The sequence below is a fragment of the Chelonoidis abingdonii genome, chromosome 4, assembly GCF_003597395.2.
Source record: "Chelonoidis abingdonii isolate Lonesome George chromosome 4, CheloAbing_2.0, whole genome shotgun sequence".
Taxonomy (NCBI): domain Eukaryota; kingdom Metazoa; phylum Chordata; order Testudines; family Testudinidae; genus Chelonoidis; species Chelonoidis abingdonii.
In genome coordinates, this window is record NC_133772.1 from 35,533,129 (window position 1) to 35,604,797 (window position 71,669).

At 47.5% G+C, this 71,669-nt stretch overlaps 1 protein-coding gene across 1 annotated transcript; it reads left to right on the forward strand.

Moving 5' to 3' along the window:
* Positions 1-7,732: 7,732 nt before the first annotated feature.
* LOC116820552 (ras-related and estrogen-regulated growth inhibitor-like) lies at positions 7,733-29,706 on the forward strand. The gene is made up of 4 exons (XM_032773112.2): positions 7,733-7,885; positions 21,444-21,500; positions 24,832-24,905; positions 26,858-29,706. Exons 1-4 carry the CDS (start codon positions 7,789-7,791, stop codon positions 27,341-27,343), a joined length of 714 nt encoding a protein of 237 aa, XP_032629003.1. The 5' UTR covers positions 7,733-7,788; the 3' UTR covers positions 27,344-29,706.
* Positions 29,707-71,669: the final 41,963 nt, after the last annotated feature.

Below are 71,669 nucleotides of genomic sequence, written 5' to 3' on the forward strand. Positions count from 1 at the left end.
CACCCTTAGGTTCATAGCAGTCATTCTCCTGCATCCTTGACGTGTGTTTTAGTGAGAGGGGCAGGTTGACCAGGCGCTCTTGGTTGGCTACAGACTGTTTGTCCCATGAAATTCTGCCAATGTATAAATGCCAGAGGTGCAGAAAATTCCCCACATTACACCAACATTGTTTTTCTTTCCCTTCGGTTCTTCACACAAATACCTTGGGACTTCAAAAAGAAGCCAGGCCACCCTGTCCCCAGCCCCTTATGGCAAAGAGGACAATCTATGTGGATGAGCTATTGAGAAGGTGCTTAGCAGCTCTGGGGACATAATACATTTTCTGCTACAGCCTCTTGTACTGTCCCTCCGAGTTTCAGCCTAAGGTCAATGCACCATTTATGCCCTCAGCCTATGAGATTTAAAAGCGCCTTGGTCTTGTGCGGCAGCTACTTCGCCCACAGAACATGTGACATGAACTCTGTGGGAGAAAAGTTCCATTAAATCCCATCATCACGTAGAGGCCTCACTGGCAAATCTGCAGTCACCTCAGCAGGCTGCTCTGATGGCTGACAAGACCAACAGATGAGGACCTAGAATGGACCTCTCTTTATTTTCCTGATGTTTGCAAAACTCTTTCCCTAGCCTACTGTCATGTGCTCATGTTCTCCTTTCCCTAGCACATTGCCCAGCCAAAGCCAGACTCCCCATGGAGAAATGAGGAAGGAGCTGCTCTGTCCTCCCACACTGTGATTATGCACAGAAGGCCTGAAGCCAACATGCCCCTAGTCACTACAAGCAAAAGCTGGGGAAAGGTCATGCAGAAGCAAGGGGCACAGTAGAGTATGGACAGAGCCAGGTTATGTTGGTTCAAAACCCCTCCATCCCTCTCAAACCAAAGTAACATACTAAGTACTTTTAAATTAGTTCCTCTTTAGATAACAGTCATGTTATAAAGTGGCCTGCAGCCACGACTACTCAGGCTAGGATTTTATAATCTCCTAGGAAAAGAAGGGCTGGTCTGATTAGATTTTCCTCGGGGTGGGGGAGGGTCTCTGTGACAGACTGTACCATTAAATTCACCACTTTTACAAAACTAGGATAAATTTTGTACAAAGTATGCCTTGTGAGGTATCATATGAAAACTTATGATTCACTGGTCATTATTGTCCTGGTAAAATATGGGTGGCAACATTGCATGTAAAGTTATAAGATTCTACTGCATGATGTTACTAAGACACATTGCAAATCTGGGGAAGCAGCCCAAACAGGTTCCTCGGAGATAAAGGCAAACTGATGCCTCAGCCAGGTGTCAGCAAAATCAGATGGACTATGACCTTGTTAAGTGGTCATTCTTTGACAGGAAGAAGAGTGTGAGCGAGAAATTTACATTTTAGCTGGAGGTTCCCATGTAAACAGACTGGCTGTCCCAGCTGGAGATGATTCTCAAAGAGGAGGAAAAGATATAAAAATGAGCAGCAGAGGCCACGAATCACCTAATCAACTCTCTCCCCTCATCTCTGTTCATGGCATCAACGACATTTGAAAGACAAAAGAAGCATCACTGAGCTAGTTAAGGTAGGTGTTAGTTTGCATGTTACCTTTTATTTCTTTGTAACCAAGCCTGACTTTTATGCCTCATTACTGTAATCACTTAAAATCTATCTTTCTGTAGTTAATAAACTTGTTTTATTGTTTTATCTAAATCGGTGTGTGTTTGGATTGACTTGTTTGCAAACCTCCATTTGAGATACCAGGATTTGTGCATATCATTGTCTATTGTCTCTTCCAGCCCTAATATTCTGTGATTCTATGACAGACTTTCTGTGAGTTTGTTGTGCACAGAAAGGAAGAGGTGGGCTCTGCGCTGTCAAACAGCTGCTAAGACTTACCCCAGAGGTGGTTGTTTTTCAGCAGTGGGGAAAACTGATTTCAATATTTGTAAAGTATGTTTCACCACTTTTAGGATGCAAATTGCTACCTTTCAATGTAAGGCACAGTTGTTTATTAAGAACACGAATAATGATAGACTGTTAATCCACTGAAGAAATGCACACATCTGACATAATACAAGGGATTTCTTAGCATATATATAACACCTTCCACCCAAGGAACTTGGCAAAGAATGGAACTATTAATTAAGCCTTTTAACAGATGGGGAAGCTGGAGCACATAGTGTTTATGGGATTTGCCCAAAGTCATATTAATTCAGGACTCCTGACTTCGTCATCCACTTTAACCTCTAGGCCATACAGCCTCCCACAAATGATACAGACTTTTAATGTCGCAAATGAAAACATCTCTCCAAATGCTAATCCAGCGCTGAACATTGTTTTGTCAATGTATGTGCATACAGCACATTCCCTGATGTCGGGGTAGAAGATGTATTTCACTAAACAGTGGCTTTCTGTTCCTCACTCTGGTCTGCAGGGATAAGCAAAATGTGTACAGTTATTAAATACTTTCTGGCATATTTGCAAAGGAGGAAGAAAGGGCATAATTGAGAGAGAATTTACAGTCAATGTACCAGGTTTGATAAGGGAAAAATAAAGCAGCCTGTCCTCTGTGAACATAATCCATGAAGCTGTGCTTCATAACCTTACATGGCAAAACAAAGATCATATTAAAAAAAGATCATGGTGTAGAATTATGAAATCTTGTTAGCTTCATTTGTAAACACCATGCTGTCATGCTCTCTGCCTAGTATGCTCATTCTCTCCCTGTTCCTCCATCTACATAATTATTTGCACCTAGATGTCCCAACTGAGATCAGAGTTGTATTGTGCTAGGCACGGTACACACATGAAGTGAGAGACAGGCCCTGCCTTGAAGATTTTACAGTCTAAATAGATGAGACAAAGGAAGCAGAATTATCTCAGTTTCACAGATGGAAAACTGAAGCAGAGAGAGATTAAGTGACTTGCCCAAAGTCACAAAAGAATTCTGTGCCACAGCCAGGAACAGAATACAGATTGTCTCTCTCTCAACCCAGTGCCTTAACCATAACGCCATTGCAGCAAAGAGTCCTGTGGCACCTTATAGACTAACAGACGTTTTGGCATAATGCCATTCTTCACAGATCAGTCTTCCCGTATACAGAGATATGGCCATCCACTTACTTCTGAAGAGTCAGTGTGAATTTACAGATATTGGGGGATAGAAGGGATTTTTGGATTGGCTGGCCCAACTTCCAGCATCAAACAAATGGGTTCTAGGCTAACCTCTCCATAAACCTCCATCTAGTGCATCATATTACAGGACCACAGGAGGCACACACTGCCTCACAAGTCAGAACAAAGGAAGAACACGCTACCTCACCCCAATCCATTTCCCTCTTGGGCTGCACACTCCTTTGAGTACTCTCACTGTGAAAAATTCATCTTGTGAAGAGCTGTGATCGTGGTGCCTATAGAAGACAAGCTGGAAATGGAAGATCTGCATTTGTAACTAGGGTAGGCAAGAGGAGAGTTGGTTTTGTCTAGTAAGTAAGGAACTAGACTATGGTTCAGAAGACCTCGCTTCTAGTCCCAGCTTTGCCACTGAGCTGCTGCGTGTCCTTGGGCAAGTCACTTTACCTCCCACCTGCTGTCTTGACTATTTAGAGTATAAGCTCTTGCGAGCAGGGACTGTCTGTGTGTGTGTGTGTGTGTTTGTACCCTTGTGACCCTTGATCTTGGCTGGAGCATCTAGGCACTACTGTGATACAACTGATTGAGACAGTTGAATAAACAAACGTTCTGTATGGTGTCACTTTAATAAGCTCAGTCATATACTGGATGGTGTTACCTGGTGTAGGGGACACAAATGACATCTCCATGTTCATGCTTCTTAAATTGGGCTCAAATCCTTTGAGCAGTGATGGGCATTTACAACAAATAGTGCCTCATATGGGGGGAGGGATAGCTCAGTGATTTGAGCATTGGCCTGCTAAACTCAGGGTTGTGAGCTCAATCCTTGAGGGGCCCCCTTAGGGATCTGGGGCAAAATCAGTACTTTGGTCCTGCTAGTGAAGGCAGGGGGCTGGACTTGATGACCCTTCAGGGTCCCTTCTAGTAAGGGGATAGGTGTATATCTCTGTTATGTGAAGCAGAGTATTGCCTAACAGAAACAGCTGAGGTTAGTAACTCAGAACATCAAGCTGGATTCAGACCAAGGTTCCAACAGTACAAGTCAGAATACACGTGCTCACCCACCTGACTGAGGTCATGTAAGCTAACAGGCTTCCTGGTGCAAACCTGAATGCAGGCTTTTTGCTAGTTCCAACATCCATGTTCTGTTGATCTTGGGAATGTGGAAATTACTGCTACAGGTCTCATTAGCCCAGTATCCTTTCTGATAACACCAAACGCTATATGCTGCAGAGCAGGAATTCAAAATATAAAAAGATGATGTACTTCATTGTGCAGTGGAGACTTCTTTTTTTTCCTGACCCCATTTGGTAACCAACTTTGTCCTGATGCATGAGGCTTGAGTGTGCCCTAGGCTAGGAGGGGTGTCTCATCAGCCCCTGTGTCCTTTGTGGGAATGGGGGAGGTAGACAACCAACTACCTCAGAGACAAGGAAAAGGCGGCGAGCCTGCAATGAGGAAAGGGGAGATCCCCCCCCTGGGGATTAGGGAGCGCCTGGGGAGCTAGAGAGATCTCGGCCCCTTGGGAATTGGGGAGTGGCTGGGGAGAGGGGAGATCCTGGGGACTGGGAAGAGGCAAGATTCTGGCAACTGGGGATTGGGGAGCAACTGGGGAGAGGGGAGATCCTGGTGATGGGGGATTGGGGAACAGCTTGGGATAGCGGAGATCCCAGCTCCCTGGGGATTGGGGAGCAGCTGGGGGGGAGATCCTGGTCCCATGGAGATTGGGGAGCAGCTGAAGAGAGGGGTGTGACATTGCACTCCATATGATGTTATGAGTGTGACTAATGTTACTGGAATATGCTTCATGCAAAAGGTCTCTTGTAAGGTATCATTACAAAGCTTATAATCTACTGAGTGTGGTCATCCTATTTGTATGAATGTATCATTCTTGTATCTGAAACTAGGAATATAACTCTGAGATCCTATTGTAGTTATGCAAATTGTGGGCCATTAATGGTGGTTTAGAACAGGGATCTCAAACTCAAATGATGACATGGGCCACATGAGAACTAGTACACTGGCCCGAGGGCAGCATTACTGACACCTCCCCCTGACCCCACTCCACCCCTTCCATGAGGCCCTGCCCTGCCTCGCCCCGCCTCTTCCCACCTCTTCCCTGCCCCCATTCCAACCCCTTCCCCAAAATCCCCACCCCAACTCTGCCCCCTCCCTGCCCCCAGGAGGTGCAGGAGGGGTGTGGCAGGGGCTCAGGGCAGGGAGTTGGGGTGTGGGGTGCTGGATGGGTGAGGGGTGTGGCAGGGGGTCATGGCAGGGGATTGGAGTGCAGGAGGGGTGAAGCAGGGGGCTCAGAGCAGTGGGTTGGGGTGCAGGAGGGGTGTGGCAGGGGGTTCAGGGCAGGGGATCGGGTGCAGGGTGCAGCAGGCAGCTCAGGGAAGGGGGTTGGGGTGCAGGGTGTAGCAGAGGACTCAGGGCAGGGGGTCAGGGTGCAGGGTATGGCAGGGGGTCAGGGTGCAGCAGTGGGATCAGGGCAGTGGGTTGGGTGCAGGAGGGGGTGTGGTGGGGGTCTGGGTGCAGGGTGTGGCAAGGGGCTCAGGGCAGGAGGTGCGACTGCAGGAGGGGTTTGTGGAGAGGACTCTGGCCTGGCCTGCACCGGGAGCAGGACAGGCTCCCTACCTGTCTGCCCAGCCCCTGCGCCACTCTGGGAAGCAGCTGGAACATGGGATAGCAGGGGCACAGGGGTGTGTGTTGCTGTTGCTTCAGGCACTGCCCCCAGCATCTCCCATTGGCTGGGAACAGGGAACCGCGGCCAAACGGAGCTGCTGGGGGCGGTGCCTGAAGCAACTTCAACACAGACCCTTGCACCTTGCCTCTCTTTCCCCATGTTCTTTCCAGCTTCCTGGAGTGACCCGGGGGCAGGACGGGCAGGGAGGCAGGGAGCCTGCTTGTCCCGGTGCGCCCTGGGCCAGAGCCACTCGAGGTAAACACTGGGGGAGGGAGAGGAAGGGCTGCATGGAGCTCGCGGGCCACAGAAAATAACCTCATGGGCCACGTGTTTGAGACCCCTGGTTTAGAATCTTGATGGCTTCCATCAACTAGGACAATTGACTGTAGATGGTTCTGTTTACTTGCAAGCCTTCCTGTGAGTCAAGCCAGGAAGAATGAAAGCTTAGGGTCTCACAGGACATGTGAACATGTCACCTGGTACTGGAAACCATCTTTAACCTAGTGCTTTTCCATTTAGAAGGAGGGGTGAGGACTCTGAGAGACAAAAGCTTCCTGCCTTGTGCCAAAGTCATATAGGGGGGTGAAACAGAACAAAGGAGGCTGCAGTCATGAGAAATCCCCTAGCTACCACATGAGCTGGGACCAGGGGCGGCTCTAGACATTTTGCCACCCCAAGCACGGAGGGTCTGCTGGTCCCGCAGGACCAGCAGACCCTCTGCAGGCACACCGCGGAAGGTCCACCAAAGCCACGGGACTAGCAGACCCTCCGCAGGCACGCCTGCTGGAGGTCCACTAAAGTCGCGGGACCAGTGGACCCTCCGCAGGCAAGCCGCTGAAGGCACCCTGCCTGCCGGCCTAGCGGCGACCGGCAGAGCACCCCCCACAGTTTGCCGCCCCAGGCACGTGCTTGGAGCGCTGGTGCCTGGAGCCGCCCCTGGCTGGGACTAACAAGGACTGTACTGGGGAAAGGATTGGGCCCAGACTAGAAAGGAGTCTGGTCTGTGAAAGAAGCTTATTGGACCATCTCTGAGTGCAAGGTTTCATCTGTAATCAGTTTCTTACTGTATTAGGCTTAGACTTGTGTGTTTTTGTTTTATTGTGCTTGGTGTTCTGTCTGTTATTACTTGGAACCACTTAAGTCTTACTTTTTATACTTAATAAAATCACTTTTTGCTTATTAATTAACCCAGAGCAAATGATTGATACCTGGGGGAGCAAGCAGCTATGCATATCTCTCTAAGTGTTACAGAGGGTGAACAATTTATGAGTTTACCCTGTATAAGCTTTATACAGAGTAAAATGGAGTTATTTGGGGTTTGGATCCATTGGGAACTGGGTGTCTGGGTGCTAGAGACAGGAAGACTTCTTAAACTGTTTCAGTTAATTCTGCAGCTTTAGGGTATGTGGGTCAGACCCTGAGTCTGTGTTGCAGCCGACTGGTGTGTCTGGCTCAACAGGGCAGAGTTCCGAAGTCCCAAGCTGCCAGGGAAAACAGGCTCAGAGGTAGTCTCAGCACCTCAGGCAGCAGTCCGGGGCGGGGGGAGGGGTGTCTCTGTGACCCAAACCAGTCACAAAGGGACATCCTGGCCCCCTGGGGCGTGGCTTGGGAGAGGGGAGATCCTGGCCCCTGGGGATTGGAGAGTGGCGGGGGAGATCCCGGCCCCCTGGGGCTTGGGAGAGGGGAGATCCTGGCCCTCTGGGGCTTGGGGAGTGGCTTGGGAGAGGGGAGATCCCGGCCCCCTGGGGCTTGGGTTGCGGCAGGGGAAAGCGGAGATCCCGGGCCCCTGGGGCTTGGGGAGCAGCACTAGCGCTGCTCCGGCACTGACGGGCTGGGATCCCGGGAGGAGTCGAGGGCGCTGGCGGCCAGCCCGTCCCTCCTGGGCGGAGCTGTTCTCCCCCGCTGCAGACTGTGGGCGCCCGGGAGCCAGCTTGGAGCGAGCCGGCCGCGGAGCATGGAGCGGGCAGCGCCCTGAGCCCCTTCCCCGGCGGCAGCATGAGCTTTTCGCGGCCCCTGCGGCGCTCCGTGAGCCTGAGCCAAGGCCGGACCCTGCGGCTGGTGGTGCTGGGACAGGGCGCCGTGGGCAAAACAGGTAGGGACCCTGCCCGCCGTGCGCCCGGGGGCCTCTGACCCCCCGCCAGGAAACTGCCCCGCTTCCTCCCGAGAAGCAGGCGGGGGAGGCTGCCGGTGTCCAGCCGCGAGCGCCCCGCTTGCGAGGCTGCATGGACCGAGATGCTGGACGCGGGCTTTAGATCAGCGCCCCCGGGGGCCCTGAGGAGTCAGGCTCCCCCTGGCGCCCCAGCAGGGAGTCCCCCAGCCCTGGTGCTGTCAGGTTTGCCAAGTGGGGTGCACTTTGTAACCCCACCCTTCCCGCTAAAGCCCCAGCCCAGCAGGTGTGTTATGGGCTTCTCCTGCAGACACGTGCGCTGGGGGCGTGAATAGATCACTTCCCCCACGCCTGAAATGTTGCTTCCCATTGCCGTTCCGAAACAGGAAAAGAAACGGGCTCGGTAAGGGGCCAGGCAGGCAGTCCCGGCTTCTAAAATCCGCCTTTACAAAGGACAGTGGACTGGAGATTGCGGGACTGGAGGCAATAAACACAAGAGTTCTCATAGGTGGAGGTACTGAGCTTCCACTGACTCCAGATGGAGTTGCGGGGGGCTCAGTGCTTCTGGGAATCGCATCTAAAGGATTTTTGGCTCATGTCACCACCCGCTTGCAGAAATGATCCTTGTAGATCAACTGGGCTTAGACTTTTCAGTCAGAGTCCTCTCTCTTCTAACCATATGAAAGATAATATTTTGGGGAAAACAATGTAAATGCCAGGTTTAAACTCCATCAGTTACTGTGAATTTCCTGTCTGTATTTAGTAAATTGAAGCAAGCAAGCCATTAACATCCTTTAGTTATAAGTTTGGAGGGGGTGGAGGTTAAAAGTTGAATGACTTTCACTGCACTTTTAAGTGCCTTTTTTAAAGCTGAAGTTTGGGTAGGTTTGTGAACTGAAAGGCTGTGTGGTCTAGTAGATAGAGCACTGGTCTGGGAGTCAGGGAGCTGGGTTCTTCTAGTCCTTGTTCTATCACTGAAAGGTTATGACTTTAAACAAGTCACTTGCTTTCCCCCACCCCCATCTGTCTGTCTTGTCTGTTTAGATTGTAAACTATTTTTTGGAGGGGGGGCATTTTCTACTATGTGTTTGTACAGCACCTAGCACAATGGGCTGAGAACCTGTAGAGCAAGGGTGGGCAAACTTTTTGGCCCAAGGGCCACAATGGGGAGTAGAAATTGTATGGCGGGCCTTGAATGCTCACAAAATTGGGGTTGGGGTACGGGAGGAGATGCGAGCTCTGGGGTGGGCCTGAGGATGAGAGGTTTGGGGTGCAGGAAGGTGCTCTGTGCTGCAATCAAGGGGTCTGGAGAGAAGAAGGGGGATCGGGGCAGGGGGTTGGGGCATGGAAGGGGCTCAGGGGTACAGCCTCCGGGTGGCACTTACCTCAAGCAGCTCCCAGAAGCAGCAGCATGTTGCCCCTCTGACTCCTATGCTGAGGGGCAGACAGGCGACTCTGCATGCTGCCTCATCTGCAGGGACTGCCCCTGCATCTCCCATTGGCGCTCCGGAGGAGGCCATTGAAGCGCTTGGGAGCTGGAATGGGGTAATGCCGTGGCTTGCAGGAGCCATGTGGTGCAGCCCTTGACCCTGCGCCCTGGCCGGAGCACTGGAGTGGGGCCAACCTGCTGGTGCAGCCCCTGACCCAGCACCCAGGCCAGAGCAGGGCTACCTGCATCATCTGGCCCCCGACCCAGTGCCCCAGCCAGAGCAGGGCTGAGCTGCATGGTGTGGGTGGTGGGCCAGCTTAAAACAGCTCGTGGGTCGGATCTGGCCCATGGGCTGTAGTTTGCCCACCCCTGCTGTAGGAGCTTCTGTAATACGACTAATAATGGGAGATATAAGTTTACTCTGTTACAGTCATACTTTATCTCTGTTACTAGGGGTCAGTGGTGTTGGCAGTTGAAATGCAAATTTCCACAGTAAACTCCGAAAAAGTATTGTGGTAATTTTGGAGTGGGGGAGAGAGATGGTAAGTTATAAAGACCACTTCCCCCCATTTATTTGCCTATTCCAGAAATACTCTACAGATATGGTATCCCTGTCTGGTTCACAACACAGACTTTGCTTTGGCTGCAGATGTTCTGTTAGTTGTACATTTCCACTGAATGTATTTCTTTGTAAACTGGTGAATTCCTTTCATGTCAATGAAAAATCACACTTTTTGGTTGTTTAAAAGGAAATGAAATAAACTTAGGTTTATGATTTTTTTTTAATTCAAGCCCAGGCTCTAGGGGCTATGGAAAGAGAATTAAAAATGCAATCCAACTAAGGCAAGAAACAAAAACCCAATAGGTTTCAGAGTAGCAGCTGTGTTAGTCTGTATCCGCAAAAAGAACAGGAGTATTTGTGGCACCTTAGAGAGTAACAAACTTATTTGAGCATAAGCTGTCGTGGGCTACAGCCCACTTCATCGGATGCATGCAGTGGAAAATACAGTAGGAAGATATATATATATAATGTCTTCCTGCTGTATATATATATATATATATCTTCCTTCTGTATATACATATACATACACACAGAGAACATGAAACAATGGGAGTTACCATATACTCTTGTTAGAGCGTGTATGGTAACACTTGTTTCATGTTGTGTGTGTGTGTGTGTACATATATATCTTCCTACTGTATTTTCCACTGCATGCATCCGATGCAGTGGGCTGTAGCCCACAAAAGCTTATGCTCAAATAAATTTGTTAGTCTCTAAAAAACCCAACAGTGGTTGCAAAACAACAGCCTTTCTCCACAGAAAAGGCAAATCACACCACCTCCATTTCAGCTCCTGTAAAATCCTAACCTCTCCCACCACATAAATACTCACACCCATACACCTTCCTAGATAGACTGATTTTGCAGCAGGTTTCAAAAGTCAACACCATAGGCTATTTTAGACCAGGGGAAGGAATGAATACCAAAGTGGAGGGACCCTCTCATAGGAAAACATCATTGAATATCAGGGTTGGAAGGGACCTCAGGAGGTCATCTAGTCCAACCCCCACTCAAAGGGGGACTAATCCCCAGACAAATTTTTGCCCCAGATCCCTATAATGGCCCCCTCAAAGACTGAGCTCTCAGCTCTGGGTTTAGCAAGCCAATGCTCAACCCACTGAGCTATCCCTCCCCCCTGCAGCAGCAGCAGCAGCAGCAGCAGCATCCTAGTATGGGGTACAGTTGCAACAAAGACAGCACCCTGAATATGTCTCTGATATGGGTGTGTTAAGTGTCAAAATCCCTGAACTCCCAAGTTTCATGTGGGCAGAGCCTGCTGGGACTCCACATAGGTGCAGGGATCCTCCCACGCCCAGCTGCTTGTAGAATCAGGACCTACATGTGGTATCCTGGCCAGGCTTGAGTAATTGGAAGTGGGAAGAACAGATGGAACAGTAAATGATACAGTCACAAGAACTGTGTTTCATGCAGAAGAATGCTGGTATGAAAACCCTGCAGACCAACAGCTAGTCAATATCATAACCTCAAAGCTGAACGTATATGGTTCTCACATGCATTTTAATAGCTCATCAACCATAACATATGAGAAAAGCATTGCAGAGAGAACACGTTTTGATTAACCAGATGCCGGGGAATTTCAGGCCACCCCTTATTAGAATTAAGGTGGTGGTTCCCATTTTCCATTTTCATTGATCCTAGAAAGAATTATTTTCATCTATAAAATGACTGTGGAGTTTTATTTTTTGTTTGTTTATTTTAAAAGATCAAAGTGGACTAATGCACTTGAAAGGTTAATGGCTTTTGGGCTTGTCTGGAATGAGGATTTGCCCTGATTGCAGCCATCACTGGTCAGCCACCTGTCTAGCAGCGGCGGTGCAAACCAAGATTTTGTCTACACTGCAGCTGAGAGTGAGCCTCTCAGCCTGAGTATACAGGCTTGAGGCTTGCGCAAACATGGTAAAATAGCTGTGTGGAGGTTGTGGCATTGGCAGAGGCTTAGGCTAACTATCCGAGCTTGGACCCACACTGCCTCTGGGGCCAAGGCCTGGTGACTAGTGCAGGCATCTGCTGGTGCTGCAGTGTCCACATTGCTTTTTCTAGCATGCTTGTGCGAGGCTCACTAACACAAGCCTGTCTGCCCAGGTGAGGAGACTTGCTCACAGCTGCAGTGTAGACGTACCTTTCCATTGCAGACAGCCAGTGCTGTGCCTATAAACCACGATTTGCAGTGATGCCGCTTAGCTCAGTTTCAAGTAGGGCGTGAACTGCATTGGTGCAAACTATTGCTTCTAGTGGCTTTGCATGTTTACATTATGGCTCTGCGTCAGTTCAGCTGCACCAGTGGTTGAAATTGCCTATGAAGTCTAGACTTCACTCCCGGTGCTTTTGTCTGTACACTGTGCTATTGCCATGGCATGTTAAAATAAGTCAGTCTCCACAATGACACTAACATCTGGATTACTTTTTGGCTTTAAAATACAGATCATGAGAGTGAGTAATTAGCTGGGTAGCATCCCTAGAGACTGTAGGCATGGGGGTGAGGGGAGAAGTGTCTCCCATTGCTTGCCTTTTGAAACATTGCTTGGACAAAGCCAAATCTTAGAAGTCTGATGGAATTTCACACTTATTGGAAGGTGAATTCTGGTGCTTGATTCATACTTGGGACCATGCCGTTGTTCAACTCTCAGCTTTCACAGTTCCAGTATATTAGCAGAACTCCACAGTTATATTTATGTCCCAGTGGTCACCAACAAGTAAGATGACCTACTGCCCTGTGTTTGGGGCTTAAGACATGGAAATGTTTGACAGCTCAGGTAGACTATTTATTATTTATTTGCTTTTGTATTACAGAGGCATTTTGAGGGCCCAGCTGAGATCTAGGCCTCATTTTGCTAGGCTCTGTACTGACAGACTGTCCATGCCCTGAATATTTTATAATCTAAAAATGGGCAAGACAGACAAAAGAAATATTGTCCTCATTTTGCAGTTAAGGAACTGAGGCACAGACTCAGTGACTTGCCCTAGGTCCCAGAGGAAGTATATAGCCACGCTTGGATTTGAACCCAGGGCTCTGAGTCCCATGCTTTCCGCTCTTGTTTTGATTTAAACGTTCCCCTGGATTGTTTTTAACCTGCACATTGGCGCACTGTGTTAGTGCATGAAAACCAGAGTGAGTAGTTTTCGTTATCCAAACTGAAAAAGATGTAAAAGCTAAACAGGCACCACAAATGAGGAAAAATGAATTCCAGAGACAAGGTGGGTGAAGCAATATCTTTTATTGCACCAGCTTCTGTTAGTGAACAAGATGACTTTTCAAGCTGCACAGAGCTCTTCATCGCCCCTATATAGCTCAAAAGCTTGTCTCGTTCGCCAGCAGAAACTGGTCCAATAAAAGATATGACCTCACCCACCACATCTCTCATGTCCTGGGATCAACATGGCTACAACGCTGCAAATGAAAAATGAATTCGTTTTTTTCCTTAAATCCCCTTGGTTTCAATCATCTGAAGTGCTGCTAGGATCAGCTCTGCTCCAGGTCTCCCCTCTTGCAGTCTGATTTGTAACCTGACAGCATTGTCCTGTTAATGATTCTTTTGGAATCACACAGTTAAAGTAGAGGTCAGGTTTAGAGAGGTATCAGGGACACTCTCTGTGAATCCCTTCCACATGCAGTAGCAATTAAAATCTTGAGAGATGGCGAAAGGTACATTTGCAGAAGGAAAGTGACTCACTCCTTGAAAATAATTTAACTCCCAATCCTTTGATGTGGTTGACTGGAAATCCTCAACAGGTGTCAGTGCTAGCAGCAAAACACTGTGACCTGGACAAAATCATGGTCAAAGCCATTGCAGGAAGGGTGGCAGGGACCAGCTGCATCTGGATCTGACTAGCATCAACGTTGAGCAGCTTTGGTTCAGGCTTATCTGTAGTTTAGAGGTTTGGATATTGAACGACATAAGTCACCTGTAAAAACTTATAAATCCAGAATATCTAAATCCTTTAATGTGTGTTTGCTTCCTCCTCTCCCCCCGTTGCGTATCTTCTGCTGTCTAATTTTGACACTAGCCAGTGTAATCACAGTCATATTTCACATGAAGGTTCTGTTTGTAAAGGATTCATAAGTGATTAAGAGATGTCAGGAGTATGTTGCAGCAGACTTGAGTAATGTGATATAAAGAGCGATATGCACATTGGTAGGTGGCATTATAGATGGTTGTAAAGTGTCATTACAAGCAACCTATTGGTCTCTATAGCAATCAGTTAACGATTTATTAAAACATCTGTGAATAATTTATTAACCATTTATAAATGGAACTTTAATATAAAGTGTGACCATGCCCACTTATTAAATCCCCCTCTCTGAAAGGTCACTTATGTACAAGATGAACAAAAAAGGTCTTAACGTTGTCACGCCTCTCTGCCCTCATCCACTTCTGTTGTGCTCTTGTGCTCAAGCCAATTTTTAATCAATTTAATTGGTTCTCCGTCTTAATAAAGTACTGTGTGTTGCAGCTTTGGGAGACTGCCGAGAGCGTGCTACAGTATCAGGTGCTTCCTAGGAATCAGGTTTGATTTGTTCCGCTGTCTCACCCTTTCTCTGACAAATCAATAATGTCCTTAACAATGAAGATAAATACCCGCTGCAGGATCCAGCTCTGAGTGAGCCCTGTTGGGCAGTTTTATTAAGCTACAGTGTATTTCTGCGTATTGTGTCTCTCGTCAATAATTACAACACAGGGAAAATGATACTAGAGACGTGTAAGACACCTTGGATTTTTCCTCATAATATTTAATAAATAATAGAGAGTCATCGTGGCAGATAACTTTTCTGGGGACTCCATAAACTTGTGTTGTTAAAATGATTAAAAATCTGTATCAGAACACTTACTGCAAAGTAAAGATATACCAGGGACTAACAGGCTGGTTTACAGTTCCCGCTGGTGTAAGGCGACATTGCATCTTATCTACCATTTGGTCGGTGGTCACTATTGATTTTGTGATGTGATAGACTCTCAGTATGGAAGCAGGCATTGCACAGATAGGTGGTGAGATTTGAGTTGTAGACTTGGCAGATTGTATCTGTCTTATAAATAAAATAATTGAAGATATGCAGCAAATAGGATTGCCACCTGTCCAGGCTTTCCCAGAATCGTCCCTCTTTTGAGGTTGTTTTCCCAGGAAATCTATAAGTTGTGTTGTCACTTCTCCCAGTTTTTCCAGGATTGTCCCAAATTATTTCATCCAGGACGGTTACCTCAAATTAGGATGTCCCGCTTTTTTGTGGAAGGTGGAAACCCTAATAACAAAATAGAAATGATCTTGCAAATTCTGCCAAGAAAATGCATCTTATCAAGAAATGAAAGACAGATATTATGAAAATTAATTTACCTATTTTATCTGCTTGGAAAACTGTTAAGAAATGTCCTTATCTGGGTAGCCTGATACACAATACTGGTGATTGTGTTTGATGTAAAGTCCAGAACAGGTAAAGCAAGTACTATATTTCAAAAATTCCCTATAGTATGGAAGTCCAGTGTGATTTGCAAAAATAATTAACTAAGATCTTTAGAAGCAACTTCCTAAGTGTCCTGATATATGGACTAGGGTCCTGGAAAAATAATAGGTCCATCCAATGAAAATGAACAACTTTTAATGCAGGTGTCAGCATAGAATATTCAAAATAAAATGGACTGATAGAACACCAGGGTTGGAAGGGACCTCAGGAGATCATCTAGTCCAACCCCCTGCTCAAAGCAGGACCAATCCTTACCTAAGTCTCCCCCTTAAGGGCTGAACTCACAACCCTGAGTTTAGGCCAATGCTCAAACCCCTGAGATATGACACAGGCTTGGCTACAGGAACACTCGATTGATTTGCAGCCCAGGTTGCCATGAATGTTGCGCTAACTGGCTGCGCACTGTGTCCATGTACACCTTGCTGCTGCACATTAAAAATTCCCTTCTCCAGCGGTCTCAGCAAAAGGTTGCGAACCACTGCTCTGGTGCACTTTATTGTTTCAGAGCAGGAGTCCATTTCTCATCCCCGGACAAAGTGAAACCCTTTTCCCTCCCAAGAGCTCCAGCAAGGCTCTTTCCTTATCAGCTGGAATGTTGTTGGTGTTCTGAGCGCGGTGTGATGTGTGTCCAACACTCTTGTTCCATTGAAACCAATGGGAGTGGTGCCATTTAATAGTATGGGAGCAGGAACAGACCCTTATTTCTCTCTGAATCCAGACAAGGTAGAATCAGGGCCCTTTGAAAATCCTTTTTGTGTTTGCTCAGTCACTTCCCAGCCTCATTGTTCTTTCTGGTTCAGTGACCATGATTCCCGCGGCTCTTTCACAGTGGGAAATCTGTCTGACTGTATTCCCTAATGGCTGGAGCACACAGTTTCTGCTCCATCCATGCTTTAACCACCGCCTTCTTTCACCAGCAAGACCCCACCCACTTCCTCTGCATGGCTGCCTGGGTCCATGACACCACCTACGTTCTTGATCTTAATCCCCTGGTAATTATCCTTTCCCAGATAGAGCGAGTCTCTAGTGTCTCACTTAACTTTCTATACCTTCTGCCTCTGGCTGTCTGTGTTTCTCTGCTGAATTCTCTGTATTTGTATGGCTAGTAGTAAGTCAATACTTCTTGAAGCTCCACTTTGTGCGCCCCTCCGTCATTACCCATAAAGCATACAACCACGATCATTTCTTCCCCATGGGTATGTGCTTTGCTAAGTTCTTGTGTATAATGTGGCATGTAGATCCCTCCTCCCCTGCCCTCTCAGTGATTTCCAGCTCTTGACAGAAGGGAAGCCCTCCACCTTGCATCACATCATCTCTCCACCCTGATGATGATCAGGTTTCTATTCTATCTGCTCTTCTGTTCCCTGCTAAACAATGAACCAGTGAACCTCTCCTTTCTGTTCTTGGCCTCCCCTATGGAGTATTCAACTGATTTCTTTAACCTTACCCACCACCAACAGCTTTCCGCTATCAGCGTGAACCCTGACCTCATCTTGTTGCATCCTTAGTAAGGCATTTCTGGAACTTCACTAATTACCACCTGGCTGTGTCTCTGAAATACCTCCTTCCCAGCACTTTGAACTTGTCCTCAACCTCTCCATTACCATGGATAAGCTGTCAAAGCAGGATCTCCTCTGTATTCCAGAACAGGACTCCAGAGCAGCTGAAATAGAGCCAACCCAGAGTCCAGCCCCAGTGCATGCTAGGACAGGGCCATATGGGACTTTGAAGCTTTTGTGTAGAGTTTCAGCCAAGCTGGAGGTGTTCAGTAAACTGCTCGTTCTTTATCTTGATACTCAGCCTTGATGTATTAACTTTTAATGTTTCTGGTAACCTGGCACACAGCCATTAGTTTGACTATAATCTGTGATTAGCTCACACCTTGTCTTCCCTCATCAGAGCTTTGCTCTCGGTGATCTGATGTCCTGCACCTGGAAAACTCTTGCATTTGAATTCATGACAACACACCCCTTCCCTCCCATCTGCAAACCAATCCCTAAGAACCTCCTCTCCTGTTCTCTGAGATTTCTGGGGAGCCGTTTGTGAACGTGGGCTGGTTCCTCTTTACTCATCACTGCATTTATCAGGCACCCTGGAACTAGTAAAATAGAGATTCAGTGTAAAAGCTGTCTAGCTAGAGCTCCCTTGGAGTCACTGGGAACTATGCTGAGTGCTTCTGAAAATCCCACCCTAAATGGGCTTTTTTTCTACTATACCCTTAATGACCCCTAGTCTAGCTGCCCACTGTACCCCCTTTTTTACTCTAGGCATAGATGCTCACCTTCCCATCACATGGAAGAGTGATTGCCACCTGCTGACTGTTTGATGCACTCAGTCAAGTTCCTAGTAGCCAGGAATCAGCATTGCAGTAGAAACACTGAGACGATAGACATCTCTTGAGTGTCCATGTCCAGTCAACCTTTGGACTCTATAGTAAACTGCGCTCTCACAGCTTATCCTTCAAGGTCCGGGAAGAGGAACATTGGAAGGATGGGGTGGAGAAGCTTGTTCAGTTGTTGCCCCTGCCCCCGTTCTATGGTGAAAGGCAGAGTTTGACACTTCAGCACTGCAATCGCTCACTTTTTACAGAGAGCCTTTCCTCCTTCCTGAATGCTCATGGACTGTAGCCAACTGAGCCTCCACACTCCGTGTAAGCAGGTGAGCAAGAGTCTGGTTCTCCCCACCACTGGAGAGGGCATTTCTCTAGGAATCTCCAGAGGACATCTGCCTCACCCAGAGACTAACCTTGTCACCTAGTAACCCATTGCAGCCAACTCTGAAGAGGCATTTATTTAGTTCCCAGCCCGCTGTACTTCACCTTTACAAGCCTGTTATTTCACTTGGGTGGCCTTCCTCGAGGATTGTTCTTTTCTCAAGGCTGTTTTGGGGTTAGTCTGGCTTGCTCAGAGTGAATGTGGAAGATATGACACAAACCAGTACTTTTCCATGGCTGGGGAAGGGAGAAAGGGGCATATCCAATGCTTAATTTGAGCCAGGGCTTGTCAGGGCTGAACCCTGGCATGTCTGGGCTTGGCAGTTCATAGCCAGGCACCTTCGGGCTTGCTGCGTCAGTTATGAACATAAAAAAATTGCTTGAGCCCTGGCACCTCTTTCATTACAAATTAAGCACTAGGCAGATGCAGTGTTGGGATGGAACTACTGGCCCAGTGCTCCAGCATTAGGCTTTGTCCTGGTTCAATTGAGCATTACATTGGACACAAAGGATTTGGGCCTCCTGCCCCTCTATTGCAGGGAGATTGGATGCTTGGATAGAATGGTTTAATTGTGTACATTCCTCTTCTGTGGCTGTTCCCACCCAACGCCCTTAACTGAACGATTTGATCTGTTACTGCTTCCGGCCCTGCCTGATTGGGAAATACAAAAGGGGAAAAAAGACATTTTCACAGCCACCATCCAGTTATTTATGAAGGGCTAAAGCAAACTCCCCTGGGGGCCTCGGCCCAGGTATGCCTACAGCAAGCCTCCCAGCCTGGGTCCACAGGCTCGGGCTAGCGGTGCAGGGGTTAGTGTTCTAAAGAAGACTGTGCAGATAGTGCTTTGACATTGCAGCTCGCGCCGGAGCTTGGCCTCCGAAGCCTAGGTAGGGAAGGGTCACGCTAAAGCAACATCCCTTCCCTGTGCTGGGGATAGACATTCCCAGGCATAAATGCAGCATGTGGCATGTGAGGGGTAAGTGACAGCAAACAAAGTGAGGAGAAAGGGTCTGGGCTACATTTCAAGTTATTCCTTGTATTGACCCTTCTGTCTTGCTCTTCCCCACTCTCCACTACGTTCTCAAACGTAAATATTCTTTAATAGTCTTTTTGTTGTACGTCTCATTTTAAAAGGATATTGCCGAGTATAGGTAGAACCTAGCTTTGAACTATCTTCCCCCCCCTTCGTTTGCCAAGCTCCTCTAATTTATTATATAAAATACAAATGTGGTGTTGCTGTCTCATTTTACAACTATTATGGTGCTGAGCCCTTGACCTATTGAATGTGAATATAGAAGCTGATACAACTTGCATTTGATATATTTAACTTGAGAATAAAACATTCAATAAACAGTATTGGAAATTCATCAGATTGCTTCAGGAAGGGCGGGATATCTGCACAGTTATGTCATCTAGGCTGATGTGATACATCAAGATCCCTCTGTCCTGCCAAAGCATGCGCACGTGCTGAACTTCATGCGCCGTAAATAGCCCCACTGAAGTCACTTGGGCTACTCGCTGTGCATAAAGTTATACACATGCAGGATCGGAGCCACAAAGCACTGTTTGCAAGTATCACACATACAGAAAAGCATATTGGATTGTGATGACCTGTATTTTAGAGTGCTCACCAGAATAGTCTCTGACTGCTTCTACATTATATGCTCTTGTTCAGTCGCAAAGTATAAGATTCAGGGCAGGAGTTTTTGTGTGAAACTCTGTGTTATGTAAGAGATCAACTAGATTGCTCGTAATGGTCTGTTCTGGTCTTAAAAATCTGTGGGTGAAAACCTCTCTCCATTGAAATCAATGTGTCTCCTCAGGATTAGTTATAAAATGTTATTTTAAAATGTGACTTGCACTGTTGGACAGGGTGTTGAAATAGGAAGTGTGTGAAAAAGCTCTGGGTCTCCATGATCTCTCTGCTCTTAGGGAACTTGTCAAATGCCACTGGACTGCTGTATATTGACTCAGGTTCATTTTCTGTTGATATTGCTTCTGGGTGTGAGGGAAATATTTGTGCACAAATGCAAGGGTTAAGAGAAGCACTAAGAAGCACCCCTAAAAATACATTTCTGACTGAAAGGATTGCCCAGGGTGTAAATTAGGCCAGAATTTAGTCCATCTGTGTCGCTGTGTGGTTAGATACTTTCAATAGATTTTAAGGCCAGAAAAGACCGTTATGATCATCCAGTCTGACTTTCTGAATTGCACAAGCTATGGAATTCTACCCAGGGACTCCTGCATTCAGCCCAGCAAGCTGCGATTGAACTAGAGCATATCCTTTAGAAAGACATCTGACCTCTGCTCTGGGGATCTGTGTTTGTAAAGCGGCTCCTGTATAAAAACAACTTTGGGCAGTGCCGACTCAGTTCTCATCTACCACTCAGGAGAACAGACTGTTGGCTACATTGTGAACTTCTCTGCTGGAAGCAGCTAGGCTATCACTTAGTTCTAGTTAGTTCCTGTGGTAACCAGGGTGCAGAGAGGCCCAGTCAGGCCATCTCTGTTCTTCTGTTCACACACTGGCAAGTCCCGTCTTTGGATTTTGGCAGAGAACTGCTTGCTGGTCAATGTAAAGTTACCCTCAGATCCTTTCCAATCTATCTACTGTAAGTCTTCCAGTTTTCAGCCTTCAAACTCTCAGCATACTGGAAATAAGTCTTGGCCAATCTGCCATTTTAATATGCTCTCCCCTGCCCCATAGCTTTTCAGGTGGCAGCGTTGCCAGGTGCGGGAGAGAGACTTTGTGTTCTACTTGTTTGTTACACAATCAGGGCCGGCGCTTTCATTTAGGCGACTTAGGCAGTCGCCTAGGGTGCCAGCATTATGGGGGTGGGGGGCGGCAGGCGGCTCGGGTGGAGCTGCTGCAGTCGTGCCTGCGGACGGTCCGCTGGTCCCATGGCTCGGGTGGACCTGCCGCAGCTCCACCAGAGCCGCGAACCAGCGGACCCTCCGCGGGAATGCCTGCGGCAGCTCCACTGAAGCCGCGAGACCCGCGCGTGGGGCGGCGAAATGGCCTGGCACCTAGGGCGCCAGAAACCCTGGCACCGGTCCTGTACACAATGTTTATTGATGTTCGTGGTTACTCTTTGGAGTAGCTTCTTCAGAGATCCTGACTGACTCACAACCTAGATACTAGTATACCTGATTGAGATCAAAAACCTCCTCCCACTGCCTGTGCTGAGCCCAGCAGGGCATGCCTCCATCAGCCTTTGCTCAGGATTGGAGGATGTCCTCACTCCAGAGAGGAGCAAACTCATCAGAGCCCTCCTGTCTCAGTTAATCAGTGTTTTACTCAGTTTGCTTTGTTGATCACAACTGACTTTCAAGGGGGGGTTGTTTTGTTTTTCTCCAATGCAGCTCTAACTGTGAGATTCATCACCAAGAGATTCATTGGGGATTATGACCCTACTCTAGGTAAGCAAGTATTTAATATTATTATTATTATTATTTTATTATTTTATTATTTTATTACTATGATTATTAACATTATTATTTGTGTTATGGTGGGGCTGAGGGACTCCATCGCGCTAGGTGCTGTACAAAGAATAGTAACTGCTCTATTAAATATAGGCTTAGTAATCCGGAAGCAGTTTGGCCTCGGGGTTGCTTTTTGGGGAGAGAGGCTTTCAGCTCACGGACCCAAAAGGGCCGAGTGATATCCAATGCCCTCGTATTTGGGTGTGTTCAGTCTGAGCACCCTCCTTCTGAAAATCAGGCCCACTGAATGGTGTGTCAGGTTGGGCATCCAAAAACTGCTAGTCACTGTAAATATAAGTCATTATGTTGAGTACATGTTATTCACTGGATGGTGTTTTCATGTTCAAGCGCAGGGGTTTTGGTGGGTGGGGGGTGTCCTGGGAATTTCTCAGCCTTGTTGCATTTCATTGAAGAAATGGGTGATCCCTAGTGGAAAACTCAGATCAAACAACCCTGCTAATTCCCTGTCCATCTTGTACTTTCTTGAGTTTGCTTCCCACATTTGTTAGGACTAGATATGCTTAGTACAAAAGTAAATTTGTTTTCCTTTGAGAGTTCCTCTCTGCCTGCTGCTTATTCCCTCACTTGGAGTTGGTCTCTGTAATGCTACCAAATATTTAAACAGTGATGTAAATATACCTGGTGCTGCAGAGAACGTGGCTGGTTCCCTGCCCCAAAGAGCTTACAGTCCAAATGAGACAGGTGAAATGGGGCAGGAGAGGGTCAGTGTGCCTAAAAGTCTGACTTAGAGAAAGGAATAGGGGAGAAAGGGAAATGAGGAGGACTGGGAAGAACACAGGAATCTAGGGGGATTGAGAGCAGAGGTGTAAGTGGGGGTGAGATTTAACAGCTTAAAGGTGAGGATGAAGTGGAGTTTTGTGCAGAACCAACGGAGGGATTCAGGGACAGGAGCAGGTGGGCTGGGAGGGAAGATGGCTTTAGCAGCTGTGTGAACAGACTTGGGCAGCCAGAGGAAAAGGTTACAGGGTCAAAGACTCAACAGCTGCGATGTCAGAAACCAGAAAATGACACCAACAAATGGGAAATAAAGCTCAGCCTTGATAGCACTTGACAGACATTAATTAATGTCTACAACACCCTGTCACAAGGTGCGTAGGCAAGTATTATCCCAATGATCAATGGCAGAAGCAGGAATAGCATTCAAAGCCAAGATTTTCAAAACTTGGTGCCTAAAGGTAGACCCCTAACTCTGTAATCTCCTAAATAAGAGCCTGGTTTTCAAAAGTCCCAAATATCCAGCAGCTCCCATGACACTTGTGTTCCTGAGTCCACCCTGTGATCCATCCACTGGACCATGCTGTCTCTTGGAATCAGAAGCAAGAAGATATAGACTCTGGAGGGGCAAAGATCCTGTTTTCATATACACATTTCTATTAATAAAGAATGGGGAAGAGAAATCCTGGAGAGCTCTCTCTCTCTTTGCAGAGTTGTTGCTAAGCAGGATGTTGTGGGATTTATTTCCTGGAGATGTTAGTGAGGCTTTAAACATTTCACTCCATATTTTATGTTGAAAAAGCAGTAGAGATACAAGCATCAGTGCAACTTTTATCTCTTGTTTAGAAAAGCAAGATCTCCTCTTATCCTATTTGTGTGTAATATGAGCCAGAATGTAGGCAAGCTAGAGGGTGTGGATTAGCAGCGCCAGTGGGGCTGAACAGCAGTATTAAAATAAATTATTTTTAAATATAGCTTGAAAGGACTCATAGCTTTTAAGTCCCTCTTCGTTGGCAATGAAATCACCCTCATTCTCTTCCTATCCCTTTTGTTACTAGCAGTCTGCAGCCACTGATCGCTGCTGTCTCTCCCACCCTTGCACTGCCAACAGCACAAAGGCTGCTAGTGTGGCTTGGATTTTTTTGTTTTTTTTCCCTTTACTTCCTTGTCTTTGTCCCTGGCTCAGTGGCCTTGCATATGAGGCCAGGGCCACATGTGGGGCTAGTTTGGGGCAGATGGGATCCATCTGCAGAGGACTTAGAAGAACCACAGGAATCTCACGTGGATGGTTCAACTTTCCATTTGTTGAAAATGGAAAAAACTTCAGTGCAGATAGCTCTCCCACTGCCATCCCAAGATGCACCGATCCTTGCAGAAAAATTACCCAGAATGCAACACACCAGGGAGCAGTGCTGGGAACTCTGGGACTTATACCCAAAAGGTGGCCGATCACAACCAATACAAAACAGTGCCACTGTGGATATAAGGCAAAACCATCCAACAGTGTTTCATTTACAATGTAGACAAACACAATAGGAGTTAGATCAAGTTGGATTATAGACACACATTGATATTACTCTCTAATGTAGTCAGGGCTTTTGGAGGGAAGGGCATTGACAGGTGGACATAAAGGAATGAGATTTGAATGAGATGCTTCTGTGCTCCCATGGCTGTTACTGAAGATACTTGTGTTTGTTGAATAAGGGCTTTTCTCCCTTAAGTGCCAGGGCTGCTTGATCCTGGAGTGACATCACTGTTCTGTTTGTGTGGCATTATAGTTGGTTGTCACAGAATTAGCTGTGACAACAGAAACCTTGCCTTTTGACTTCCCCGCAGGACGGGGCAAAGGGTTGGGGGCAAAGGTGGGTTGCAAGAGAGAAAACAGTCTTTAAAACACAGATTCTTTGACAAATAGGAAAAGGAGCTAGGAAGTGTTGCCAAAACACATGCAACACAAACAGATTTATGTATAAAAAGATTGTACAGGATATGCAAGTCCCTTCCTCTGACCCAACATGCTCTGTTATCACCTTCTAGATCTCAGACAACAGAGGGATGCCCTTGGGCGAAGATGAACTAATAAGACTTGTCAGAACCTGCTTATGCTAAACTCAGGGGAGGTTTGGGCGTTTGATATGAGAACAATGTGTGGAAGGAAAGATGGCAGCTTTTTGCACTGCTCACTGTGAACTTCTGCGTGTCATGTTTTCTGTAGACGAGAAGATTGCTCTCTGACAGTGTCTCCTTTAAGAGGTCCTGACCCTGTACCCTTTTGAAGTCACCGGCAAAGTCCCCATTAGCTTTGGGGGCACCGAGAGTGGGCTCAGAGTCTGCCTGTTCAGTTTGGTGCATCAGGCAGTTACTGTGTCATGGGCAGGCTGGTGACTCTTTTCAGTGAGCAGAGAATTTCTGAGTCCCCCTTTTGTGTCATCTGTGCCTTCTCATTTAGCTCTTCACCTGACTGTGTGGAGTGGAATCCACCTGTACTCTGTGCAGGGATCAGGGAGTTCTCACGCATCTTTGTTTCCTACAGAAATGATTTACAGACACACGGCTGTCATCGATGGGGAGATGGTGCACTTTGAGATTCTCGACACAGCAGGACAGGTACGGTCATGGTCACTGCTTAATGGACAATTGAAGTCAGAAAATACTAACCAGAAATGGTCCCAAGGGTGGAGCATTGTCTTTTCAGTCTGTGGTGGTGTTGTTGGCCCCATGCGTGCATTAGGACAGAGGGATCGCAGCTGGGAATGTGCTGCAGCTGCTCTGAGAGGTAGTCAGTGCACATCTCTGTGTTACGAGGCTTAACCATGCATCCGACGAAGTGGGTATTCACCCACGAAAGTTCATGCTCCAATATGTCTGTTAGTCTATAAGGTGCCACAGGACTCTTTGCTACTTTTACAGATCCAGACTAACATGGCTACCCCTCTGATACTTGAGGCTTAACTAGTTAGTGTTGGCACTTGCTGGATGGTCACTTGAGTGGTCCCAGCAAAGGCCATCTGACAGCAGCAGACCAGGGTGGCAGGGAGGGGCACTGGCCGGAACAGCGTAGGAAGCCAGCGCCAATGGAAGAAGAGATTTGAAAGCAGCACTTATGCCAGACAGAGATCCCAGACTCTCCCCAATGTGTGAAATATTGAATGGTGAGGCTGTGACTCCATCTTGGGGCACAGGGGAGGGATGCGCTGGGGGACTCCAGCTTTGCTTTTGTGCTTTTTGACCTCACCAGAACCCCTTGATGTGATTTCATCCACATAATTCATAGTTTGCCCATTGATTCTCTCTCTCTCTCTTTTCCTTTGCTGTGTACAACAGAGTCCCATTTTATCTGCAGTTTTTGGGAATATCCAATACCCACAGATGAAGAGAAGAGTGATCCCCTGTGCTGAGGGACACGTAACCCCACTTTGGGTAGCCAGAGGCAGGGTACCTAAGACCAGCCTGTCTACATTTACCCAGATATACTTACACAGGTTAAATTCAAGCCAAGGGAGTCACTTTAACCCAACCTCCTGACCCCTATTTTTAACAGCACGCTGTAAATGTACATTGTACTTTACAGAACATACGAGAAGCCCCTGTCCCTGCCAGGCAACAGCTCAGCAGCAGCAGAGGTGGAGTTGAAAGGACAGAGAGGGGGCCCTGTGGCTGGCCAGTGGCAGAAGGCTTCTCTGAATACAGAGCAAAGGAAGTGGGGAAGCCAGAGGATGGGCAAAGGAGACCAAGGAGACAGCAACACTAAGTGATTTTGAGGCGTGCAGAGAGGAAGAGGAAATAGCAGTGGAGCTGTGGGTGGGAGTGAAATTATGCAGGGCCTTGAAGGGGAGGACAAGGACCTTGAACTCAATGTGGTAAAAGGCAGGAAGTCAATGCAGGGGCTGGGGAGGAGGAAGGTGATGTGGTCAGAGCAGTGGGTGAAGAAGGTGGCTTGGAGCCTGACCCAAACTCCCCAGACATGAATGGGAGTCTTTCCAGTGACGTCAGTGGGCTTGGCTCACGCCCTATAGCATCAGTATTGTGGCTAGACTAGGGAGGATGAAAACACAAGCCACGCACAGGGATTGAGGGACCACGTGGCTATGGAGCTAGAGTAAACGCAGCCACAGAGAACACACACAGACTCTTTGATTTGCTAGCAGCAGTGGAGGATTGTTCGTGAGAGGCATGTTGCATTGTGATCATGTTTAGTTATTTCTTGTTAAGATGCCCAGAGGCTTTCTGGCGTGGCTGCCTGTAAATTAGTTATTACTGCACAATGGCCGGCTGCCAATCAGATGTCACACGCTAAGCTGGGTCATACTGGGTCAGTGCTTAGATGGTCATCCTCCAATAACCACTCTGCAAGAGATGGTGTCGGCGGCCCCTTGGCCTTGAATCAGTATTGATACCCCAGAATGGTATTACAGGGTGCTGTGCACTATTGAGTTTTACCATTGACCCCAGTGGGAGCGAAAGCAGGAGGTGGTCCAGTGTTGGTCAAACATTTTGAGCTCATTGCATTAAAAAACTGCCTCGCGAGGTGATGCTGATTTCTGTTCTCCCCACCCAAGGAGGAAGACTCCTTGCAGATCGAGGAGAAGATCAAGTGGGGCGACGGCTTTGCCGTGGTATACTCTGTGACTGACCGGTGCAGTTTCGACGAGGTCATGAGGCTGTGCTTCCTCATCAACCACATCCACTCGAGCCCCAAGCGGAGCGGTGGGAGTGACCAGCCACCCGTGGTGATTGTTGGCAACAAGAAGGACCTGCAGTTTGACCGGATGGTGTCTTGTGAGGATGGTGAGAACCTCTCCAAAGCCCTGAAGCTTCCTTTTTATGAGATCTCCACCAGGGACAGCTATGAAGAGACCGTGGTGGTGTTCAACACCCTGTATAATGAGCTGATGAGACAGGGGCACTTCTCCCCAGGCTCCTTCAAGAGGAGGACCGTGTCTAAGCTGATGGAAAAGATTCCAAAGATGCATGCCAACTCCACCCTGAACTCAGGCGGCCGGAGCCTCAGCTTCAACTCCTTCAGGGACTACATACCGGAGTGAGCCCCCACATGGGCAGGGTGTGGGAGAGAACACTGCCCCGTAGCAGCCTGGATTGGCAATGGACAGGCTGCAGGCTGCTCACCTTCCCAGTCTAGAGAGCACTGTATGTTGCAAGGGTGGGTCCTTTCAAGCATCTGTATTCCAGGAAGGTCACAATGCAGATCTGTGCTGGCTTCCTACAGGGAATTAGCAAGAGGTGTGTGGCTCAGTGGGGTTGGTGCATCAGCCATTCACCTATAAAGCCTAGGGGTTCACTTCCTTGTTTAGATTCAGCAGTGAAAACTCATTTGGGGGGGTCTCCCTCCTCGTCCTCATCCCCATTCTGTGCACATCACAAACTGCCACCGAATTTAACACAATTGGCAGGCTACGCTCAGGAGAGGCTTGGGGTAACTGCAGGCTAGGACTGAGGTGCAGACCTGTGTGGGTGCCCACGCCATGGTTACCAAGGTCTGCTGTAGTGTAAAATGAGATGCATTGGTAGAATTGGCAGGAAGCTTGCACAGCACATGCTGTCATTCTGCCTGGCTATTGATCTCTCCATTCCATGAACACGACATCCACAATTTAGGCCAAATAATGTACATTGGAATTGTCAAAGCAGGTCAGACCAAGGGTCCAGCCAGCCATGTCTGCTATCTCCACCGGTGGCCAACACTGGATGCTTTGGTTACATACAGTTGTTGGTGTATGGATGCCACTAGCCAGGAAAGTAGCCAGATCCTGCTTCGGCAAACTTCTTCAAAGTGTTTCCAGCATTCCCTGCCCCCACCCCATTTCCCACACTTACTTAGGACCTAATTCTGCACCCATCAAAATCAATGGCAAAGTTCTCATTGATAGCAGTGGTGCAGAATGAAGCCCTTAGTGCCTTGGAGGTCACACCACTGTGACCCCACCAGCTCAGTTTGACTCTCAAAGACTTGCACACAAACACTCAGCACTGAATGTTTCACTCCACCTGCAGCCTGCTCAGATCCTCTGAGTGACTACTTTGGTGGGCATGGGGAGCCTACTGACACAGAGTTCAAGTGGCCGTATTGAAAGAGCCTTATTTCTGACTGTTATAAATGTCTTAGATGTATGTCTCTAGCTCAGATGATGGAGAAACTATTAAAGGACCGTGTTTTCCCTCTTACAGCTCTCTAGACTTTTTATTCACTTTTTTACCCTGAGGAAAATAAATCAAGTTGAGAAAAGAAGAACAAAATCTGTGTGAAAAGTGCCTGCCCCCAAATGGATTCAAAATTTAAAGGAGTGCCATCAGTTTGAAATTGAGTTGATTTCAAAATAGAAATTAAAAGCAGTTTGGTGCCCTACCCCTGCCTACCTGTCAATCTGTGTGGTTTTTCAATACTATTTCTCTGTTAGTGTTTGCAATTTTTGTCTTTCTCATAGCTGTCCTGAAAGATTCACAGAAACCGGGGAAACTGACTAGCAGCTATACAGGAAACCAGTGAAATGGACTATGCACAAAGTGAAATAAACTGAGAAGACCAACACTTTCCTGGAATCTCTTTCACTTGAAGTGTTCTTAGGTGTCACTTTTAACAATGACAAGGGACAACTGTGAGACAGAAATGAGATTTTCAAGTTGGCAATATCCCTGTAAGAGTTGCATGATGGGAATCCTGCTGTCGCTCTCCATAGGGCTGGGGGCAAGGCATTCTGATAGTAAGGTGTGTGTGCTACAAAGACACAGACGCAGGGCTGGCTCCAGGCACCAGCTTAGCAAGCAGGTGCTTGGGGCAGCCAATTCAAAGGGGCGGCACTCCATCCAGTGTCGGGGCGGCACATCCGGGTCTTCGGCAGAAATTCGGCAGCAGGGCCCTCATTCCCTCTCTTCCTCTTCGAGCTGCCACCAAAGAGGAAGAGAGGGAGGACCAACCGCCGAACTGCCACAGAAGAAGCGATGCGGTTGAGCTGCTGCCCAAGCGCCGCCACTCGTCTTTTTTTTTTTTTTTTTTTTTTTTTTTTTTGCTGCTTGGGGCAGCAGAAAAGCTGGAGCCCGCCCTGCACAGACAGAAGGAGACTTAATGGCTCAGGGGATTGGAGCCCTTCTAGGATGTTGGTGTGACCTTCCCCTACCTGCCCCCAAGCTGTGATGGGTAGTAACCAAAAGTTTCCATTTGATTATGAGAGGAAGGATGGTCTAGTGGTTAGGGTGCTTGCCTAGGAGACCTAGGTTTAATGCTTTGCTACAGACGACTGCAACTTTAAGCAAAAAGCTTAATCTCTCTGTGCCTCAGTGTCCCACCTGTGAAATGGGAATAATAGCACTTCCCTATCTCGCAAGGGCAATAGGACGTTAAAGGTGGTGAGATGCTCCTATGCCCCAGTCATGAGGGCCATATAAGTAGATAGATTTGCTGGCTATACAGTGGCCTGTTTGAGCTGTTGCAATCCCATGTTACCGACTAATTACTAGTGACACCTCAACTATAGAAAGCGAATGTTCTCTCTGCTTTATTTTTCTGCATTTAAACTATAGCTGTCTCCCTTCCTGTCTGTCAGGCACTGACCGTGCATCTTGTACTACAGAGAAATGTTTAAATGTAAAAGAGAAAACCGCTTACAGTGGCATTGTATTAAAAATATGCCTATTAATCCCAGGTTTTGTGAAACCATTTTTGGTTTAAGCTACTTGAGAAAGTGTACTTTAAATACCACAGTAAATAACATCTTAGGCCAGGAAAGGCAAAGATTTCAGATTTTGCTGTCCTACTTCAGCCTAAAAGATCCAGGCACATTTTAATGTGGGTTGGGTGGGGTTGTATTTTTGTTGTTGTTGTGGTTGCTGCACTCTTTGCTGAATCTATGCATCTTGTGTTCTTTGTCTCACTTTGGGTCCTCCATCTCCTAGGGGACGGACATGCAGGCTTCTTGCACATTCCTAATGAATCTAGCATTTGATTTAAATTTCCATATCACTTCTGATGAACAGAATATTTTTACAGGATCTGCAGCTAATGTCTACAAACCTAGGCCCGTTAAGGGTCTCTGTCAATCCAAGAGGATTTTTCATTTTAAGCACCATCTGTTCCCTTCTGAATTTTCTTAGAAGCCAGTATGTGTATGCTCTCCTCTACTGCCAGTCTCTGTAGAATGCATTTGAGTTACTGCGCATTGCAAAACAAGGAGACTGCATTTCCAGTGAGACCCCGTACTGAAACCTGTGCTAACAATCACCTGGTAACCACACTCATCCATCCTAGGAGCCAGTGAAATATTAATCTCTGTGGGGATTACTCCATCTTAATGGCATTGCTTTATAGCATGGTTGAATAGTGAACAGAACACTAGATGTCTAGTGGAAGAGGTTTCAGTGTATATGAGGAAGACCAAACATCTGGGCTGGTAATTCTAAATGTGGATTAAATGGAGCAGAGAGAGGAATCTGGTGAGGCACAGAAGAACTGATTCTTTGTCTAGTTATTAATTGTCCCATCTTTGTACCAGGTACCAATTCAGATATGCTCACTAGGGAGCGAAATCTGCTGTTGCGGGCTGGGTGGAGAGATCTCTATGGTCACTGCCATGATGTATAGAATTTTTGTATCCTACTGACAAAACTTTCTTCATGAACAAATCCCTCATTAGGGAGCAGCCAGCCATCGACACATGCTCGGCTTCCAGCTAGCAATATCTCTTCCAGTGCCTTCACACATGAGGGCTTTGCAAAACATATTTTGGCTTTCTAAAAAAATCATAGAAATTAGAGAGAGAAACTTCCTTTTGAGTCTCCTTCTCCCTATCCCCCCTGTGAGCATAGGACTGTTCCTTCCAGAATATAGCTTTGCTACGTGTGATGGATTTGCTAAAGATCTGTGATGTAAATAACATGACTTGCATTTCTCTCGAAGAAATAACCCTAGTCGACTGTTGAACTGTACACTAGCTGCATTCCGTTATAATAAAACTCAACTTGAACATCCATGTCTGGTTTGCTGGGTAAAGCTTTGGCCATTGACAGCCTGGGTTCTATCCTCTGCAAGGGAAGGGCTTTACTTTCTCTCAGCAGCAGGCATGCAATGTTCTTTGCTGTCCCTATCCAGGGATAGCATGGTGGTGGTTGCTCTCTAAATGTATGTAATAATATCACACACAGCTCGTTTATTATAGAGCCGGAGCAGATGTCTCTTTGTTCTCGCTCCTCTAACCCAGAAATGGACAGGTGTGAAATTCACCAGTGCCAACCCCACATCCAGGAAAACAATTCTTTTGGGATAACGTCTACTGGTTTTAATGTGTGATCCTGTTTCAGTTCTTCAGCAGAAGGTGAAAATTGCCCTAGTGTCTCTGGAGTGGACCATTCGGCAATGCAGACAAAAGAAGCCTTAATTTCTGCTGCTTTTACTTGTATGGGTTTTCAGCCGACCAGATGACCCAGTCTGGTAATTCACACCGGGCTCTGTTCTTCTCTCATGACGTTTGTAATTCTTGCTGCCTTCAGTGTGAGTTTTTGCTGCAGTATGGGGTGGGAGGAAAGACCTTTGGGCCTGTGTCTTTCTAAAACTTTGTGAGCTGGATACACGTAGCAAAATGGTGAGAAATGGGTACATTCGCCTAGACGCAGCAGCCTGCAGAATTAGACACATCTGTCCTAGAGTAGACCATTTGACTACCTAATCCAAGGGCGATACCAAATTAGATTAAGAATCTGATATAGTACAGCAAATTCTCAGTTCCACTTGACGGGGAGCTACAGCGATTTCCCCCACACTTCTAACTGTGCAATTATTGCAAGACAAATAGGTATACAGTGAGATTTTGGGCAACTTCTATTACACGTGAACACAGACAGGGTGTGAAAGCATCCACGGAGTCATTCTGGATGTGTGTACATTTGAAGTGGGAAAACCTCGCTCCACTCATTTCACTGCTGTTATGGCTCTAGGGCTTTGCGTTAGAAGGCCTTTCCTGAAGCTCCATCAGGATGTGAGATCCTGCAGAGGACAGACATGAGAGAATCATTCCTGCCTGCACCTTGCAAAGGAACAAGCCTCTAGTTAAACACACAGTGAAGAGATCGTATGACATTCCTGGGACACCTGCACTGTTAAATCAGTGCACAGCAATGCAGGCAAAGGACACTCATCTCACCTTTCACCATCCCACTCTCAGGGAGCTGTGCCTTCTGCCACACCAAGCAGTCAGCATGTGAGAGGCGTTAGCTTGGCAACATTGATCCTTAGCACACTGAAGCGGATCTCCAGAACTCTGAGCCCTGAATGGCCGGTCTCCTCCACTTCTCTCTCCTGCCACGAAAATGATCCCACAAAGTGCTCCCTCCACCCGTCACCCAAGGCTCAGGCCTCCTACCTGCTGCTCACACCCAGTAGTCCTACCTCCTGACAAGTGCAGATGCTTATATATACCCCCTAAATATGCCTCTTAATGTGACCCATCTCCTCCCTGCAGGGAAGTGGTAGCTGGTGAAGATGAGTCTAGTTGTGGGTTTGGGCTAACAGAGACCACGGGGGTGGATTCTGGAATTCTTCCCCACCAAGAGCCTTCTCTGGGCTCCACCTCCCAGCAGGCAGAAATCTTCCCAGGCACTGCCAGTCAGCCTCAAGCCCTGGAAATCAGCCAATTCTCAGCTGACACTGAAAAGCTACTCAGTGCTTTAAAGCGCATCAGTGGGGAGTGAGGGGGAATCCAGGACAGAAACAGGGCAAAAGTCAACTTTTCCTAAAGCCGCACAAGAGCGTAATTCCAGGAAGGTGCCGGTGACACAGACTGCCTACTTCCACCCCCAGGGTCTGGTCATCTCGCCCTGTCCAGTCCCCTGGGCCCCAGCCACTTTGTTCTGCCTGTTCCTGTGTGAGACAATCCTGGCAGCATGGAGGGGAGAAGGGCTTAGTTGATGTTTGATGATGTTTGATGACAAGCCTCAGTCTCTGGTTGTGTCAGTAGCTCTGGCTGCTGCCTCACCTCCCACTGCAGGGTGGCTTCTCCTGGGAAAAACTCCTGCAAGCCGGCCGCTTGCTAGGCCAGCCTCGCAGCAGCTCTCATTAGTCTTTCAGCAGTTAATCTTTCAGAAGTCACCTTCGGGGCTGAGTTGGATGGCGCTGAGATTTTCCATCGCTCCCCCACAGCAGCTTGGCGTTTTATGGACAGGCTGCTCCAGAAACAATGACCCTGCTTTTCCAGCCTCTCAGGGACAGGAACGTGCTGCTGGGAATGTTAATGTCCCTCTAGTCCCTTCCTTCGCCTTGTGAAAGGGCCTCTTGCAAGCCTAGCCTCCTGCTGGGCACCTTCTGGGACCCAGCTCCCCCTGGATCTAGGAACAGCCCACTGGCACTCTTCCTGTCAGAGCACTGGCCATGGGAACCCAGAGAGAGCGTCTGAGCTTAGCTCACCCCTGCATCACATGGGGCAGCAGCACCTTAAGGGGATTCCAGTTTGCACTGGCCACCTCTCTGGGCTTGCAGCGGGATGGGGCAGCTTGAGGTTGCATCTGCAGTGTGCTGAGTCAGCAGCTCCCCCCTCTCGTACCCCCCCCAGCTGTGCTTGTTGCATCTACTTTCCTAGCCCACCCAAGGGTCCCCCAGCAGAGAAGAGGATGTGGCCCCTTCCCTAGTTTTCTTCCAGCTGATGCCCTGTGTGCTAGTGAATGGTCTCCGTGTTAGGCCTCGGTTTTACTGCTGCTGCGCACTGTCAAGCCGCATCCATTGAGAGAAGGGGATTAAACGGCCACTCTAGACATCATGCTCCTTTGGAAATTCACTGTATATAAAGAGGCTGCCCCTTGGCTGGCAGAGAAGGGGTTAAAATGGGCCATTCAGCCCCCCCACACTCCCCAGCCACCTCTCTCTCTCTCACCCCCACCCCCCCACTCCCCATCCGGGTAACGAAGCCAAGGACTAGAAGAGCCTGTCCATGGATTTCAGCCCTAGAGATGAGCCATCTGGCTCAGGGTTGAGACTGATAACAGGGCGGCCTGGGGGAAGCTTATACTGGTGCTGCCCTTGCTGTACCTATTTGGTGAGCAAACAGATGTGAGTCTCCAGCAGGTCTGTTAATCTGGCCCCTCTCCCCAGCACTCAGTCCCCCAGAACCCCTGTGAAGTCAAGGAAAATGCAAACCCCTGGGAGAGGAGCAGCAGCCGCTGTCCTGGCTTCACAGCTGGGCCTGCTAAGGAACCCAGCCATGAGAGAGAAGAGTGGGTGTGAATGTGATGACTTAGCTGCGCTCAATGACCTCACTGTGTAGAACCCCAGATTATAAGTGGGAGAAGATGTGTGGAGGTGGCTTTGCACGGAGTTTGACAAGTGCAAAGCCCAGCCTCTCCCTCAGCCCAGGGAAAGCGAGTATTTTGTACTACTCCTAAAGGGTTTGAACTCTGTGAGACGGGCGCTGCCTTTTGTGGTCTGGCAGCCAAACCAGATGATTATTCCCTTGTTGCGTAGGGCTCCTGCGTCTTGCAGGCTGCCTGGAAAATAGCCTCTTATACCTCTGACGTTGCCAAACTGATCACTTCATTGTCATGGCTGCTGTCCCCTTCTCCCTCCGGTGCCCCCTGTCAGGCTGGTGCAAACTGGCCTTCAGTCTGTGCTAAGGGACGGGAGCATCCTCAAAGCCTGGGTAGAAGCCACCAGAAGAGAGACATGCAGCTAAAACACACAGCAACTGGATGGCAAAAGCCAATCATTAAGCAGCTTTGTTCTGTGTCGAAAGCTCCATTAAAAAGATACATTGGCCATGGCCAGATCAAAAAACTCCGGGGGCAGGAACAAAAGTTCAAGAGCCCCAGGCATTCCATTCCCCTACTCTGAGTGCTTTTGTGGCTTTCTGCTGTAATGAGAATCATCATCATCTAAATGGGATTGACCACAGTCCAGACTCTCCTAGCTTCCTCTCCTCCCCTCCCCTTACCCATTAGACCTACTTTCTCCCCACTCCCACCAGTCCTGCTGGGTGGTAATTTTCCCACTCACCGCCCCCCTGGCTGCCCCAGCGTTCCATACTCCCAGAAAACTTTGGCAAGCACTTCCCGGCTAATGTTCAAACATTTCACGCCGCTCTGCCCAGTTTAAAATAACAATGTGGTATTTAGGCGCTGGAGGAAATGGAGGCCTCGGCCTTGTGGTCTGACGCACAAGATGATTTCCCTGCATTGAGCCAGGATGTCAGGGCACAACCAAAGGAGAGTTCAGCATGTCCCTTACGCTTCCTTCTTTACAGGAGCGGGAACGTGGTGGGGAAAAGGAGGCTGTAGGCGCTGCTGCTGAACTTCTACTGTACTTCAGCACTGAGGTGAGTCCTTCAAAGCAACACCAGCCCCCCACCCCAACCCCCCCAGACACAGCTCCTTCACCAGCGTTCACCAGGGCAGCGAGGGGTTAATGGCCAGCACGGCCAGGGAAGGGGGGATGGTTCCATTCCTGGCCTGTGCTCTCTCTCACTGTCGGCCTAGGAAGAGCTGGGGGGGCTCCAAATGAGGCAGCTTGCCTAGCTCTGAAAGCGGGGAAGCACCTCACACTGCACAGCGGCAGCTCCTTGTGGCCCATTCAAGCTGCAAGATTTAACCGCTTTGAAGATAACCCTGGCCGGTCCCATTCACCCGAAAGGTCGGTAGCTTTAAAGGTGGCAAAGGACAGTTTTTTGATGAGGCCACGAGCTTGGTACTCGAGATCTGGGTGCAATTCCCAGGACCACTGGTGTGACCTTTGGCAAGTCACTTAATATCTGTGCCTCGGCTCGCTGTCTGTCAAATGGAGATAATATGTCCTTTGGTCTGTTTAGACCACGGATGGGCAAACTTTTTGGCCTGAGGGCCACATCAGGTTTCCAAAATTTTCTGGTGGGCCGGTAAGGGGAGGCTGTGCCTCCCCAAACAGCCGGGTGTGGCCTGGCCAATGCCCCCTATCTGACCCACCCCCGCTTCTCGTCCCCTGACAGTCCCCCCAGAACTCCTGCCCCATCCACACACGCTCCCCACTGCTGTCCATACACCCTGGCCCCCCGCCCTGACGCCCTGCCACCCCATCCAACCCCTTTCCTTCCTGACTGTTCCCTCTGGCCTCATCAACCACCCCTTTCTCCCTGACTGCCCCAGACCTGCCCTGACTGCCCTCTGCCAGCCATCTACCCCCCTGCTTCCTGACTATCCCTGGGATCACTGCCCCATGGTCCTCCCTCTGACCTCATCCAACCACCCCTTCTCCCTGACCACCCCCGGAACCCCTGCCCCTGACTGCCCCCTGCAGCCCAATCCAACCCCCCCCCTTCCTGACTCCCCCGGGGACCTCTGCCCCCATGTTCACCGCCTTCTGACTGCCCCGACCCCTATCCACACTCCCACCCCCTGACCACCATCCTGAACTCCCCTGCCTTCTATCCAACCCCTTCTGCTCCCTGCCCTCTTACCGCGCTGCCTGGAGCACTGGTGGCTGGTGGCACTACCGCTGCGCTGCCCAGAGCACCAGGACAGGCAGCTGGGCCACCTGGCTGGAGCCAGCCACACACCGCGCAGCACAGAGCACTGGGTCAGGCTGTGGCTCTGCAGCTGCGCTGCCCCAGGAGCTCACAGCCCCACCGCCCAGAGCATTGCACCGGTGGTGCAATGAGCTGAGGCTGCGGGGGAAGGGGAACAGCAGGGGAGGGGCCAGGGGCTAGTGCCGGGTTCTGGGGCAGGAGCTCAGGGTCTGGGCAGGAGGGTCTTGCAGACTGGTTGTGGCCTGCGGGCCATAGTTTGCCCACCTCTGATTTGAACTCTGAGGTCTTTCAGGGAAGGACTGTCTCTCACTCTGTGTATGTACAGCACCTGGCACAATGGAGGCCCTAGCTGAGCCTGGAGCCCCAGCTCCCACACTATGATGTATGAATAAAACTAATGACTAAGAGGTGGTCAGTCTGGAAGCAGAGAGCTAGGCAGAGGACAGGCTCCTGAGGCAACAAATGCAAAGGTTCTCATTCCTTCTTTGCTGCCAGGCAGAAAACAGCCCTCAGTCCTGGAGGGGCTTTGTCCTGAACTGACCCCCGCATTTTTTTTTATCTTGCAAGAAATTCAGAAATGGTGTTTAGCCAGAAGCCTAGTGTATCCGCTGCCCTTATTTAAATCTCTAGCCACTTCCCAAAGGTCGGCGGGCTGTTTATCTTGCTCATGTGCTATAATTAGAAAGAAACTGTATTTCTGTCAAACTCAAATGATTGCAGAGTTTGCTAGCGGGGGTTCATTTGGCCTGCTAACAGCTGGGCTGCAGGGGCTTGATCAAAAGCTTGGGGTGGGGCTGAGTGTCCTGTTTAGCATCCCTTAAAAAAAAAAAAGCCAAGTAGTCTGCAGTAATGGTCCCCAGCCCTGCATTTTACAGTAATGTGACTGCGGTGATCTGGATCCTTACAGCTGATATTTTCATTAGTAACGTATCCCGAGTTTCTCTTTGACATTGTAAAACAGGGGTGGGCAAACTACAGCCCCGGGGCCGCATCCGCCCCTTCAGATGTTTTAATCCAGCCCTTGAGCACCTACTGGAGAGTGGGGGCTTGCTCTGCGTGGCTCCCAAAAGCAGTGGCTTGTCCTCCCTCCAGTTCCTATTTGTGGGAGCAGCCAGGGGGCTCTGCTCTGCATGCTGCCCCCCACGGCAAGCACCGCCCCTGCATCTCCCATTGGCCAGGAACCACGGCCAATGGAAGATGCAGGGTTGGTGCCTGTGGACGGGGCAGCGTGCAGAGCCACCTGGCCATGCCTCCTTTTAGGAGCGAGAGAAGGAATATGCCGCTGCTTCTGGGAGCTGCTTGAGGTAAGCGCCGCCTGGAGCCTGCACTCCTGACCCCACTTCAATGACCTAACCCCTTGCCCCAGCACTGATCTCCCTCCCACCCTCTGAACCCCTCAGTCCCACCCTCCTGTACCCCAGAGCCCACACCCACAGCCAGAGCCTTCCCCCACCCCCGTACCCTGCCCCAGCCTGGAGCCCCCTCCCACACCCTGAATGCCTCATTTCTGGCCCCATCCCAGAGCCCGCACCCCCAGCCGGAGGCCCCCCCACATCCTAACCCCCAATTTTGTGAGCATTGATGGCCCACTCTACAATGTCTATACCCAGACGTGGCCCTCAGGCCAAAAAATTTGCCCACCCCTGTTTTAAAACATATTAGGCCCAGCATCTGCTACAACGCAGAGTTCTAGCCCACAAGCAGAGGGGATGGTGCTCTTTGGTCACAAACTCCAGGCTTCTATCTGCTTTTGCTGTCTCTATGCAGCCATGTGCAAGGATCAGTATGTGGATGAAATTAAATAATCAGCCCACTCTGTTTTGGTGTTTAAAATAGGAAAGCATACACAGTGGCTGAGCCAAAGCCCACTAAAGTCAATGGGTGTCTTTTTAATGATGCCAGTGGATCATGCCCTAAGTGCTCATGAAAGACCAAACAACAAGGCCCATACCAATGGCTTAAGGCAGGCATCCTGCAGGCAGGAAATATAGGTATGCTTCTTCCACAGCCCTGCCAGGGCACTTCACTCCTGACCTGCAGCACCCCTGCTATTGTAGCGCTGAACCCATAGGCGGCGGGTTATATACATTTGCGGTGCTCGGGCTCCAGGAATATTCAGGGCTGGGGGCCCTGCTCCAGCAATATTTGGAGCTGGGTCTCTCCCCCGGCCCTGCCTGGATCGGGCCCCGGCCCCGGCCCCAGCGGGTCTCCCCCTACCGCCCCGCCACGTCCCTGCCTGGAGCGGGTCCTGGCCTCCGCCTTCCACCCCTCCCCCTGCGTCCCCCCTCCGCCGCGTCCCTGCCTGCTCCTGCTGCCAGAGAATGGCTCCGGCAGAACTGCTGTCTGCTGCCCTAGGGTCCTAGCGCCTGCCCTCCACTAATGGCAAGGCAGGCTGCCCTTACCGGCCCTTCTGCCTAGCCCTGAGCCTCTCCAATGCCGCCAACCTCTCATTCCAGCCAGAGCCCTCATCCCTCGCTAACCCTGACTGCAACCAGCCAAGAGCCGTCATCCCGCTGACGCCTAATCCCATGCCCGAGCAGAGCGCCTCATCGTCCTGCACCCTGATCCTCCATTCCAGCCAGAGCCTGCTATCCTCCTGCACCCTAAATCCTCATCTCTCCAGCCAGAGCGGCTCATCCCCTGGCACTAACCTTACCCCAGCCAGAGCCCTCATACCCTATCCCCTGCACCCTAATCCTATCCACGCCAGAGCGTCAGCCCCGGCACCCAATCATCTATCCCAGACAGAGCCGCTTATCCCCTGCACGCCTAATCCTCATCCCAGACAGAAGCCCCATCCCTCTGCACGCCCTAATCTCAATCCCAGACAGAGCTCAATCGCACCCTGCACCTAAAGCCTCATCCCACCGAGCCCTCATCGTCCCCTGAACCCTAACCTCTTGCCAGCCCTGAGCACCCCCGAAAGCACGAACCTGCATCCAGCCCAACTCTCAATTCCCCTGCACCCTGAGCTCTGCCCAGCTCTGAGCCACGCATCTGAACCTATTCCTCAGGCCACCCCTCATTCCCCTGCACACTGAGCCTCTGCCCAGCTCTGAGCCCCTCACATCCTGAACCTCATCTCAGCCCAACCTCATCCCTGCAGCTGAATCTCGCCCAGTGTGCACCACTCCCCTTCTATACCCCAACCTCAGCCGACGTAGCACCCAAACTCGTCCAAAGCCTGCAACCCCCACCTCTGCCCACCACCCCTGCCCAGCCGCGAGAACTGCACCCAGCACAAACTCCTCCAGAGCTGCCCTCACCTTCTACACTACCACACCCAGAGCCTGCACCCAGAACTCGTCCCAGCTGCAGCCTAGCCCTCTGCACCGCAGCCTGTGCCCAGCCCGAAGCCTGCACCAGCCCCAAACCTTCCAAAGGCTGCAACCCTCCTGCACCCTAATCCCCAGCCCAGGACCTGCACCCCAGACCTCCCCCCTGAAACTCCGCCCAGAGCCTTAGGCAGGTGGAGGCAGAGTTTGAGGGGGCAGAGTTGGGGGTGCGGGTTCTGGGCACCACCAAAATTTCTACAGACTTGCCTCCCGTGGCTGAACTCCCTTCTCCAGCTCTGCCTGTGCACCTTAATCCTTAGCTTTGGTTCCCCTGCTATTCCAATCCCCACAGACACCACAATGTGCAGAAGAATTTGCATAACATTGCTCATTTCTGGCCCTCCCACCCTCTCCCTCCACTGCTTTGCCGAGCGGTCATGCTGAGTCTATAAAATGTGGGTATTTGTCAACTCCTGCCCTAAACTATTATGTTGTTCTGTTGTGTACTGTTCACTATTTGCCTCCTGTCACCCCAGAGGTGGCTGCATTTCCCCGTTAGTGAGGGAAAGGATCCCTATAGAGTTTGTCAGTTAGGATGCATAGTGTGCAAGCCAGCCAAGATCCTCCTGAAAGAAAGGTGCTGTCTAAAGTTAGGTCACCATTAGTCTCATTCTGCATGTCACATCAGCCAGCTGACATTTCGTTCCACAAAAGTTGATTGAGCCCAGTGAGCATTCCTTTATAATGAGGTTGTTTGGGGTTTTTTACCTCCAGGTGTGGTAGATCAGCTGCAGCTTGACATCTAGAAATAGCTCAGAATCTCTTCTGCTGCTTGCTTGGAAACAGAGGACTCCTGGGGCCAAGTGCTTCTTAGTTTTATGCAAAGTTCATTTGAGCCAAGAGAACTCTGTGTTCCTTCCAAAGTAACCTGCTGAGTAGACAGATCATCCTGTCAGCAAACTCCATCTCTCCCTTGCAGGAACATGCCAATACTTGTTAGAAATCCTGTACGTCTTGGCATGTTTTTGAAAGTAAAACCCCAGGATGCTGCAGGTACTGATAACTCTACAGTTGGCAAATCCCTGGCACCCAGCTGCGGCTTTGCGGCTGATGTTGCTGGCTGAAGGTAATTGTATGCAGATTGCTGATGGAAGAGTAAATACTTTTTCTTCATACTGCTACGGAATGTCAGATATTTAAAAAAAATAAATTCAAACAACCATCAATCCAAAACTATAGTTTAATAATTTGGGTCGTGAGTTCAAAGTCCCCCTCCTATCCAGGGACGAGGGCCAAAGTGCCAGCTGGAAAGCTTTCCAATATATTTTCTTTGGAAACACCTTTGTCTATGCATAGCATATTCTGAGTTCCATCTCCTTGTTCTTAGTGCTGGCGATGCCTCCATGAGACTGACATCTGCGTTCCTTCAGGGTCCCTCTGCTACAGCTGCACCATCCCCTTATAGCATGACAAGCTCCTTGATGTTGCAGCAGGCTGTGAGGGGAGCTTGTCTGTAAGGTCAGAGCAGAACAATCAGGGGTGACAAGCCACGGGGGGCAGCCTGCCAGTCGCTGTGAGGGTGGCAGTCAGGCAGCCTTTGGCGGCATGCCTGCGAGAGGTCCGTTGGTCCCGTGGCTTCAGCAGTAATTCAGCGGCGGGTACGCCGAAAGTGGGGGGCCAGCGTACCTCCCACAGGCATGCTGCCAAATCCACGTTACCAGTGGACCTCCTGCAGGCAAGCCGCCAAAAGCTGCCTGACTGCCATGCTTGGGGCAGCAAAATACATAGAGCCACCCCTGAGAACAATGGCCTGGAGACTCACTGTGCCAAACACCTCCAGCTCCTGTTGGGCCTAGTTTTGGGTTGTCCTGCCTGTTGCTTATGCTGCTCTGCCATAAACCAGGCAGAAATAGCCCCGGGTAATAACTCGAGGATAGGAGGTTCTGTGGCTGGTGTGGAGTTGCCCCAATGGGGGTACATAGGCCTACCTACTCTTTGCCCCTGGTATGGGACATATCAAGAGAAGGAAGGATGGAGGGTGGCTCATAAGAAGGTATTGCTTTCACACTGAGGGCAAGGAAGTTCCCAGGCAGGAAGCCTGCAAATACGAGAGGTGCAGAAATGGCTGAATCTGCCTGCAGGTGGGAAGAGTCAGCCAGAGCTGGGGGGCTGCTAAGAGACAAATGGTCCTACAAACAAAATAACAGAAGTAAAATCTACCATGATGTAGAAGCAGAATGGTTCAGTGAGAGCCAATCTGGCTCAGGGAGGGGCTTTGCAGGAGGGGCATTCATTTAGGTTTGCTTGTCACAGTGTTTATAATTAAACCTTTCTGTAGCTCAAAAGCTAACTGACAATTATCATAATGTCTGCTCTGGAGATTATTCATCAAGATAAAAAAATAGCAGCCAATTAAAATAAAAGCTCCCCTTCGTTCACATGGCTCCTTTGAGTCTCCTGTACTAAAGAGCATGGTCAGGCGCTCAGGGTTGTGGTGTGATGGAGCACTTGAGCGTTTGTAGGTCGTTCTTGTCCATTTGACTGTCATCTATTTAGCTGAAACTTTAGCAAGAGAGACAAGCTTTTGAGTTTATACAGAGCTCTTCACGTCTGGGAAAGGTACTCAGTGTCACAGCTAAATACATCGTGGAACAGATTGTTTAGTTGTAAGTAGTTTAACATCCACTCAGGGTGAAGTGGCCCATTAACATCCCTTCAGTCATAGAGAGGGAAAGAAGGGGGAGTGAGGGAAATCAGCTGGGGGGAGGGAGGCTTCTTTGTGGGTTATAGATTGTTGTAATAGGCCATAAATCCAGTGTCTCTATTCAGTCCACAATTTTTAGTGTCTAGCACAGTTATGAATTTAAGCTCCCAGGCTTGTCTTTTGAAAGCGTTGGGCAAGTTTTCTTTTTCTTTTTCTTTTTTCCCACAAAGCAATCACTCTCGGTCTGACCTATCAGTTCTTATCCTCAAAGAAAACCTGAACAACACTTTCAAAATACAAGCTCACGCCCTTAAGTTCGTAACTTTGCTAGACGCTACAAACCATGGTCTTGGTAGTAAAGATACTGGATGTATGGCTTATTACAACAATCTGTAACCCACTAACAGCCCTTTTTTGTCCTATGACTTCAGGGGTGCTAATGGTATGCAGTGTAGTTGTAGCCATGTCAGTCCCAGGACATTAGAGGGACAAGGTGGTGAAGTAATATCTTTATTGGACCAACTTGTGTTAACTACTTATGCTAAACAATCAGTTCTTCCTTGTATTTAGGTTTGAGTACCTTTTCAAGACCTGAAGTAGCTTGAAAGTTTCTGTTTCACTATGTTCCAATAAAAGATACTACCTCACCCACCCTGTCTCTCTGCTGTAGTGAAATACATGATTGGGCTCAAATCAGGGGTAATGGGGTGAAATTCTATGGCATGTGTTAGACAGAAAGTCAGACTAGGTGATCATACAGGCCTTAAAGTCCATGGTGACCCAAGGCCCCCATCCTCCTCCTCATTTACAGGAGGAACTAGAAGGGTGAGGAGGAACCTCTCCACTTTCTTCTTTTTTTAAAAAAAGGAGTAAATTCCTAGCACTTTTTCATGTAAAGTGTCTTAAAACTTCAGAGTTGCAAACCAGCTTCTAAGCTGGTTTTCTAAGGCGGAAAGCGCCATGCAAGTGGGCTTCAATTCTGCAGCAACAGCATGGTGGGGTGCTGATGATCTCTGACCCACTCCTGTAAAGTGAGTCAGTTAAGTATGAGGGGTGTATTGTTAACCTTCTCTGCCCCCCACCCAGTGTATCATGATTTGATAATGATGGACAGGAATTTGGTTAGAATTGAGGTGAGAAGAGGAGTGACTATATTTCCCAAAGGGAAAAACGGGACACAGTGCAAGGCTGGCCCAAGCAGCACCTCCCCCTCAGGGCTGGCCTGAGCTGACCACCCAAGCCCTACCCCGCCTGCCCCCCACTGCTGGGACAGGGGATAAAAAAGGGACTGTCCTGGCCAAAATGGGACATATGGTCACCCTAGTGAGAACTGGGTGATTAAAAATATTACAGCGTCCCACCCCAAATTTCAAAGGCTAGCCCTGGATTCAGACACTCACAAATGCAGGTGCATATACAGCTTTTTACATTCCCTCAGCACAGCCATGGTCCCTGAGATACACCCACCCCCACTTAGAGTCCCACAGCATAGACATGGTCTGGGAGATACACCCACCCACCAAAAGGAAGGATTTAAAGGTTGCTTTCGGGCTCTTTCAAAGCCACACCAATGAAAACGAGCAAAGTATGAAAAATTTAGGCCTGTAATTTTAAATGTCTCATTGAAACACTTTGCAAACCCCTTAATCAAAAGAGCCAGAGGCTTTTTAAGCTGCCTTCCAATTAATCCCTAATGAGTGAGACGTGGCAGAATCTCTTCCATTATTAGCGTTCTGGGCCTTAATGGTACTGGCTCTTCTGCTTAAATGTTCAAAGTAGTTTGGCTTAAGCTCACAGAACTGGTTTAAACTAACTTTAGGGGCTGGAACCCAAACCTGGAAAATACAGTCTTAGTGTGGATCCCTGTTCACAGAAATAACTGCATACGCACACACACTGACAGGTGGCCCTGTATGTAGCTGAGGATCAAAAGCAGGATGTAAAAAACCTTGTTTTCTCTTTTTATTCTTTTATCCCACTGAGACTTAGTGATATTTTGCACATTTGTTTTTCCTTTAACATCTTCCATCTGGCAGCATGTGGCACACAGCACAATCTCCTCCTTGCTGTGTGATGAAGGCAGAAGTTTTTCAATAAGGAGACTGTACTCTTTTGTTCTCTGTGGAGATGAAAGACCTTAACCTCCGAGGGTTATACACAGCCACATAACCTGGCACTCTCTGTTCTTCATGCTAAATGCTTACTCCTGCAGTGCTGGATTAGCTGTAGAGACACAGTCAAAATGTCCTTGCTTTAAAGAAGACCAAGAAAGGACTGATTATGCAGGGGCAGGGAGAAGGGATCCAGAGGCAGCAGGGAGTCATATGCAAGTGGAAATAGTGTGCAAGGAATGAGCGAAACAGGTCCATATCTAGTCAAACCCAATGGCCATTGGCTAAAGCAGGAGATAGGACTCCCTGCTGCACAAGCACACATCTGCATAACTTGAGCTAAACAAACATTTCCATAAGGTGCTAGGGCTCAGATCCTAGCCAGTGTCAGATAATTGCTGGAGAATTTGTCTGACATATTCCATCGAATAGGGGGCAGCTAAGCACACATACACACACTAGAAAATGTTAAATATTGTGCATTCTTAAAGTTGAGCTGGGCACACTGATTCTCCACGGCCACATGCTGACTGGCTGATTGGGTCTTTGATGATGCAGCTGTGTGCTGACTCCCAGCTACCTGAATTTGGTATCTCATCAATGGAAACTCACAGAAAAGCCCTACACCTGTTATGCTGAATGGAGAGAGGCAGTAACAGGGCACTTAACATTTAAGAGTGGAAAGAAAACACCTTTATGAAATAAGTGGAGAATAATCTTACTCTCAGGTTACATTGTGACACCTGTCGAGTCCATCCAGTTAGTCATCACATTGCCATCTTTTGCAGCCTTTACCATTTCGCAGAGTCAGTGGGAGCTACCACATAGCTGCAGTGTGAAAGGCCCAACCAGCCAGTCAGAATGTGGCTTTGGAAAAGGCACAGAACACCCCATTCCATGAATTCTGGGGCCGCACTCAACAAGGGGCTACTTGCTTTGTCTTTTGATTTGATCCTGTGCTTTGCTGAATGTTCTCTGATCACTTGACAACTCAGCACAGGCCTTGTGTATGGTAGGAGTTTTCCCTGTTGACAAATTCAGCATCAGTACCTTATGCAGTCTACCAAAGAGTGAGCTGGGGAAAGCATATTTTTTCCTACTTGCCCTAAAGCAGGCCAAGGTCACAGAAAGGGTCAATCCACCACTGCTCAGGGCTCAGCAGGCACCCATCTCTAACCATGGTCTAACACAGGATGGTCTACCCCTTTAAGGGGGAGGTGGGGTAAGAGGCTGGAGTCTGCCAGCCCTGATGCATTACCAGACCCAGCTGGGATGGGTCAGGTCTGATGCCTGTAAAGATGTGCAAAACTACAGCTGGAAAGGCTGTGTAGAGCAAAGGGCTGCTGTAGCCTGTGGTGGTCAGGGAAATAGCTTTGTTTCACATTAGAGTTCTGAGTTAATATATTGTTGCCTGAGGGAAGGGCCTGAAAGAGAATTGGGGGCAGCATTAGGCCTGCTTGGGCTGAGGAAGTGGGGAAGCAGGCCTCCAAAGAAGTACTCCAGAAATGGTCAAAGGAAAAGCAAAGAGCACTGCCCGTGCACTGGGAGGGGTTCAAAATGTTGTCCCTGTGATCCACTGACTGCTATTGTGTGTACCCATCACCAGTGGAGTGAGAGAGAAATCTAATAGTCACACTCCATTCACTTCCTTGAAGCAATGCCTTCAATGAACTTGGCTGGCAGACTGGAAGGTAGGTGTCTTACAGAGATCCTCAGAATTGGGCATCAGGCAAAAATGGTGTGATAAGCCATGATCCAAGGCTTTAAAACTTTACAAAATGTCTGTGAGTTTCAAATTGAAAAGCTCCTTTTAGTTTGTTAAACTCTTTATAAAAAAATATCTGTAAGATCAGGTTATGTTTCCTCAATGATGAGGAGGGGCAAAGAGGTATCCCTGTCCAACTACTGTGTCTATGTGATTATAATCCTCATGGGAAGTCTCATTTAGAAAAGAGCTTGGAGAAATGTCTAACTACTGTGATCCAGTAGGTGGTGGTGTTAACCCAGGAGGTTAGGTCACAGGCAGATTCTGGCACAGCCTTGCATTGCAAATAACCTCCAGCTTTTCTGCCTGGGAGGGGAGCTACTGCATACAAATAGATATAAAAGTGAGAGCTTTCGAAGGAACATCTCATTCTCCCTCCCCTATTAATTTCCTGTTTCTCTGGTTCCCGCATTAGTCTGCTACCTGCACAGGGGCAGGGTTACTGTGGGGTCTTATGATAGGACCTTGCCTTATCACTAAAACAGGAGGAAGCAGTAATGATAACAATACTTAGCGTTTCTCCAGCACTTTCCATCTGGAGACCTCAAAGCACGTTTACAAAAGAAGGTAAATGTTAACAAGGCTGTGACCTTCATTGCAGCCTCACAGTATTTCCTGTCTGCTACGGGAAAATAAACGTGTACAGAAGGCTCAGGAAGATAAGAAAGTGGAAACCTTTGGTTGCTTACTTCCCTTGTTCTGCAAAGAGGAGGAAAAAACCCCAGTGAGGTTCCCCAGCAGTGGATCAAGGGTTTTCCAATGAGGGAAACAAATAGGATGCAACTGAGTGCTGTGCAAACTAGCTGGACCTTTAAGAAAGACTATGAAGTGCATGACGCTTTAAACAAGCAGTCATCCAGGGACTTTTTGCCATGTGCTCAGTTGTATTTTCTACCAGTTTATTAGCATCTAGGGGCCACTCCCAGTGAAAATCATAGGAGCCAGCCCACTCAAATGGTGGTTTGTCTTGGGCATGTGTTGATATATTTTTGGTGGGGTAGGAAAGAGTGGGATAAGACTGTTCCCAAGCAGTCACAGGCAAAGTGACAAACTCCCCTATCAATATACAGATTTTAAAGTAAAAAAATAGCAGGCCACATGGAGCTAGAGTTTTGATAATGGCATTGAGTGTGACTTCCTTTCACTGCCATTTGCCCCATTGCTTAGTACTTAATGGAGACCTGGTGTGAAATCCGGCCCTTCCTGAAGTCTGTGGGACCAGGATTTCACCCCGAGGTTTATCAGCAAGTGACTATGGCAGATAATCCCTAACTGGAGGTTCACTGTAAACATATTTGCTGGAACTCCCGTGGAAAGAAAAACCAATGAAATTGGGGGCGATTTTACTGGAAGTTCCAAAGCTGTCATCTAGTTGCACCAGTGAAGCATCCATAAATAGAAGGAATAGTGTATGTTTATGATGTTACGTACAAGGCCTAATGGTGCAGCCTGCCTGTGTTGTTGTTGTTGCTTGATAATACAGGGCACTGAAAATTCTAGTCTGGCATCACTTCCCATTCGTCTTGCTTTTGCAAAGCATTTGTCAAATTAATCCTCATTTTAAAGTCAGCCCTGGATGCTTTTTCACCATGTTATAAAGGCTGTTGGCCGCAAGCAACTTACTTGCTGTGCCCTGCAGCCCAGTGGGGGCTTTATTTTCCTTGTGCAAAGTGGCTACAGAATGCTGAGTGACACGGGAAGATCTGTAGTCTGTGAAGCACGCAGAGTGTCTGCATCTCCTGGCACGTTCCAACCTTGTGAATCCTGCAGAGTGTCTAAAATATATCGACAAAATTGGTGTGTAACCCTTCTGCCCCTCTGAGTTGGCAGCAACAAGGGCCGGGTTCAGTATCCAGGGGTTCCGTTTCAGCAACACAATGCATAACCGGCTCGAGCCCCACCCCAGTGGAACCTGTGGCCACTTACAACCAACACCCTCGGGCGCCTCTGAGGCAGTACTCCCCTCTCGCAAGCACGGAGTCTGAGTGTAACAAAATCTTTTTAATAAAGGAAGGAATCAATGCGGCATCCATTGGAGAAACACCAAAAAGAGGTATAACACAAACCATGAGACAAAACCCACCTCCAAAGTAGTTTGGCAATTGTCCTTTCCCCTAGGGTCTTAAGTCCAACAACCCAAAAGTTTCGGTCAGTGCCACCCCCCAGAATTCAAATTTATCTGTAGAGTTTTAACCCTTCTCCCCCCCCCCAGCTGAGTGGAAATGGGGGGGGGGAGTCCACACAGGGTAATTAAGGGCACTTACGGGGGCCCAGGCCAACTGCTCCGCCTCTCCATGAAGTTTGCTGCAGCCTCACCACACCAGCTCACCACACCACGTGGTGCTCTCCTCCAGCTACCCTGCATAACCATTCACTCGCTCACGTGTTCCATGGGCGGCTCCAACTGCTCTGCTCTGCCAGCCACTTAACAATAGGCTTCAGACTCCCACTAGTTAACACAGCACTCAGTGATCTCAGTTCAGCTCTTAGTAGGGGAGCCCTGGTGCACCATTGGTCCAACATGAACTCAGCTGCAGCAGTTCTAGATGGACTCCTAATGAACCAAATTAGCTCTACTCTTTAAGAGTGGAGAGAGGAGGCTGTGCAATTGGTGTTCCAGCCTCAAAGGGCCCATACCATCAAGTACACACACCAGTCCAACTCTCTCCTAATTCATAGGGTTGGACACATGTTAGCAAGTACCACCTCAGCTGAGGGTTGAGTCATTTCTGGTCGACAAAGCGAGTCGCCCAGCTCCCACACTTACAATCAGGGTGACAAACTTGTTTCTTTTCCTTCTTGCCGCAATAACAAAGAAATTGGGTGGATTCCAGAAGGCTGGTAAAAATCACCAATCCCAGAAGCAATGGACCTTGGTTTTGGGGGGTTTTAAACTGCTAAGTGGGGGGGGGTGGATGCCAATGCATTCTTAAAATTCTTTCCACACTCTCTACAATTCACCACCAGATGTCAGCTCATCCTGACTCTGCTTACAGGTGGAAACAAATGTCAGCATCATTTCAATCAGTCACTGAGTATCGTCTGATAGATAACCCCTTGGCGCTCATGCTTCACTCTAACTGCAGGTTCCTTTGCCTAGCTGCAGGTGCCTTTTCAGCCCCATTGAAGAAGACCTGTAGGGATAGTGCTGCTTTTCATTCCACCTCTGGCTAGGCTTCAGGATCACAGTTTCAGGCTCAGATTCACTGCTGGTATAAAGGGGTGCAGCTCTATTGCCCCCGTGGACTTTTGCCCATTTATGCTAGCAGTGACTGTGGCCCACTGAAAACAAATCACCCAGGGCAAGTTGTCCAGAGTACCTGGTTCATCTGGATAGCTATAAATCCCCACTAGTATCAGCAGGACTGAAATGGCAGCTGAAGAGCTGATTTGGCTAAATGACAGTAAAGTGACTAATGTGGCCGGGGGCTGATTGGATTGTCCTGGGGACAATGCACCCCCCTCAACCCAGCCAGCCTCAGTGTGCAACCCTGACCCTGACACCCTCCCAATGACAGGCATGATACCATAAAGCTGAGGAAGGAGCTGATTCCTTCATGAGCTCCAGTTGGTAGTCCTCAGTTTTGGGAAGCTAGCGTTTGCCAGTAATGACTTACAGATAGTGTGGTGCTGTGGGAGGCAGGTAACTCTGAAGTCTGATGTGAGTGATGTACCTTGTAATGAGGGGTAATTGAGAAGCATGTTTTGCTATGAGCTGCCTGAAAAACTTCCAAATATGATGCACCAGAATGGTGTGTGGGGTCTGTGCATGCACCACTGCCCTCTATGGGATGGAATTCAGATCAGCCTTGTTCAATCACTTTTCTATTAACACATATAACATGCTACCCTCCTACCCTGCCAGCCGAAGTTGTGGGATCCATTCCTGATGATGCATGTATAGCTAGTGTATGTCACCACCCTGGAACATAACCAAAATGCCTGCTCCTTTGCAGGAGAAATAAGATCTGTTCCATCACTAGCTTCTCTGATGGACCATTCGATTCATCCATCTCCTGCATGGGATACAATCTCCCCTCTGAGGGACCCAGGAGCTTTTAGAAGATGAAAGTTACAATTCAGAGTCCTGGATCCATAGTACTGCTGCCCCTGCAGCTCCTATAAACAGCTGTCTGGATATTGCATTACACCAAAGGGCCCCTCTGGCTGCTGTCACCTGATGGCCCTGGATTAGTAGTTAGTATCTGCTACTCAGCTGTTCTTGCAGAGTTCTGGCCATTAAGGGGGTTCTCTGATTATTCCTACTCAAGTGATCCCCACTTCAATTTTATAGCTCATTTGAATGTAAAAGATATAGATACAGGCACATTTGAATGATAGATTTCAGTGATATAATGTCTCCAGCTGCCCATTTGGAAATCTCCAGATACTGTTGCCTAACAAAGATCTCATGTGTGCCTGGATTTTTTTACCTAACCTTTGACACCCACAAGGCTACATCACTGGGGGAGCAAAGGGAGGCTAGCTGGATAGATTGATCAGCCTGCAAAGCCCTTTGAGGGTAGGGATGCAGTGTGTATGGAGATAGAAGTGGGATACCCATAACTTGGTGTAAGCGGGGGAATGGTCTCGCTATTGTTGGGAACTTTCCTGGCTTTTGCACTACCCTAGTGAAGTGGGCTAGTGAAGGGATCTGAGTCCTCGCTCCCACTTCCTTTACCCAGAGGCCTCCCTGCCCTTGAGGACTCCCTTTCCACTCTCCTGTCTGGCAGAGTCCTCGTAACCCCAACAAGGCTGGGTCCAGGGTTCCTGGGGGGTTCAACCCCCAACCCTGCTGTGGTCACCCAGGACAGGAGCTAGGGTGTCCCCACTCCGGGGTAATCTCTTTGCACTGCACACCTCCCTGACCCACTGATCACATCATACAATTTAAAGCAAATACAAGTTATTTAATTAACAATTAATTTTAAAAAAGAATAAGGAAAAATGGGAAAGGTTAAAGGAAAACATATCACCCCGCTCTGTGGCAGGGACCATCACAAACAGTGTCTCTGGAATGTCAGGGCACTTCACAGTCTGTTCCTTGTAGGTCCCAGGCCTCCTCCTCAGGCCCTGGCTGTGCTGCAGGGACGTTGCGGGTCAGACAGTTGCTCTGGGTGGCAGGACCCTTCTCCCCAGTGTCACCCCCACTCTGATAGGGTTATAATCCCCCTCCAAGTCTGGCCTGCAGGGCCTCTTGGCTGAGACGTCTCCCTGTGCTGGGCCCACTGCCCAGGGTCCCCCTCGCTTTCCCCAGCTGCTCACCACACCTAGCTCCAGACTGCTCCAGCCCCAGCTCCACTCTGCCTCAGTGCCGCCACCGCTGCTGCTCTGCCTTCAGCTCCCTGGGCTGCTTCTCTGGCCTCTCTGGCTCAGTTGCTACAGCTCTGCTCCCAGGGCAGGTCTGCTCTGCAGGCTGCTTCTGTGTCTGTCTCTCAGCTCTCACCTGCTTCCTGGGCTGCTTGTCTGGTCCCTCTGGCTCTGGTTGCTGCAGCTCCCCTCCCAGGGCAGGTCTGCTCTCTCTGGGCTGTGCTCTGGCTTTTTGGGTTGCAGCCCTGCTCCCAGCAGCTTAGCTTGGGCCCCTACTCTCGCCTTACCTCGGCCCCACTCCGTCTGACCCAGGCAATTCCAGCTCACAGGCCACCCTGGCCTTCCGTCTCCTTGATTAGCCTGCCCACCCTGTCAATCAGGCTGACCCGGAGCATTGGCCTTTTGCCATTGTTCCTGGGGACTGTCCGTCTCAGGGTCCTGATTTGCCATCGATCCCTCCCCTTTTAGTGCGGGGAGCTAGCAACCAAACATCCCCACTGAATGTTAGTAAGGGGATAACAGTCCCCTTACATTGGGAAGAAAAAAAGCCAACTTTCAATATATTAAAAACAAAGTTGTCCATACAATGCTGCTTTTATTGGGAGAAATATGGATTTACTAAACTAGCTGAAGCCTATGTCTGGTTCTTGGGGTGGGGTGTGGGGGAAAGCATATGCTATTTTAGCAGGAACAACTCAGAATAGATAGTGCTGACAAAATTAAAGAGGCTAATTAAAGAGCACTAATTTATTGGCGCAGTCTTGGCTTTGTCAGGGCAGAAGGGCCTTTCATGAGCGCATCTTTCATTCACATAGTAACACACAGTCAAGATATAGATGTTGATTGGAAAGCTCTGCAGATGATCACAGGACCCTGAACAGAACAGACCTGTTGTTCCACTGTAACGGCATGTATTGACCAATTACTGTTTTAGTACAATAAGGGGACAGTTCCTCAACTGGTGCAAATGGGCATAGCTCTGACTTCAGTGGCACTCCACTGATTTACAACCACTGAGTTACACCCACCTGGTTCCTGCCTCTATTGAGATTCATACCTGCTAAACCACAACCTCCATCTGCTTTGCTATTGGGTAAATTGAGGCCACTTGGTCTCTGCTTGATTTGTCTGCCTTATACGGTCTGCCCTGTGCTTGGCTTCCACAAGCAGCACAGTTAATGATCAGTGTGGGGTTATGAACCATGAAGGTCAACAAGAGGTAATGGTGGACCTGACTGACAAACACAAAATCCCTTTTTGTGTGTGCGGCTAGTATTACATTGCAGTAGGCAGGATGTTAAAACTGCTGATAACTATAAAACTTCTAGTGTCTTGTAACAGGATTTTATAGATAGCATAGGAAGGAAAGCCGGAAGGCTCCTGCACTTGTGTCCTGACTGGAATTGTGGCCATTGTGAAATGTAATAGGCAATTTGTTTCAATCACACTAAGTCAGGCACTCTCCTTTTAAAAATAAACTGGGTTCAGTTTCTGTCACAGGGGTGGGCAAACTTTTTGGTCTGAGGGCCCCCTCTGGGTATGGAAATTGTAGGGCAGGCCATGAACGCTCACCAAATTAACAACGGAAAATTAACACTACTAGAACGTCAGAGTAACCTAAGCCAACACGTAGCAGGCACATGGGTTTGCATGTTCCAGGTTCTGATGGTGCGTGAGGCGGAGCCAAAGTAACATGGGGGCCCTTACGCCTGTCATGCAGGTCCTGAACGTGTGCGAGCACCGCGTGGGTGGAGTGGGGTGGGGCAAGCCTCTGACCTCGCTCCCCAGCTGGAGCTCGAGGGCCAAATTAAAAGGTCTGATGGGCTGGACGCACCCACCTCTGTTCTATCAGCATCTGAGCGATAACAAAACTCATGATAAAAAGAGTCTAGACTTGCGTGTGTTATTGTAGAGTTGATGAGCAGGTCTTGTATACTCCTCTGGCCAGCTTTCCTGGGAATATGCTGGCATGAGCCAAAGGTTTTTGACTGAGTATTTCTTACATGATGGGCTGTTAGCAAAGGGTCAATGTGGTAAACATTGTGAAGGAAAGGGCTAGTCTAGGTCTGCTATCCAAAATGGCCGCTCTCTGGTTCCATATGCAGTGAACTTCCTGGGGCACTCTTCCTCCCAGGCTATAGTGCAGTGATTCTCAACCCATGGGCCACTTGCAGCCCAATCCGCACAGAGCTGTGGCCCATGTGACATCCCCAAGGCCATACCGATAGTATAGCTATTGTTTGGAAGTGGCCAGTGTAATGCACAGAGTGCTACATATGCCATTCACAGTGGCAAATAGGTTGAGAATCAGTGCTATCCTGTGTGCATGTGAGAATGCAGTGTGAGTAGAATTTGCCTGCATGACAAAACCACACCTGTTGGTCCCCTTACTGGGAACCTCAGCAGAGAAGCCAAAGCTTAAATTGCCCTGTGACATTGCCTTCTATATGATTTTATGAAAGTATGCTGATGAGCGTGAACATAATATAACTAAAATATGCTTCATGCAAAAGGTCTTTTGTAAGGTATCGTTACAAAGCTTATAATCTACTGAGTGTGGGCATCCTATTTGTATAAATGTATCACTCTTGTATCAGAAACTAGAAATATTAAATATAACTCTGAGGGCCTATTGTTATTATGCAAAGTCTGGGCCATTAATGGTGTTTTGGTATCTTGATGGCTCCTATTAACCAGGACAATTGACTGCGGATGGGTCTGTTTTACTTGTAAATCTTCCTGTATGCAGGTGTGCTGGCAAGTGGGTAATGAAGCCTTACAGTGACATGTGATCATGTCACCTGAACTGGAATCCATCTTTAACCTGGTGCTTTTCCATTTAGAAGGGAGGGGTGGGAACCCAGAGGGACAAAGGAGTCCCATCTTATGCAAAAGATATGTAAGTGGGCGGAAGAGAGCAAAGGGGGCAGCCATCATGAGAAATCCCCTAGCTACCACCTGAGTTGGAACAAGGACTTTACCAGGGGAAAGGATTGGGCCCAGACGAGGAAGGCATCCAGTCTGTGAAAGAAACATATTGAAACATCTCTGAGGGTGAGATTTCATCTGTATTCAGTTTTATTACTATACTAGGCTTAGACTTGCGTGTTTTGTTGTATTTTGCTTGGTAATTCACTTTGTTCTGTCTGTTCCTACTTGGAACCACTTAAATCCTACTTTCTGTATTTAATGAAATCACTTTTTACTTATTAATTAACCCAGAGTATGTATTAATGCCTGGGGGGAGTGGTGGAAAACAGCTGTGCATCTCTCTCTATCAGTGTTCTAGAGGGTGAATAATTTATGAGTTTACCCTGTATAAGCTTTATATAGGGTAAAACGGATTTATTTGGGGTTTGGACCCCACTGGGAGTTGGGCATCTGAGTGTTAAAGACAGGAACGCTTCTTAAGCTGCTTTCAGTTAAGTCTGCAGCTTTGGGGCACATGGTTCAGACCCTGGGTCCGTGTTGGAGCAGACGGGAGTGTCTGGCTGAACAAGACAGGGTGCTGGAGTCCCAAGCGGGCAGGGCAGGAAAGTAGGAGCAGAAGTAGTCTTGGCACATCTGCTGGCAGTTCCCAAGGGGGTTTCTGTGATCCAAGCCGTCACATGGCCTATCGACTGAAATACCCCACTTCATCCCCCTAAATGTACCTATGCTTGAGCTATATGGGGTGGGGGGGAAAGCTTGCATTGTTTTTGGAGGACAGAGAGGCTGTTCCCTGCTCCCCATTCTCCAGTGATGTGCCTCTGGAGCATGAGCTCTCTGAAGTGGCATCAGGCTGTGCTGACGTTGTGAGATGTTAGTGTAACAATGGTCCTGGTTAATTGTGGGGACTGAAATAGAAAGTGTCTCTCTAGCTACCTCTACACTGGTGACTAGATGTGGATCCACATGGTTGTACCAGAGCCCCCCTGAAATCCACATCGAAACCCCAGGAGCATGGGTTTCAAGGAGTGCACAGGGCAACAATGCTAGCTCACCTCAGGGGTGTGGGTTTGAACATCTCTTGGGCTGTGGCACAGCCTCATACCTAAGCCACTTTGTACTGTGGATGAGGCTGAGTGGTTTCAGTAGTCCTCCAGACCCATTCCCACAATGCACTGACCCTTTCCTGCCTGATTGTTATCCAGATCTACAAAGGTCCTGTTCCCCCCAGTTCTCACCAGTAGTAGGGATCTGTGCTGATGACTTCCAGTTTTCCACTGCACTCACTGACCAGTACATGGAACCTGCTCTGACAGCTGCCTCCTGATCAGCCAGGTACATCCGGGTGCTGATCAATGTGCGGTCAGAGATCGCCGTCCTCTATGGCTTCTCCCACAGCACCTGGAACATCCACCTGTACCAAGATGTTTTGGAGAGGCTGGCACAGGAAGGCATTCACTGGCCTCCATCCCTGGCCTATGAACATGTAAAGCCCCCCAGACTCTTCAGGTTCCAGAAGGTAAAAGACTCCAGCAGTCACACTGCAACGTGCCTCTTCTTCAAGGAGCTGGACCAGGTGCTCTCCAGGCTCCCAGTACCAAGCTTGAGGTGACTCTCCACCCACTGGCCCCATCGCTCAACGGGATGCTGAGGAGGCAGTGGAGACTGTGGAGGAGGAGGCCCTGGAAGACCCAGAGGAAGAGGAGCATGTTATCCTGCACCTCTGCCTGGAGGAACCAGCTCTGCAAGCCCCTTCTGAGAAGTCAGAGGAGGCCCCTGAGGCTCAGCAGAAACCGGAACCCAAAGCTGGTAAATTAAAATCCCACCCTCCTCTTTCTCCAGGGCGGCATGCAAAACAAGAAGCCTCCCCTCTCCCAATGCTCCCTGACCAAGACACAACTGTCAATTGAAAATTTGATTGAATTACTGCTAACCACTATAAAGCTTTTAGCAGAAGTTATAGCACAGGTTATCAGTGAACTCTCAGATTGCCCCTAGGTCTGTGAGGTTTGTCAGCCAACTGGCTGACAGTGAGAGAGGGGATGGGAAAAGCCCAGTTAGGGGATGGGGGGAACTTTTTTGGTTCTCCAAAGTTACAGCTGTTTTCAGCTCCTTTCAAGATCACAAACTTTCACTATAGTAACCTCCTTCCCCTGCCCTTTACAAACAGGAGCCAAGCAGAAGGGGTAGGTGGGTTTAGTATCAGGGCAGGTATGTACAGGAAGGAGAAGGGGATCCTTTGCCGCTCCGAGGAACGTGACAGTGGTCCTCTATCACAGTACAAAAGTTTTCAAGGATTCCTGGTCCCTGGGGTCTCACAAGCTGGTAGAAAGGCAGGGAGTGGAGAAGGAAGGTCTGCCTCAGGTGTCTGCACAGACACGCTGCAATATCCCTTTGCAGTAGAGAAGTGAGTGGCTTGTGGTCTTGATCAGAAAGTTCAAAGACCACAGTACAGTTGCTGTGATTCTTTCTTTCCTTGTTCCTTTCTCTGCTCTTCGTTGGATGAAGGAGCCAGATTCCCTGAAGCTGCAGGAGCTGGCCTGGGGATGGTTGGGGACGGGGGGGCATTTGATATGGTTTGCTTCTCCTCATTCATGCGGGCTTCCCTCTGGTAGCTTAGAACAGTGAGTGAATAATAACACTTTCAACTGAGGTACTCACTCAGTCCTTTCAGTGGACTAAGTACTGGGATTGTGGGTGCCACCAATCGCCCCCGTGCAGTTCAGAAACCCTATTCTCTGGAACCCAACTATTCTTATTGGAACCAACCAACTCATGGGCAGCTGAGTGTTGATAACTTTGCAAACCTGCATCCCAACAGTGGACTTCCCCACCCTGAAGTGGTTTGTGACTGACTGGTAGCAGTCTGGAGTTGCCAGGTTCCAGAGGGCAATGCACCAAGACTGGCATAGAAGCGAGTGGCCATGAAACAGATTGTTCTGCCATTTTAGGGTTGGGGTCAGCTCCCCATAGACCTCCAGAAACCTCTGTTTCTTCATTTTGAAGTTCTGCAGCCACAGGTCATCATCCCAAACTTCCAAGATGATGTGATCCAACCATCCTGTGCTGATTCTCGTGGTCCAGAAGTGACGGTCCACCCATAAACATACAGTTGCAACAAAGGCACTCTCCTGTCTCTCTGTATCATGGGGCAACAGTGGATCAGTCACTGTTCTCATCACCCGTCTTCAGATTGTGAGAAAGATCTGAGTCTCATTTGTGCAAGATTGTCACTGGTCGCATGTTGCAATGCCTGCACATTTGTCCTACATGAAAGAGCAGAAACACATCATCTGTCACTTGCTCTATGTCTTCAGCCAAGTTGGGCAGTAGAGTGGAAACTACCATCCTCAAATATGTGAAGGCAGCAGACAGTACCAACAACATACTGCAAGAAGGTTCCTAGAGTGTCTTGTGTGATGCACAGAACCCACCACCCCTGAAATGCTAATACCAAATGCACATTCCAACAGCAGCAGTGGGCATGCATGTATACAGCTTGTACTCATGTTCAGCACAGCATATATGAACATCCTTAGAGGTTTTTAAGGCCTACTTGACAAAACCCTGGCTGGGATGCTTTAGTTGGTGTTGGTCCTGCTTTGAGCAGGGGGTTGGACTAGACGACCTCCTGAGGTCTCTTCTAACCCTAATCTTCTATGATTCTATGAACACTAAGTGCGGGGATGGGATACATGCACAAGCATAAACATGGGTAAGTGTGTCTCCTAGTGTAGCTGTAGCTTCTATCTCACAATGTCACGTTGTCTGCACAATTGCTCCTCCCTGGGTTAAGACTGTGCTTTGTACTTCAAGGAACTACAAGAGTTGCATGGATACCAACCCAAGGAGAGGCCAGTGTCGGCATAAAAATTCCCATGCTCCTACAGCCATTCCACATTGCAGCCTTGTCAGGCTTAAATTCTCACAACTGGGGTATTTCTTGTCATTTATTTAAATAAGGTGATACATATTAATCAAATATGCAAAGTATACTTCATTTGCACAAAATCTCCAAACTGCTAGAGCTTCAGACTTAACGTGTGTGTAGAGATGCCCATTGAGCTTTGTAGCAAGAATCCAAGAGTTTTTTAGTGGCAGTGTAAGTGGGAGGTAATTACTTTGCAACTAACATAACTCTGTCTTCTGCAGTTGATGAGAAATCAGCTAATGGGCTTCTAATATCCCTTTGGTAGTCAACATACACCTACATCTACATTTAAAAAGTCCAAGTAAATAATTATTTCAAATGCTTATGTGGAAAATGCGGTTAAAAAATCTTCTTGGATCACAGAGGGGAATGGCCACTGCAGGAGTGCAGCAATTTTATTCTCTGGTTTGCGAGATCCTTCACTAAGTAGCAAAATGTGAAGATTTCAAATACAGTTTGTGACGCTGGTAAACCAAGTGCCAGCTCTGGCCAAGGCCGTAGGTGTTAGCTAAGAAATGACAAACTCGTAGCTGGAAACCAAACCAGCTCACCTATATGTTAGTTTTGTTCAAAATATGTATTAGTCTTATAAGAATGTGTTTAGTGTTTTGACTATTTGAAACGCTTGTAAATTGCTGCATGTATTAATCTCACTTGTAATGTCTGTATTCCATGCTACAAGGACATATGTGAGTTTTGCTTTATAACTTTGAAAATGTTTGCTCTGAACGTGTGAACCCAGGTCTGGGAATCATCCCCACCACCCATCCAGGAGGCCTATCAAAATTTAAGTGGGCAAAAGCTTTGTAAATTGCCCCATCCACCCATGGAGAAGTACATGCAGAAGGCCCCCTCCCATTGGTTGGAATGCTAGAAAACGGAAATAAAAATACTTGACAGGAAGATTTTTCATCTCTTTGCTGTTTGAACTCTCACAGGGACAGAGACTCTAAACTGAGGCAGAGATCCCCAGGGATTACTCCAAGGTCTGCCCTGAAAGACCTCTTGAATTCACAGATTATCACATCTCTGTCATCTTCAGGAATCATAGATGGTAACTCATTTGTGTGCATATGTTTGCTTGCTTTAACCTCTAAATAACTCCTATTAACTAGGAAAAAGAAATAAACCTTTAGTTAATTACATAACTGGTGTGGTCTTTGGTGTGACAGCTCAAATACAAATTGACCTGGGGTAAGTGACTGGTCTCTTTGGACTGGGAGCAACCTGAATATTGTGTGATTTTTGGTGTAAGTGACCATTTATCACTAAGTCCAGCTTACCTGGGTGGCAAGATAGACTGGAGAACCCAAGGGGACTGTCTGTGACTCCATGGTAAGACTGTTATAGTGATCCAGGAGTTCACATTTGTTACTGGCTTGGGGAAATCTAATTATAGGACATACACCAGTTTAGGGTGTCTGCCCTGTTTTTGACAGTCTGCCCTGAGGCCTGGTCTACACTGGCGGGGGGAGGGGGATCAACCCAAGATACGCAAACTAAGATATGAGAATAGCGTAGCTGAAGTCGACGTATCTTAGTTCGACTTACCTTGCGTCCTCACAGTGCAGGGTCGATTGCTGCAGCTCCCCCGTTGACTTTGTTTCCACCTCTCGCTGAGCTGGAGTTCAGCAGTCGACGGGCAAGAGATTGGGGATTGATTTATCACGTCTACACTATACACGATAAATCAGTCCCCGATAGATCAATCGCTACCCACCAATCTGGCAGGTAGTGTAGACATAACCTAAGGTGTCAGAGGGGTAGCCGTGTTAGTCTGGATCTGTAAAAAGCAACAAAAAGTCCTGTGGCACCTTATAGACTAACAGATGTATTGGAGCATAAGTGTTTGTGGGTGAATACCCACTTCGTCAGATGTATGTAATGGAAATTTCCAGAGGCAGGTATAAATATGCAGGCCAGAATCAGTCTGGAGATAACGAGGTTAGTTCAGTCAGGAAGGCTGAGGCCCTCCTCTAGCAGTTGAGCTGTGAACACCAAGGGAGGAGAATCTGCTTTTGTAGTTGGCTAGCCATTCACAGTCTTTGTTTAATCCTGAGCTGATGGTGTCAAATTTGCAAATGAACTGAAGCTCAGCAGTTTCTCTTTGAAGTCTGGTCCTGAAGTTTTTTTGCTGTAGGATGGCTATCTTAAAATCTGCTGTTGTGTGTCCAGGGAGGCTGAAGTGTTCTCCTACAAGTTTTTGTATATTGCCATTCCTAATATCTGACTTGTGTCCATTTATCCTGTTATGTAGGGACTGTCCAGTTTGGCCAATGTACATAGCAGAAGGGCATTGCTGGCACATGATGGTGTATATAACATTGGTGGACATGCAGATGAATGAACCGATGAAGTTGTAGCTGATCTGGTTAGGTCTTGTGATGGTGTTGCTGGTAGGCACTCAGTCGTGAGCCAGTCCTGACAGCATGACACAGTTGTCAGGGGAACATTTATTTATTAAGTACTCTAATCTCTCCTTGACCCTCTCCATCCCTTGCTTTTTCTAAGAAGGAAAAGAAAAGATCAGCTGTGTATCAGAGCTCAGTTTTTGTATCCGTCCCTTGTATCCTTCATATCTCTGACTTTGTCCTAGGCTCAGATGCTATCTATTAGAGCTAGACACATACTTTAGAAAATGTTCTGTGGATAATTATTCTAAATGTGTAAATGAATTACATTCAGATGTGATGCACCCCTTTGGTATTTGCTTTCTTGCAGATATTGTAGCAAACAAGTTTATTGGAAGGAATATTTCTGGGGAGAGCAATTTTTAGCAAATATTGGAGAACATATGGAAAAAGTAAATTTTGCAAAAGACGCAAATCTATAGTACTGAACGCTAGCTGGTTTGGTTATCTCCAGGATAACTTTCTCTTCTCTGCTGGGAATAGTAGACAAGGTAAGGCCAAAAAAAAGCTGCTTTCTCAATTATTTCCTGTTTTCCACTGACCCTCCCCATTTGAAGGGCTGTTATGACATGCCCATGGGTAGTGTTAGAAGTTATGTCTTGCATATCAGTAGCTTTGGAGCATCTATTTATAGCACTCCGTAGTCGGGTGGTCACCCCGCTCCAGTCAGAAAGTGGTTAAAATCAGCTCTGGGAAAGGGCTGCTCTGAGGAGCTGTCATAAGTAGATAGGTAAGGTAAGGGTTAATTTTCTTTTACTGTAAAGGGTTTACAAAGGGAACCAAACACCTGACCAGAGGACCAATCAGGAAACCGGATTTTCAAAAGTAAGGTTGGGAACCTCTGGAGGTTTTTGGCTTTGTTCTGGTCTTTTTGTTTTCCTCGGCTGTGAGTATAACAAGCTTTTCTTCTAACTCCTTCTTTCAAAAATTCTACTATACATCTGTGAGTACAAAAGAACAAAGTATAGGCTGTTGTGCTTGATGTATTTATCGGTGTTGATTTGCTGACTGTTAATTGGCTATTCTTTTAAATCAGACTGTTATTCATATTTTCTATAAGCAAGAGCCGTATGAGTTTCTTAATGCAGTATTATTGTTCTGTATTTTCTTTCTTTTATATAAAGTTTTTTTAATCTCTCTCTTTGGGGATGAGATAGGGAGACCCAGGGTCTGGGTCTTTGGGGGGTCCCCCAGGGAAAGGTTGGGGTGACTCGGGGTAACCAGGAACCCTAAATAAAATCCCGGTTGGTGGCAGCGAGATCAGATCCAAGCTGGGTATAAGCTTGGGGGAGGTTCACAGTAAACACTCAGATGTTGAACTCTAAGTCCAGATTTGAGACAGACGTTTACCACAGGAGCCAATCAGGGGAAGGCAGGTAGCAGCCAATCCAGCCCAGGGAGGGCTAGTATAGAAAGGGTTGTGAGCTAGGAGACAGGCAGTCTGACTCCAGCCTTGGGGTGGGAAGGACCTGGTTGCCTGCCTGGGAGCACAGGGTACCTTCAACAGAGCAGTGCTGGGGAAGGGGCAGGCTAAGCTGGGGAGCTCAGGCCTGGCGACCTCCCAGGCTGAGGCCTGACAGGAAGTTCTAAGGAGGTACTGGGGCTGTAGGGAAAGGCAGCAGGTCCAACCCCCTAGCCAATGATGAGCGGTCACTTCAGACTGCAGTTTGCCCCTGTGGGATGGGGCTAGATGAAGACTGGCAATAGGTCACTGAGGCAAGGTGTGCTCAGGGGAGTGGGGTTCCTTGAGTGAGGGGCAGCACCACAAGGTAAGGGGCACCATGGTCCGGGAGGGATGTAGGGCCTATTCGTGGTGGAAGTAAAGGAACTGCAGAGGGATAGGTAAAAGAGGGCGAGACACCGGCACATAGAGGGCGCTCCAGGGCTGAGAGAGCTAATTCCCAGATGACCAGCAGGAGGCGCTGTGTCAGTGAGTCAGCAATCTGTTACACACTCCCATGGATAGCTTGGGGAGACAGTTATGTCATGTCTGTTTTAGCCTTGAATTGTTTCAGTATGTCACAATCTCATGTCTTTTGGTCTCAAAGATTTTTTTGAATAAAGCAAACAATGCTGATTTAAGTTCCAGAAGACTGGAAGAACGCTAATGTTGTGCCAGTTTTTGAAAAGGGTAAATGTGGTAACCTGGGTAATTATAGGCCTGTCAGTCTGACATCAATCCCAAGCAAGATAATGGAGTAGCTGGTACAGGAGTTAATTAATAAAGAACTAAAGGGAGGTAATGTAATTTCTGCAAATCAACATGGCTATAGCGGAAATAGATCCTGTGAAACTAACTTGATATTAGGGTTGTTGATTAATTGCAGTTAACTCATTTGATTAACTCAAAAATTATCTGCGATTAAAAAAGTTAATTGTGGTTAATCGTACTGTTAAGCAATAGAATACCAATTGAAATATATTAAATATTTTTGGAGGTTTTCTACATTTTCAAATATATTAATTTCAATTACAACACAATACAAAGCGTACAGTGCTCACTTTATATTATTTTTATTACAAATATTTGCAATGTAAAAATGATAAACAGAAGAAATAGTATTTTTCAATTCACCTCATACAAGTACTGTAGTGCAATCTCTTTATCATGAAAGTGTAACTTACAAATGTAGATTTTTTTTGTTACACAACTGCACTCAAAAACAAAACAATGTAAAACTTCAGAGCCTACCAGTCCACTAAGTACTACTTCTTGTTCAGCTAATTGCTAAGATAAACAAGTTTGTTTACATTTATGGGAGATACTGCTGACTGCTACTTATTTACAATGTCACCTGAAAGTGAAAATTGGTGTTCTCATGGTACTTTTGTAGCTGGCATTACAAAGTATTTACATGCCAGATATGCTAAACATTAATATGCTCCTTCATGCTTTGGCCTCCATTCCAGAGGACATGCTTCCATGCTGATGATGCTCGTTAAAAAATGTGTTAATTAAATTTGTGACTGAACTCCTTGGGGGAGAATCGTATGTCTCCTGTTTTGTTTTACCTGCATTCTGCCATATATTTCAAGTTATAGCAGTCTCGGATGATGACCCAGCACATGTTCATTTTAAGAACACTTTCACAGCATATTGGTATCTTCTCTGTGTTTTGTCAAATGTGAGATTTCTAAGGATAGATACAGCACTCAACCCAAATTTTAAGAATCTGAAGTGCTTTCCAAAATCTGAGAGTGATGAAGTGTGGAGCATTCATTCAGAAGTCTTAAAAGAGCAAAACTCCATTGTGGAAACAACAGAACCTGAACTACCAAAAGAGAAAATCAACTTTCTTCTGGTGGCATCTGATTCAGATGATGAAAATGAATGCATCTGCTTTGGATCGTTATCAAGGAGAACCTGTCATCAGCATGGACGCATGTCTTCTGGAATGGTGGTTGAAGGATGAAGAGAGATATGAATCTTTCATGCATCTGGCACATAAATATCTTGCAATGCCAGCTACAACAGTGCCATGCGAATGTCTGTTCTCCCTTTCAGATGACGTTGTTAACAAGACGTGGGCAGCATTATCTCCTGCAAATTGTAACCAAATCTGACGGGCCATGTGCCAAAGGTTGCCGATCCCTGATTTATATGATCATTAAATTTTACTGCAAATCCTGCTGTTTGTTTCATAGTTATTATAAATAATTGCTAAGCTACCATGGTGTCTTCTGAAGTTCCTTAAAGTCAAGGGTCACTTTCCAACTATGAAATGGGGTGTCTGGTAGTTATAATAATAATTATAATTATATAGTATATGTGATCCAGCACTGAGAGGTAATACTCAGCAATGCTGTGGCCAGCTTTTTATGCCGGCCTTCCTAGCACCTTTAATTGCACAGCTTTTTATGTCTCCGCATAGAAACTCTCAAAAGTTAGAGATGCACAAGCTGTGTTCCATCATCTGGTTTCATCCTGCTCCCTATAATATGTTCTGCAGTGATTTTCCCATAGAAGATTTCTGTCCTTTTCCCCTCACCCTTTCTAAAAGATGAGGATGCGGCAGACTTTCCTAGCCCCTCTGCAGAGACCACAGAGTTCAGTCTTCAGAAGGTACCCTTCACCTCAAAAGGGGAGGGATAGCTCAGTGGTTTGAGCATTGGCCTGCTAAACCCAGGGTTATGAGTTCAATTCTTGAGGGGGCCATTTAGGGAACTGGGGTAAAAATCTGTCTGGGGATTGGTCCTGCTTTGAGCAGGGGGTTGGGCTAGATGACCTCCTGAGGTCCCTTCCAACCTTTATATATTCTAAGATCCTAAAATACCCAGGGGATTTTTCAAGAGCAGGGTAACTTCATTTTGGTTGCTTTGGACAGAAGAGGAGCCCTCTCCCAAACATTGCTGGAAGCCAGTTGTGCAGTACTGTACCATGGAGGAGAGGAGATGGCCTCCTGATCTCAACTTGTGATCGAGTGATGCCCTGCAGCAGGCGTGACAGCCCTTGTAACTTTATCCTGGCAAGTGCAACCGAAGGTTCTACTTTTATTCCTTTTGTACAGTACGCACCTAATCCTTGGATTGAATTTTACAACGAGAAACACTAAGACTCTGGTGCTTGATTCCCATTTATTTATTTCTAGGAGAAATTGATGAAGCGCAGGGACATCTTGTTCTTTTTTGCTTTATTCCAAGTGAGTCACCAGGCAGGAGGAATTTAAAGCAGCTGAAATCGAACAAATCCACAAGCTCCCTCCCTCAGAAAGAAGCGGGACATTAGTATAAATTAAGTTATTCCTACCATCCTTCTGATTCATCCTTACTAGGTCTAGGCTTCATTCCAGGGCACCTGTGAACTCCCACCTCCTTTCTCCTCCCATTGCAGCCTGGCTGCTACATCTTGAGCTGCGGCATTGGTGCCAAGAACACTAACATGGCAAGTGTTTGGAGACAACAAAGAGGCAGCCCTCCAACTTGGAAATGATCATCTAGTACCCACAAATCTCAAGTGACCTTTAAAAACCAGCAGGGATCTACCTCCATAGCATATGCAGTGGTAGTTTTTATGAGCCAGCAGCTCCAAGCTATTTAAAGTGGCCCTGTCTAACAATCACACATGTGCTGCTGTATACTTATGTCACGCTAGCTTCAAGAATTACTAAGGGAGAACTGGCCTCTTTTGCTCAGCCCAGCAGTTTGAAAGGTCACAGGCATGGGGGCAAGAGAGATGCTAATAAGTGGTGAATATATTGGGAAATAAAGGGTTTTTTTATTGTACTTTGGCTTTTTGGAGCTTCTGCTGATACCAGCTTGCTAAGGAAGCTCAATTAATTACCAGTAGCATGGTGATTAATGACAGCAACTGTAAGTTTGCTTCAAACATACTAGACTCTAGTACAGTTATCCAGAACTTCACCATCAAATTAAACATACAGGATCCTCAGCTGATATAAATCAATGGTGCTCTACTGACTTCAGTGGAGCACCACTGATGTACACAAGCTGAGGAACAGGCCTTAAGGGTTTTTGGTTTGTAAATGAAAGCAGGATAGAGACTTTTCCTGAACAATCTAATATATGAAGATATACCTATCTCATAGAACTGGAAGGGACCTTAAAAGGTCATTGAGTCCAGTCCCCTGCCTTCACTAGCAGGCCCAAGTACTGTTCCTGACAGTTTTTTGTGCCCCAGCACCCTAAATGGCACCCTCAAGGATTGAGCTTACAATGCTGGGTTTAGCAGGCCAATGCGCAAACCCCTGAGCTACCCCTCCCTCCTCTTATACTAGTTCCCATAATGTTAGCATCACAAACTATGTCCCTCATTAGCAATGGCTATCTTCTCCAAAATGCTCAATTATAATTAAATGTGAAATTTTAAATATGCGGCATGGCTGATTCCTGAAGTGGTGCTCTCTCCGTGTGAGTGTTTTGATGGCAGGATGGCTGTTTCCCTGCAGAAAGAACAACCCTATATGTTAAACAAGTTAGAGTAAGGATGGCAACAGCAGCAAGAAAAAACAAAAGTAATGTCTCAATTAGAAAGCATCAAGTGTATGTCTCCTCTATAATGGGCTTCAGCAACTCCTTATGTTAAGAACAAAATGGCTGCAGTCAGTGGCGAGAGGAAGAGTTCTGAGAAACTTAAAGTCAAGGACACTGAACGCAAAAGGCATGACGGAGTCAAGATGCATACATCAAGGTGTATCTTCCAAAATGGTGGAATTTGGGGAAAGCCAGTCACGTGGTAAGAATATAGGATTAGGTAGCAGTACCCCCAGCTTCTAACCCGCTATGGTGCTTGCCTCTGGCCGTCTTTATGGGTATGTATAAAATGAATGTGTGGTGGTTAGGAATAACATATGTATATTGTTGTGGGCTCACAGCAGAATTCTTTATATTTATTTTTAAAGCAGGTTTTGTGTCAGGTAGAGGTGCCGGATTCACTGACAGCACCTGTCACCAGAGAGGAGTGCAACAGAAATGCAAGCATCCATCAGATAGCTCCACCAAGGCACACTCTGACCTGAAGGGAACACTTATAAGGGTAAGAGGGGAGTTCAGTCCCTACAGACCAATCAATCCCTGACTTGTCCCTGAAACCTGTCAGATGTGACGGGTTCCCCTTCATGAATGCTCATGCCATGGGGAAAATGTACAGTTGCAGTAATGTAGACCCTCTACATATATTGCTGCCTACCTTGTGGTACAAGGTAATTTCCCAATGGTTTGAGCATACAGTTGTGTGACCCCAATACATTGTATAAGGGTGGTGGCTTTGTGCTGTGGACATCAGTTGTCCTATTAAGACTGTGGCCACAGGCTAGTTTAAGAGGAATAAGCCACTGAACAGCTGTCACGACAATCTGGGAGTTGTTTTAAACTAAAAATCTAAAATGAAAGGTTCCCTATGCCCTTACCCACCCCCTGAGCCAACCAGTATTAAAATACTCACAGGAGTATTAATATTCAGTGTTAAAATACTCACAGGAGTATTTTAATTGCCCTATAATAATCTGAGGCTCTGTATGGTGTCAGGGTCAGATCCTTTGCTGATATCAATGGACCCAACTCCACTGAAGTCAATGAAATGAGGCCAATTTACACCTGCTGAGAATGTGTCCCATTGTGACTTAAATTCGTCAATCAACTGAATAGCTGAAGAAGTTAAGGCTTTATTGGCTGACCCTGAAACCTCAGAAAGCTGAAGGGAAACTAAGCCCAGCCTCAGTCTGTTAACATTAAAAAGGAGATTTAGGAATCAGACACAAAAGTAAATGAAGAAAACCAGGAAAATAAAAGTACCAGCAATTGCTTGTCAGTTTCCCTGTTGTTTCTTGTCCTGGTTTTCCTAGCACTTTCCACATGCTGGAAAATGAAAGCTATTCAGGGCAGGACTAGAGTTAGCATATCTGGGTGGGAGGAGGGAGAAGCAAAAGCCAAAGCCCCATAATAAACCAGCTGGAGAAACAGCCTGGGGTTAGGAGAAGAATGATAGGTACCCAGCAGCATAAACTCCTGGGAGCTGAGGAGATTCACTGTGTAACACAGAAAGGGGTACATGAGAGGCTGAAAGAATCTGCTGGCCAAACATGGGGAAAGCAAGGAGTGCAAGGAAGAGAATTCTTGGCATCCCTTGGGAAGGATTTCCTGCCAGTGTGCCAGCCCATTCCCAGCAGTGAGAAACCAGGGAAGGTGACAGCTGTTGTGGAGATAGGAGAGCAAAGTGAGCACTCACATACTGCAGCAATTCTGGCACCCATAAATGTGACAATAGCCCAGCACTGGTGCCCAAGAAGGGAAAATACTTTCCCAAAACTATGGGATAGGAATAGATTGTAAACCCACCCGTGAATCATTAGTCTTTCTATGGAGACAAGTATTGATTTATCTAATAGATTACACATACCAATATAATAAATAGGATGAGGGGAATCACAATGCTCACTGGGGTCACAGACTTATGGTTGAAGGGGAACATTATGGTATATCTCTTGGAGAAAGAAACAGATGACTCTAGCTAAACCAGAATCTTGAGATGAGGATGGTGGGAATTTGTATTACAGACGAGGAAGCAGAAGATAAGTCACGATCTTTACAATATAGTGCAAAGGAAAGCCAGGCTAAAAGGATGGTTCCACTACTAATGCCCAAAACCAGACTAAGTTCATTAACAAGGACTCTAAACTTTCTAAAAAGTCTTTATTGAACATTACTGCATTAATGTCTGTAATTCATTCTGTTAGCGAAGGAATCAGATCCTTTCCCCAGTTTCATGTGAGATGCTTTGTATGGGAGTTTCCAAAGTGCCACGATGACTTAGGTGCACAAATCCCATTGAAAGTCAATGGGACTTGTGCTAAGTCACTCAAGCACTGTTGAAAATCCTATCCGTCATTGCTGTTGGCAAGGCTACACTGCTGGACACAGCTCAGGGGGTCTATTGTTAGATAGAGCACAGATTAGACAGATCACACAGGAGCTTTATCTGTAGCCATTGGAAGGTTGAGACTGCTAAACTATCTGTGTGAAATGTTGAAACTGAGGACCAACCTTCTTGGACCACCATCCAGTTCTATGATTTGTCCATTTCCACCTTGCTCTGCTCAGGCACGCATGCCCCTCTGTTGTGAAACACATTGTTACTAGGGTTTTTTTTTTTAGAAATTGTGCCTAGATCTTCAAGAATGTGAAGGCCATACCACCAATTGTTCTGTAGACCTATTTTATGTATTAGCTGATCACATATTTCTAAACATTACTCACCAGTTGGCCAAATGCTTTCATTAAAGTCAATCACAAAACTCCCATTGGCTCCAAAGGGAGCTTGATCAGGACCCAAGGTAGGAACCACATAGCTCGTGATATTCTAGATCTCATTCTCCACTGCCCTACACCTTGTACAGTCATTGACACCAGTGCATTGTGGGTGTAAAATGCTACCATGTAATAATGGTAGTGTTTTACACCCATGTTGCCCTCATGTAAATAAATAACACAAGGTGCAGTGCAGTGGAGGATCAGGCCTATTGCATTTAAGTAGCACTTTCCAGCCAAAAGTGCTTTGTAAACCAACATACAAGTTATATCTGGGGATCATGTAACTTAATCCACAGCTGAACTGCATCATATGGTGAAACAAGGCTCCTATGGCACTTACAGAAATATCAAAAGGTCTGGTAGTTTGTGCTAGATGTGTTAGGCCAGTGAGTAATCCTTGAAAGAGGACAGACAATGGAAGAGTTGGGACTTTCAAATGCACTGTTGGACACCTGAACCTACTTACTATGAGCTTAAACCAAACTCCACAGAAGTCAATGGGAGTCTTTTTCCATTGATTTGTCTGGGCAGGGGGTCAGGCCCTAGGCTGAGAGTACGTTCTTGTTGTGATACATCATGGCTTCCAAAATGTGGGCATCGAGACTATGCATGGTTATCCAGTGAGCCATAGGGAATGGATGCCTAGAGAACATCCAGACAGCTGGTTGAAAAGCATGTGCAGAAGGCTAAAAGCCACAAGCAGACTAACGGCCTGAAGCGTGGGATAACGTTAAAGGAAATGGACAAAGTGCAATATAGTAGACTGTGAAAGAGATGTGTTAATCTTTTATAGAAACCTTGTTCTGGCTGCTTGGCTGTGGGCTAGAGGCAAAATCCTTTCAAACACGAGCGAAGTAAGAAAAACATCCCATCGCAGAGAGGAGGAGGTTGATTTTTTCCAAGATAAACATGAGACGAAGTGATGGAAGAAAAGGTCGCCCTTGCTTTGAAAAATAGGAGAAGTGCACCAATGTTTTCCCTTCAGTCAGGTCAACGAAAAGCCATTTTTCTTGGCTGTGGAAGGTAAACACTCAAGATCATTTGAGGAAGACTAAACAAGGTGAACTGCAGTTTTGAGCTGTTAGTTCCAAGAAATTGGATCACACTGTGATTTATGACCAGCAAAATATACTTGTTAAAACCCGTGCTCGGAGAAAAGACAATTCACAAGAAGGCAGGGTCAAGTTTCCACCCAGTTTAAGTCAGACAGAAGGTTCAAACTGCTTCCCCAAAGATCGTTAATTTGGGAGCACAGATTGAGTTTTTCAAAGCCTGCTAAGGGATGTAGATGCACAATGCATTAAAATTAATAGGGGTGGTGCATCTAATCCCCTAGCTGGCTTTGAAAAATCTCAGCTACTGTCTTGACGAGAGGGGAGTACATGGAGACCACCTTGAGAATAACAGATACAGCAACCCTATTTTCTGCAGAGAATGGGGAATCTTCCCACTTGGATTCAGAGCCAGGCAATATGGAAACTAAATGAGAGACTAAAGAAACTTTCTGTGCAGGCCAGGCCTTGATGTACACAATAACCATTAAAAGCAATAATACGAGAGCCTCCTAGGCTAGATAAATATTAAACTGCCCTCAAGATAGTACATCTCTCTCTGCCTGCTTTTTGAAGGACGGCTCGAATTGGGCCAGCCCTCATTCTTGCATCCCACTTACTGGTGACCAAAG

Bases quoted from the DNA above. Each gene is read 5' to 3' on its own strand.
- LOC116820552 (XM_032773112.2), top strand. From the start codon at position 7,789: ATGAGCTTTTCGCGGCCCCTGCGGCGCTCCGTGAGCCTGAGCCAAGGC. The intron at 21,501-24,831 runs GTAAGCAAGTAT...TGTTTCCTACAG, and splicing joins GGATTATGACCCTACTCTAG to AAATGATTTACAGACACACG. The intron at 24,906-26,857 runs GTACGGTCATGG...TCCCCACCCAAG, and splicing joins TTCTCGACACAGCAGGACAG to GAGGAAGACTCCTTGCAGAT.